Source organism: Perognathus longimembris, chromosome 4 (genome assembly GCF_023159225.1).
Source record: "Perognathus longimembris pacificus isolate PPM17 chromosome 4, ASM2315922v1, whole genome shotgun sequence".
In the NCBI taxonomy this organism is placed as follows: domain Eukaryota; kingdom Metazoa; phylum Chordata; class Mammalia; order Rodentia; family Heteromyidae; genus Perognathus; species Perognathus longimembris.
In genome coordinates, this window is record NC_063164.1 from 89,164,378 (window position 1) to 89,236,466 (window position 72,089).

The window sequence follows — 72,089 nt, forward strand, 5'->3', positions numbered from 1 at the left end:
TGCTGATCACCTCAGTCATGGAAAATTTGAAATTTCAACTTGACTACCAAGAAAAGGATACCAGACCTGGAGAATTTCTACATAGTGCATTCCTCAGGTCACAGTCGCATTCACTCATTCAACTAATTTACTACTTCCTATAAACTCTGCTAAGTGGAAGTGGGGGTAGAAAGCAGAGTAGAGCAGCTCTTCACCTACATTGTGTGCAGGCCAGTGTACTCTCAGATGGACAGGAATAGGAAGCCTTCTTCAGACTATTCACAGACATATCACAGAGGTTAACCTGCTGGGAGTCTTTATGGAGGCTTCTGAGGCTGCCTTCAAACCTGGCACAAGACTGAGCCAAGTTAATGAAGGTCACCATGGGTCATGGACAAGGTATTGATGGAAAAGAAAGTAGTGACATACTGGCTGCACATTTGTCATTGAACCTTATCTGAGTGCAATTATTTCACTGAATTACAGATGCACAATCAATTCGATGATCATCTTCAATGGAAAAAAAACTACCAGTCTCCCATGTTGATCATCTATTTTATGTTTAAATATTTGTCAAAGATCAAAGTAAATTTTGATCTTCAGGAAAGTTTATCCTCATAGATTCAATTTTAGGCTATAATGAAATGTGGTTCTCTTCTTGAGAGAGCAGCCCATTCATTTTCTGCATGACTCTATTAACTAATGTGCTTTTACAGAGACCTGTGATGGAGCCTGTTACTCTACTGGCTGTGAAGGAAATGGACCACAAAAACTTTGCTATGTCTTATACATAGTAATTCTCACTTCAGGGTGTGGAGTAATCATCTTGGATGTTTTCTAAAGTTTTGGATTCACCCTAGAAAATAGAAAGTCTAGGAGGAATCCTAGGTCTCAGATTGCAGTGAGTCTTAGAGAGTCACAATCTTAAGAGCATGTGCAGTCTCCACCAGTTTTTTGTGGATTTCACAGCTGGCCTTGGTGCAGTTGTTCTGGTAAAAGGATAGGACGAGGTAAAAGAGAGAGACCATTATAGAATTCTCCTTCATGCTTCGTGTTTCTTGTACAAGTAGAACTATATTCTTGTCCCATTTTAGACCCATAGTATTCAAATTTCCCCTAGCTGAACACTCAGAATTACATTTCCAATTCCAACCTTCTATTGAGAAATCATTACAGAGTTGTGACTGGGAATATGTATTTATGGAATTAAGAGAAAAAACAATAAAAATCTAACCAGAAGTGCCTTTAAGCACATTACTTAAGATAAATGTGACTGGGTTTCTTTAGCAAAGAAACCCATTTAAGGACTGTTCAATTGTAAAAGAATACAGTGAACCCAGGTAGCAAGTGCTGTGTTATATTATGCCGGTTGTGGAAGGAGGACTCAGTAGCTGTTGTCATGGTAGCTGCCTAAGCATGAGGGCCAAGTGCATGACTGTCTGGGCCCGGAGAGCCAATAGAGTAGTGTCAGTGCTGGGTTTTCACCATCTAGCTGCTGATCTAGAGCAGGAGTTGAGTTTAGGAAGCTAGTCATATGAAGTGCTTGACAGGTCTACGTTGTTATGGCCCATCTGTTTTACAGATTTTTGGCAATCAGTGGAGTAAATGGATGCAATGTTTAATTGATATCAAGAAGCACCGGAAAGGTCCACAATGAAATGGAGCTGATCTTGTGGTTTGTCTGTGTTTTCTACCTCATCCCTAATCTCCTTCTTTGCCAGGATGTTGCATAAGAGATTGTTCCATTTGTGCATGCTTCCATGAATCACTACAGGCCTTACGGCCTCATTGTGGAATTTCTTGGGTTGGAATGTACATCTAATGATATGTAGACAGCACAGTGACCCAGAACAGTGAGTATTAAGGCCTGGTAGTAATTAAAGCCCCATATGTGTAGAGTTATCCAAACTTCAAATAAACAATAAAACTGAAGCTTCAACCTCAGTTATCTTGCTTCTAATCTCTTCTCCTAGTAAAAAGCAAACCAATGTATACGAAAGAAGAAGAGGAGAAACCAAAGAATTAGATGCTCTGTGCAGCTTGATGACTGGAGCTGACTGGACTTAGTTCCTAACAATCTTTCTAGTGATGGTCCCCATGAATTCCTCTCATACACCAATGAATTCTCATCCTGTTTTAAATGTTTGTAAAATATTTTGTGAAAACAGTACTTGTGCAAATAGGTTTCAAATCTAAATGTCAGTTCATGAGTACAGAGCATCTTGATCAATGTCACCCCATTCACCTTTCTCCCCCATTTCATAGTGTTTCACTTAAATCATCTCTTTACAAGTTTCTCCAGGCTTTTCCTGGGAAGGGATGGTATCCGTTTATTATTTTCTTTCCTGGTCTCAGTGTTTAACAGAAACCCTTCTAAATGTAAGTACCACTCTTCAACTAAGTGGATGCATGTTTGGGAGGAATTATAATAAGTAAATTATGTCATTAAGACTGACCATTATTCTATCAGTGATTATTTGTAGATATTTAATTTCAGCACTGATATTCAGACTATTTACAATCTTTTTAACAAGAATTTTAAGCCTTAATTCACTCTCCAGAAAAAAACCCAAAACACCTCATGTCCATATTCAGTGTTTTCCCCTTCAAATCCATAACATTTTGAAAGCATGCTTTTGCAAAAATATTGTGTTCTGTGTTCTGCTGGTTTCTATGTGAGTGTAGTTATCATTAAGAATTCTCCCACCTGCTTACAGATGTCAAAGGGGGAGGAGAGCTCTTGAGAGCTCATCAATTCTGCTTCAGTGGACACAGTGTGGATGTAGGGTGGATACTTTTGTCTGTAGATTCTTTTTGGAAATCTTAAAATTACCCACAATCTGTGAAAATTTGTGCTTTATTGAATAGATTGAGAAGGTAGGATGGTAGTAATTAGTAAGAAATTCTCTCCAGCATAAACTGCACAGAATAAGACAGGATTTGTCTGACTAGTGGTAAGCTCTTCTCAGAAGAATAAGCTTGTTTCTGTGAGCACAACAGGGAAATGGGGTGGTGAAGACATTCAGAGTAAGACAAGTGGTAACTGACAGCACAGCTGGTGGAGATGGGTAATTGGAAATTCATGGCATATAAATCTCCCAATACTTATCTTGAAGCACAGGAAGAGAGGATATTTGAGCAGGGGACCTTTAACTCTTTCACAGGGATCTAATAAACTAGAAAACCTGTACATTCTTCATTTTAGCTTTAATTAATGAATTATATTCTGTCTCCCAGAGATAAATGCATTCTATTTAGGGAAATTACTCTGGCCATAGTAAATGGGACTATGCAAGTCAGTTGGAAAAGTTCTTTGCTTCTTTATTTAGAATATAGAACCCTTTCTCAAGGCTTCCATTCCTATAAAGGCCAATGCTTTCTCCTGCTTTTGATGCATGTCTGGTTTCTCTTTGTACATTGATACATACTTTGTGTTGTCTTAACTTGCTTCCACATTGGTGTTTTAAAAAACAAGGTGCTATTGGATTAGTAGAAAATGACTTGAATTAAAAATAGTGGCATGGTATAGGAACAGTCATGGTTATTGAAATCTCATGCTTTAATGAGACAGTTTGGGGCTTTGGTTTGCTGAAATAGACAAGTTACCTTTGTTTACTTCTTCATGTAACCTATGAATGGTGGCCATTTAGACACATTTCTTTTTTGTCAGTCATGGGGCTTGAATCAGGGCCTGGGTGCTGTCCCTGAACACTTTTGCTCAAGGCTAGTGCTCTACCACTTTGCGCCATAGTGCCACTTCTGTTTTTTAAGTACATAATTGGAAATAAGAGTCTCTCAAAGATGTTCCTGCTCCTGCCCAAGCTAGCTCTGAATCACAATCTTCAGACCTCAGCCTCCTGAGTAGCTAGGATTACAGGAGTGAGCAACTGGCGCCCAGCCATTTAAGCACTTTTATTTGTATTTTTCCAGGTCAGACAACCCTATTCTCTCAAAATAACTAAGTTTCTCCTTTGCTCCCTCCTCCCACCAACATCATATGTTTTGAATTTAACAATGCACAAGTGAGATTGAGCTCTCTCACCAAACATGACAGACAGACAGCCCTGGCTTCTTTTTACAAATGGGACAAATCTTCTAAAAGAATGGACCTATGTGATCAGCTTGGCACTCACAGTCATTGATTCTTTTGTTGGAGTTCAGAACACTTATCAAGTTGCTTGGATGCATGAAAATCTGTGGCCATATCTGTTATTTCTTGCTGGCAAAAGGCTTCCTGGGTTGGGTACTGGACTTGCTGCTGGTGAGTAGAGCTGCTGCGTAAGGGCTAACTCTCCTTGACGTCAGACTTTTGAGGCACATCATTCCCTGGCATTTGAATGAGTCTGAAAGGGAGTAGAAATGGAGGGATACACTTAGGTACACAGGCAGAAGTGAGCATGATTATAAAGATGGGTTTGGGTTGGAAGGCTCTGTCGAAGGGAATGCACTTTGGAGCTGCTGAGTGCTTCTTCAAGGGAATCAAGAAAGGCAAGTCCATTTTGTGTGGGTGTGGAGGCAGGAAGCTCAGCTTGTCATTTGCCTTCTTCCAGGAGCTAACCTAGGCCTCTGGTGAGATACGGTTTTGAGATGAGAAGAGTTGGACTAAGGAATGGGATATAATGCAGACAAAGATGCCGTAGTCTTTCTTTTCCTTTCAGAAGGCCTTGAAGGCTGCTTCATGAATCTAATAAGTGCGTGCTGTCTCCTGGAGTGCTCAGGAGAAGACACTGCATTCACATAGATTGATGGATTCCATGTAGAACAGGGTGATGGCAGGGAGGTGGGTCCCAGAGAATGGCTGAAGACTTCGGCTTGACAATCACAGCAGGCAAGCTTATGTAGAAGTGATTATCAAGCTTTTAAAACCACGTTTCCTGTCTTTAGAAGCACTACAATTAATATATGTCTTTTCATTGAAGGAAACAAAAAGCCACATCTTCATTTCAACAGCATCAGCAGTAGCTGTCAGCAATGTGGATAAGCTGCACAGAAGAGGCCCTCGGGTTCATTTGTAGGTTATCTTCCCTTTTGTCATCCTCACTGAGGCCTGCTGTGATTGTAGTTTATAATGGTCCCCCTGTCCAAGGAAGCCAAGCTCTCTGTAGGCCAGCTCAATGCAACCTTCACAAACTGCCCTTCCCTTTGTCTTTACTCCTCATCCTAGGTGTCCAACAGATGCTAACTGACGACCAATTCCCCTGCCAGATGCTTGCAACTCAAGATGAGGAAGTTTCCTCTGTCAGAGACCATGACTTCCACATAACAATGGAGGCCGTCATGCACGTGACTGTAGTTGTCTCAACAGGGGTCAAATGTGGGCACAGATGAAAGGCTGTGGTCCTTTGATCTTACATTTTGGTGATACTGGGGACTCTGAGCCAAAATGGGCACATTACCACTTCAGCCATGTCTCTAACCCTGCATTTTTGTTAACTATTTTGTAGGTGGAATCTGGCAAACTTTTTCATCCAGAGCTGGCTTCCAACTGTGACTCTGCAGATCTCAGCTTCCTGAGTGAAGTGAGCGCCCCCAGCAACTAGCTTGTGTATTGTAGTTCCTATAGCTAGAATTTTGTTCATAACAAGTCTTGCACCAGAGTGTAACTTTTTGGTCAAGTCATTCTTGTGGTCTTGTTGCATTGGTGCTGTGTGGAGGGTTCTGTATTGCTTACCACGTGCCTGGGTCTTTGTGCCCCAGGAGAGCATAAGAGGGCAAAGGCAGGTTGTCCCTCCTACTTTCCTGGAGAGTAGGAAACAATCCAAGTTCATACACATGCAGCCGACTGTTCAGTCAGAGCCTTTGTAACTGGGGACACAAAAGTGCCTGATGATTTCATCTTAGAGAAGCATTCTCCAGTGCCTCATGTAGAAGAGAGTTTTCTTTCTCCCAGTCTCTACCAACAAACTGCTGTCTTCACAGCACAGGTCACTGTGAAAGTTTGTATTTGAGGTCTTAAGGTCTGATTTAAATTACCTAATTAAAGCTATCTCTCCCTTGATTACTCTTTTTCCTATAGCTAGAACTTTACGCCTGGCTAGAAAAAAGTGAAAGTCTTTATGTATTTGTCAATTACATAGTTAAATGAATGATATTTGGTTGCCCCTTAACTTGTTTTACCTCTGGTCTAACACAATACTTTTTATTCTTTTAAAATTATCTTTAAGTAGTTATACAAAGGACTTGCCATTCAACAAAGCAGTTTATGAACACAAAACACCTTGGTCACTATCACCCCCCCCTTTTTTTTTTTGCCAGTCCTGGGCCTTGGACTCAGGGCCTGAGCACTGTCCCTGGCTTCTTTTTACTCAAGGCTAGCACTCTGCCACTTGAGCCACAGTGCCACTTCTGGCCACTTTCTGTATATGTGGTGCTGGGGAATTGAACCCAGGTCTTCATGTATACAAGGCAAGCACTCTTGCCCCTAGGCCATATCCCCAGCCCACTATCACCCCTTTTGTCATTCACTCCCATCCTTCCCAACCCAACTCCTCCCCTGCATTTTATTAATTTTGGTAGGATGTGCATTTAATTTTATGATTCCATTCTTCCCCTTTCCTCTCTCTACCTCCTTACCTGAATTATGTCTCCCCATTTCAAATATACCCATTTCTGGTGTGTATTTTGTTAAACTGTGAGTTAGCCTTTTTTTATATATATATTTTAATGTATGTCCAAGGGCTTATATAGAACCAAAGTGATGCCCTGTAGTTTTCTTATTCAAGGTTGGCACTCTACCATTTGAACCACAGTTCCATTTCTAGCTATTTGATAGTAAGTGGAGGTGAGAGTCTCTTGGACTTTCCAGGCCTTGCTGGCTTTGAGATGCAATCATCAATCAGATCTCCACTTTCCAACTAGTTATGATTACAGATGTGGATCACTAGCATTTGGCTAACATATTATTATTATCAATTATTGTTATCAGTATTATTTGAGCAAAGGGGTTTCAATTCATCATATCAATTTATAAGTACAATGAATCGTTAGCTGTTCACAGTTGCTCAGTGTCTTTCTCTCTTTGTGACATTGTTGGAGGCACACCAGAATCTTCAAAATAATACCAGCAGGATGACATTTTGCTTTTGCCATTTTTGGTTCCTTGCTGCTGACCTTTTATGAGTTTTCTTCAGCAAATGTTATGTGGAAGAAGAGTTCTTTTTACATTCTGAAACATAAAATGCTTTACTTGTGTGCTTTCAATGACAAGCAGCCTAGGGTCAGGGCTTGACTTCTGACCTCCATTGTTTTTCTCAGCTGTTCATCTTTGCCAGTCAGCTGGCCTATGTGATTTTCATCCCCCTTTGGGTTTTCATTTTCTTTTTGTCCTTTATCATAGCTGACAGTTTCGTACAAGTAAGTATATGTGGTTGAATGGTCATAGATAAATCTGTGATCAGAGTATCTGGAGACTCTAGCTGCTAGTGTGCAAAAAGTCCTGCTCACATGTCTGGAGGGAGTAGGAGAGCATATTTGTACCTTATTCTCCAGGATCAGATTCCTCTTATAAGGAGAGAAGGATAGATGCTGGATGCAAGAATTCTGCGCCAAGCTAGCTACCAGTCAGTCATCCATACGCTTTGTCCACTTGTTCGTGATCTGGGGAGGAGAGGTAAGAGGGCAAGAGGCAGAGGAAAAGTCTGAGGTCAGATGGATGGAAAATCCTACCCCATTCTTTTTTATTTTTTTTTTCTTTTGGTGCTAGTACTGGGTATATACTTAAGGCCTAGACTCTGTCCCTTAGCCTTTAACTCAAGAATGACAGCCCAGGATATGAGGGCGATCTGGCTGCGACATCTGTCACCCCATTGATCGCCAGGGTTGATTTGGCTGATCTGGCTGGCTAGGTGGGTGTCTCCTTCCTCCCTCACTGCTCCATGTGCATCCCTCCCAAAGCTGCGGGCTTGGTCAAAGAGGACGACCATCCCCGATAGAGGAGGACTGGTCTTCAGTCAAGGGTATAGGAGTAGCTGCACTCCCCTGCTAGAACCTCCAAACAAGCTCTCAAGAATGACAGCCAAGCAATTGACCACACCTACATTTCTGGATTTTGCAGATTAATTAGAGATGTGTCTCAGGACTTTTCTGATCAGGCTGACTCCAAACGACAATCTTCAGATCTCAGCCTCCAGAGTAGCTAGAATTACAGGTGTAAGCCACCAATGTCTCATTCTTGGCACTATTCCTAACTGGGGACACTTACATACATTTGTTAGTCTTAGCCTTGGAGCTCAGAACTGACAGTTCACTTGCTACTGTTTCTGTATTCTGAGTGAGATATTCATTTGTTTTGCAGTTATCCCAGGTGATCAGAGAGTTTTCAATTATTAAAGTATCAGATGCCATAACTTTATCACCTGTATGATTTATATTCAGTCTAGAGTTTTGTGCTGTTATTTGCTTGCTGGTTTGAGGTACAAGTATGACCCCCCCCCCCCCTCCACACACACACACAATCCCTCAACCTTTTTCTAGGACCCAAAGAAGCCCAGAGTCGTTCAGCTTCACTGTGCCGAAGCTTCCAGAAGTTCACAGACATTATCCTAGTGAAAGGCAATGAAAGGTTAGAGTCAAGCCCTCCACCTGTGCTAGGGATGCAAGGGTCCACACATTCACCCCCCTGGAGACTCACAGACACACAGAGCAAATCGGGTCCACACATTCATCCCCCTGGACACACACAGACACTCAGAGCAAGGCAGATCCACACATTCACAGAAACACAGAGTAAGGTGGATCCATCAGAAGGAGGTCAGGGGCCCCTGGTGTTGAATTGGTAATCATTAGCATAAGTGGTGGACACTGCCAAACAAAGGACACAAAGTCTTTCTCCATGAAGTTTTAAAGTACTACTGGATAATAACATTAGAACCTCCTGGTAGTTTTATGTCACAGAAACTGAAATTCTAGAGGAAAAGACTCTTTGTGTGTGGACTGGCTGCATAGTGAACTAAACTGAAACGGAGATTGTAAAGATGTGTGTTGTAACTGTCTACCTATCCTTTCTCCTGTTACATGTGCTATTCAAAAGACTATTTTATTTCCTAAGTTTTTTTTTTCCTTTCGCATTAGCACCATTTATGTTAAGTTTAATTTAGGGGAAAAATAGAAGAAAAAAATTGCTAAAAGCTGGTTGATAGAAATCAGCTTGCTGAGGAAAAATATCTAAACTCCATGATTATATATCGAAAGAGCTGTGTTTATAAACAGTTTCTGTATTTGTAAACATTTAGTTTTTATACTGGCAGAAAAAAATCAAAGCTGAGCTCTCAGTACTACTTGGAATGAGAAAGAGGCTCAATTTGGAATTTGTTATTATGATCACTGTTTTTTTATTACTCATTTAACAATTGTTTGGCACCCATTAATTGTCCCTCAGTGTTATGTTAATAAGGATTCCAGGAAGGGAAAGAAGTCATTTCCTGTAAGTTGGCTTGCTTTAATTTTATTCACCAAAATGGTATTTACTTAATAACAACTATGGAAATAAGCAGGCATTCAGGCTTTGTCATCTTCGTTTTAGAGCAGAGCTAATGAACAGTGTGGGAGCTTCAGGAAAAGTGGTTTGGGAGAGCTATTCAGAGTGTGAATCAGGGCCAGGGATCCAAACTCATTAGAGAATTTGCATTTGGATCAAAGACTGTTCTGCATACACCACGGCTGTGGCTAGTGAACACATGCTTGGTGGATACCCCTTGAGGAGGAGAACTGAAAGCCCCTGGACAACTTGATATCCTCTTAATAGGTCAGCTTCCTGAAACCTGTTTCCTATGTGAACACCATTTATGATGGGTGGTACATTGGTACTAATTCTTGGATTCTGTGGCATTGTTTTCTCTTGCATTTTTCCCTCTGTTTCACGTTAATGGGGATTATTTTCCCATTTGTCAGAAGGAGATTCCCATCACTGTACATCAGCCTGAGAGAGAGAAAGGGGGATTGTTAGGTAGTTAGAAACCAAAAGCAGTGGGCATCACCTGTTGCAGACCCCATCGTTAGGTTCCTGGTTCTCAAATGGTGCTTCTTCGCATAATGCTGTGGGCTCTAACTCTAGTATTTCTTTTCATGGTGCTCTGAGGTCCCCACTCAGTCAGTGGAAAGAGCCAAGGCTGCACATACACAGGCCATCAAACCATTAGTGTCAAGCCCAGGAGAGGAGTCATGGGGGGAGCCCTCCCTCATACTTTAGAACTGCTTCCCAAGTGGACTCCTCCTTGAGCCCTGCTCTGGATGATGGAGGGACAAATGGAAAGTTTCATTACTTTCATTTATGGTTTCCATCTACTTTCAAATAAACTTACTGTGTTTACCTTAAATGTTTCCTTGCCTTTTCCTTCTTTAATAAATAGAGAAAAATGAATCATCAAGCCTGTACCATTGTTGATGTTCTAGAAGTTTCTGTTCAGAGAGTAAATAGTTTTTAAAAATTTTAACTGTCTTTAAGTAGTTTTACAAAGGAGAACTACAGAACAAAGCAGTTTATTAATATAATACCTCATGATCAATGTCACCTCTTTCAACTTTTGCATCCAACATTCCCAATCTACCCCTTCCCTCACTTTTCTTCATTTTGTAGGATATGTGTTGAATTTCTTTTTCTATTTAACAAAGCAGTTTTCATATACAATCATGTTGATCTGTGTCACCCCTTCAACACTTTTACCCCACTTCATTCACCTATTCTCTTATTTTTCTTAATTTTTTGGCATGTTCAATGAATTGACTACATTCTCCCCACTCCCCCCCCCCACCTTCATTTGTCTATCCCTCCCTTTGGCCCCACACCTGTCCCTTTCAAATACCCATTTTCTGGGACTTATTTTGATGAGCTTTGATCTTGTCTTCTAAACAATTATACTATTTGAGCTTTCCATAGAGTCTATTATTGTCAGTTAATTCATTTATAACCAGTTATCTAACTTTCAAAAGTATGGTATGGATATTTAACACTTTGAAGTACTAACAATGGATTTGCTTATGTGTTTGTTTGGGTGGCACTGGCATTTGGACTCAAGGCTTTGAAATTGCTAGGCAGACACTCTACCAATTGAGTACCACCTCTAACCTACTAACTGATTTTTATACATAGAACTTAAAGAACTGGGCCCTATACTTTGAGCTAAGGGTCAGGGCCTGAGTATTTTGCTTTTCTAGAGTATTGAAAGTATTTGAATTTCTTGCCATCAAAATTAATGTAAGAAAAATACATTTATTATTTAGCTTGCAGTTCCAATAGCACAGTGTAAGTGCCTCACTATTTTTAATTTATCTGTGATGTTGTAAGGTAAATCCAGTTTGGCGAGATGCAAAGAAGCCACATTTTGAGAGGTTGAATTGGGAGTCTATTAGAGAGCCAGCAGCATCTGCAGTGGACTCCTGTCAAAAAGACCTGCAGCCCTTCTAATATACTTAACATGACTAAAAAACTGAGCCATGAGAGCCAGAAAGGAAATAAATAGCAGAAAACAATACAAAAACACTAGATCCCTTCACGGAGAGCTAAAGTGGGACACTCACAGTAACCGGAGGGGAGCCAGAGACACAGGAGACATGAGGCATGGTGTATCCACACCTGAGCTGGTCTGGACCTAAATAGTGTCAGGGACACACAGAAGCATCACAGGAAACTCAGAAGTAACCTACTGTCCAAGTCCTTGCCCCTGTCTCTGGAAATTCAGGCATGCCCATCACCTAGGAGGTGGTACTTCACCTTCTTCCACCATGAAGTCAAGATGGCACCAGTTAAACACATTTTCCTCTCCACTATCTGGCCAAGACAGTGCCAACTAGACTCACCCTCCCCATTTCAGTGAAACATTGATAATGTGGAATGGTTAGTCAGAAAAATGGAGTTGGGGGAAGTTTGGACTCATTTTGTCACTTGAACATAACATTTTAACAGAAAACAGCGGCTAGTACAGCAGAGGAGAAAATGTTGAGAGCCTATGAAAATATAATTGAGAGGGTTTTAGATACTAATAGTAAATAATAAATATAGGACCATGTTTTAGCTATTGTGTGTTCATGCAGAGATTTAACTTGAAAACTGAGATCTGACAACCTTCTGTTCAACATTTTTATTGTTTGAAAGGGTGTTTTAGAATTTATGTATCTGGAAAGAAAGAGTATTATTACCATGGTTTGCAAGGTATTCTCTAGCAATTTTCCTCATTTGATTCTCGTGTCTCTCAGTCCTATCCATGCGGATTTCTGGTCTTTTGGGCAAGTTGGCTTGTGATATAAGTCAACATAACTATCTTTTGGTTATGTACACAGTGCTTGAGCAGTTGTTTCTGACCCCAGATCTTCTCCAGCATCCATTCTGGATTTGGAATTAATTTCTACAGAGTATTCTCTAGCAAGTTGCTGATCACAGTGTGCTGCTTCTCAGGCATCTGCTCTTTGGGGGCAGTCTGGTTAAGGCCCAAAGTTTCAGGGCTGGCATTTCTGCTTTGCATTTGCAAGTAGAAAGAGTTAAAGAGGACAAGTTAGTAAGAAAGTTGTAACTAGGTGACAAGTGGGGACTTTCCTTTCTGGGATGAATATTCAAAATTGCTCTCATAGAATCTCTTTTTGGGTAGTCTGTTTATATTCATGTAACTCCCATGGCTGAAAATTATGTCTTTCAGACAGCTCTGTAGTTGTCACTTGGTTGTTTGTGGGCATGAAAGACATCATAATGAGAGAGAGATAGGATCTGTCCTGTTCTTAATGTGAGGGCATCATATGAATAGTGAAAGTTAAGAAGGGTGCTTATGTCTAGGACTCAGAGCAACTAGATCCTGGAAACAGTGAGATAAAACAAAGAGCTAAAGCAGAAACATGACAGCCAGAGGGAATGGATGGGCACTTAGGGCTGAAGGATGGACTGGAGTGTGGCCCATCCCAGGGGCCCTTTTGCATCATACGGGGCAGGCACAATTACGTAAATGGGTCAGACCTACTCAGGTATGATCATGAAATGCAGTATAATCTGGTGAATTCATTTCTGCACCAGAAACAGGTCATAAATGGGGCACATTGGATGTGTTTTCTTAAATCGATTATTTTAAGAAGTAATATATTTATTTCGAAGTTCTCTCATTATAAGCCCTAGTCATTAGTGAGAAGCTTGTGGCACTCACCCATCCTGCCATTCTTCCATCTTCTTTCCTGCAGTACAGCTGCAGAACAGTTTTGAAATGCCAGCAGAAGGCTGAAAGTGAGTGCTTCAGGGTTTACCTTCTCAAAAATCAGGTACTTTATGGACAAATCAATTATTTGATGTGTGTGCGTGGGGGGGGGTATTTCAACTTTATAACGTTTTCTTTTAAATTAAATTCCTATACTAATAAAGACAATTCCTCTATAAAGAAGAATGCTAATCAGAGATCTAAAATAATTAATAATGGAGTAGGCAATCAGCATTTGAGAAAAACAACAGCAATGACTAATAAACAAGAATTAACAATGGGCTTTAGAATTCATGGGTGAAAATTATGATGAGAAGCAAGGTATTTCTTAGCCCTGAAATATCTCCCCATAAGAAATTTAGCAGCTGAAAAAGGAAAAATAATTTCACAGTGAGGAATCCCAGAATATTACAAAGTTAACCAAATGATCAAAGTTAGTATCATCAGAAAAGAGGTATACCTGTATATCTACCTTTTGATATGGTACAGGAGAAACAATATCACTTCTATGGGATTCATTTCCATAGTAGACACCTTAAAGAGCCTCCAGTTGATCGCAAATTGAGATGTATTCTACAATATGACTACTTAGTCTTCAAGTAGCAAGGAGATGAAGGAGACGAGACAGCCAAATTCGTGCAAATTCCTCAACTGGATTCTGGATCAAGTGGACACTTGTGAGACAACTGGCAAAACTGAGAAATATGTTGATTAATCAGTAATAATATGCTATGAATGTTAGCTTCTATCATTGTTAAATGCTATCATTGTTAGCTTCTATCATTGTTATATAATAATGGAAGATGGTAACATCTGGGAATGCCAGATTAATGGTAGATGGAAACTGTATATGGAAACCCAACTTTTGAGGGAACTTGAAAAAAGTTTTTAATTAAAAAAAAATTCTTCCTTAGAAGAAGTTAAACCTAATGGATTCACTGAAATTTATTAGCTTCTCATGGCAACTGTTTCCTCCCATTTCCACCAATAACAAATGACATCAACACACATCATATGTATAAACTGCTTTGTCAAATGGCAACTCCTTTGTACAACTTACTTAAAGATAATAACAAAAAATAAATAAAAGAAAGCAAAACAATCAAACAAAAAAGTCCAAAGCAAAACAACAAACAAGAACAACAACAAAAGAAACAATGTCCTGCTGGTAAGGGAAGGTCCAGCTTTCTTCATTGTCTGAGCCTTCTATAGGAGCTTCTATAGAGGCTTCTATCTTTTTTTTAACAGTTTGTTTTTTATTATTGGGTTTAAGTTATTACAATATTTTTCACAGTATACATTTTAGCTTTCACAATGATGAAATTGTCATTCTACTATACATAGCTTATGAAGTCTATGAGCATTATCAATAAAATGACTTTCTCCATTTCAGCTGATATGTACATTACATTCCTTTTGTTTAGCACATCTGTTCCCTCTTTAACTCATTCCTTCCTTCCCCTTCCCACCTATGAGTTGCTTAATTCTCTTTCATCAATGTCCAATGTAGCTATGTCCAATGTAGAGGGGATCCTCTGCTATATTATTATTATTATTGCTATTATTATTACTATTCTCGCTTTCCACCCATCCTGTGTCCTCTTTTCTTTCTGCTATAGGGGCTTCAATAGGGGCTTTTTTCATTTTCATTTCTTTATTGTTAAAGTGATATACAGAGGGGTTACAGTTTTATATGTAAGGCAGTGCATATATTTCTTATCCAACTTATTACCTCCTCCCTCAATTTTCCCCCACTTCCCCCCTCCCCGTTTCCCATCCCCCATGGGTTGTAAAGTTAATTTACACCATATGGTTTTGTAAGTATTGCTGTTGTGTTGGTTTTTCTTTTTATCCCTTGTCGTTAGATTTTGGTATTCCCTTTCCCTTTCCCAGTTCCAATACATGTATATACAATATCCAGGTTACCAAAAGCAGTTACACTGATATCAGAAGTAAAACCAAGGGAAAGAAAGACAAAAGAAAAAGGACATAATTTCACATGGTATGTTGAAAATAAAACAAAAATGATAAACCACTTGTTTCCATAACTTGGAGTTCATTTTGCTTAGCTTCATCTTAGGGGCTTCTATAGAGGCTTTTGGACTCACATTGATAGTAGAGTTGTATTTATTGTGAAGCTAACATAATTTACATTTCAGAACCCTTCCTCACCAAGGAGCATTTTTCCAGGCCCTTTACTGAGATCTGAGCTCTCAGTTTCATAATCCTATATAAAACAAGTTTCGCCACATGGCAAATGACAGGCCCCACAATGCTTGGACTGAGTGTTTGCGGAGACACTTTGCCTGTGATGGCTCCATAACAAAACGAGTCAGTCTGTTTACATTCTGGTTTATTTTCCAAACAACACAGAAGAAAACAATATCATATTGAAGTGAAAATAGAATATTTAACGAGTTTCACTTTGTTTAATTTGGCTCACTACCTGGCTAGGCAGAGATACAGTCAACTGAGATGAAAGAAAATGCAATGAAAAGCATTCCAGTAAGCAGACTGAAATTGTGCACATTTAATTAGCAGATGAGCTTTGCTGGGTCCAAAATATTGTTTTCTTGAAGAATATACATTAGATGCTTGTGAATACCACTGCTTAGACTTCATCTTCAGACTCTGGATGCAAATACCAATTATTCCATGCCTACCATAGACTACGTTCAGCTTGCTTCATGACATTTTTAAAAATTTACTTTATTAATTTTTTTCATATTTTATTAAGTTAGGTAGTTGTGCAAAGGAATTTTAATTCAGTATGTCAGATGCAGAGTGTACTGCATCTTAGTCAATGGCACCCCTTTCATCATTCTCCCCACCTCTCCCAGCTCCATCCTATCCCCTTAATTTACCAGGTTTCATCTTCAGGTGTATTCATTAAATATTATGATTGCACTTACCCACCCATCATTGGTCTCCCCGTTCTTCTTCTCCTGCCTTGACTGCCCACCCCTCCCCTCACATAATATATACACAGCCCAAGGGTTTCCAGCCATACACTGGAAAGTATCAGACCTCACAAGAAGTGGCTAATGATTCATATGGAGAAATCTGTGTTAAATAAAGTGCAGAATTAAGCCAAGGAGGATGAGATTTTGACTTGGTGTTGACAGTTCCTCTGTTTCATTCCTGTCACTTGTTAATTCCATCTTTCTCCCTGGCTAGATGATTTAAACACAGGTTTCCAAGCTCTGATTGCACTCTCCAAGACCATCAGTAACCCATGAGAATTAGTGATTTATTTCATGAATCTTTTAAATAAGCCTCATTCTTATGGAAACTCGTATCTTTAGGAATTTTATCAGAGATAATTTTAGCCGTATGTGAGCCTAGTGATTGTAGCTCTGAACTTACAAACTTTTGTTTTCTGGCCACATATTTCTGAAATGAGGTGATTATAACTACAATGAAAGAAACAGGGCATTCCCTTTGAAGTTGCCCCTTCTCCTGGATCTTAAGTGTGTACGTGTGTTGAAAAGTTTTATTCCACCTCTCTCCTTCTTGTGATATATTTCCAAAGTGAGAAAAGGACAGTAAAAGTGGTTTGTAAATATAGAGTAAACTAGTTGTACTAGAAATAAAATAGTGTAAAATGAAGACCCTAATTTGAAAACAGTTTTTTTTCCACAGACATACAAAAATCCATGTACTTAAAATGGCAGTGCTGTTACAGATATTGTTTTTATCTATATGAAAACTGATCAGTGACTTGCAAATGATCAGTGAAATGCAATTAGGACCATAGAAAAAGCACTAGTTTTTAAACAGGGCTCATCATGAATGTACATGCAACATAGTTTCATTATATTCTTTCTTCTCCCTTTTCTTTCTTCATCCCCACCTCCTTTCGAAGAACTCAGTTTTAATTGAGTATTTATTATGACGGTTACTGTGAAGGAACAGTCGTATTTACCAGAAAATGTTCTCTAGAAGGTGTCAATCATTTGCCAGAAGAGTTGAATCATGTTAGGGAGCCTCTTGCTGATTAGAGCCTCAGTGAATCAAAACTAGAAAAACTCACGTGAGGGTAAGCCTGTTAGCCATAAAAAGAAAAAAAAAAATCTGAGGATTCAGGGACTCCATCCCTCTGTTGGATCTAAAGTTCTCAGCATGTGTTCCAGCAAGTCACTTCCTTAGGATCCTTCCACCTACCTGAATCTGATAGCACCTCCCTCTCTTGCCTTTGCTTGACAGGGGAAGTAGAAAAGCAACAGACCTAGTTTCCTGGCTGTTGTATTTTATGGAGATGCCAAAAGGCAGCTTATTTCATATTGATTATACCAGGGAGCTAGCCAAGTTTGGTGTTAATTGGGTCCTCTGGAATTCTACACCACTGAGACAGAAAGCTTTTAGCAAGGAGAAATAGAAACCCACAGGCTGTATTAAAATGGGATCCAGGAGCCCATGGTATCCTGAACGCTGACGTTTGGTGATTTGGGCAGCTCATTTTGTATATGATTGCTTATTTCAATGAGCTTGTTTTGTGTTCCATTTCCTCATACCCAGCTCTCCACAAAGCTGTGAATCTTGTTTTGAAAGCTGCTGCCCTAGAGTGCACTGGCTGGGCGCTGGGGTCCTCATTGTCCTCCTGCTCATTCCATATGTGGGTCACATCCTGCCCTTGCCCAGCCCACTTCCCTTCCTTTTGCTCACACTGCTGCATGTTCCCTCTTTTTACACACACACACACACACCTCAAAGCATGCTCACTTTTATATACACTTGTGCACATGCACGTACCATGCTTACTCACACACTTTCCCCCTTGAAGAGCTATGATAAGGCAGATTATTTCAAGAGCTTGTAAGCAGGAATATTCAAGATTTACAAGCAGGTTGCTGTGTTGTGAGTCGATGGCAGACTCCACTTCACCTTGGACGTGATTACTGTGTGTCATTGCCTTTGTGCCTGTTCCCAGCCCAGCCCAGCCTCCCTTCCCCTCTCTTCACCCAGGACAAAGGTTTGTAAGGAACTAAGATTGCTGCTTCAGCTGGCCCTTTCTTGTTTCCCTGGAAGCAGGAATCTCAGACAGTGAATGAAGGATGGAGCAAGCACACTAGAGTTCTGATACACAATTCTTTGGGGAGAGAGGGAAGAGTCCACTGAGAAATGTGGATTGCAGGCCTGCCCACTGAGTTTATTATGGTGGTTATCCATCACTTGTTCTGACTAAAGGGTAAGGATTTCTATAATTTTTTGCTGCAAAGAATTGATTCATTGTTCTCTTCCTAAAGGCTTCCTACTAATTGGCTCTTGAGAAATATTGGAGTGAGAATTTTTGCTTGACTTCTGTACTCATCTTGTTAGACCTGCTTTTTTTGTTTAATATCTGAATGAAAAGCCTAATATGGATATAGGTGGAATACCTGTTTCCTTGTTTCCAGGGAAAGGCAAAACATAAACAAAACCTTTCGATTCTATGATGTTTACTTCTTTTCATTAAAAATTTTAATTAAAAAATAATTTTCCAGTGAAGAAATGTAATGCATTTTGAGTCAATAGTTCCAGGCTATATTTATCTGCTCAAAGAAATTGGAATTGGAGTATCAGCTGTGTGCTATCTTGGTGAAAACTTACATTTGGTTAAGAAGCATAATTTAAAAAAGAAAAGGCCAACCACTATAATGGAATTTATACAGTTGGAAATCAATGAAGCTTTATTGAAAATAGCAAATTACCTTTTATTTTCTTAAACATTGGTGATTTATAGGAACTCTTTGCAGGTAGAATAGGATAGATTTTATTGGGCATTGAGATTGCCTTCATGATATTTTTCTTTTATGGTTGCTGCTCTAGTGGGTGTTGTGTGTTGTGATCTTGCTTTGTTTATCAATCTCTCCCATGAGTCAGAAATGAAGGAAAATACATGTCTAGAAACCTTTAAGTCAAACTCATTTTATTTATTACTTTATAGAATTGGTAGCAAAGTGCATGTAGGAAATGTGTCCTGCAAAAGCACGTTAGCGGTGCACCCACTTGAGTAAGTGGATGACATTACACCACATCTGCTGGTTGAACTGTGAGAAGAGACAAAAAGCAATGTAGAAATCAAAAGAACGGTATTGTCAATAAAAGGGAAAAGCTTTATTTTCTTACCCGAAAACTCATAGTTTCTTTACAAAACTGCTCTATTCTGCGTAGTTAGAAAAGTATGGGAAATTCAAGTGTGTTTCTTTGTATGCCATACCCTCACACCACACCCATTTCTTGTCCAATGTTGAGTAATCAAGTACCCTTCCTTTGAAAGCAGGTTGCTTTTCTCTTCCTTTCCACAACAACAAGGATGGCCCTCAGTGGTGCTACCATTCACAAAAATCTCAGAGGTTTCTCTTCTACTTTTTTTCCCCTCAATCAGTGACTAGGAAAAAGTAAATAAGAAAAAAAATTGTTCTGTTTCATATTTAATACTTGTTCTCTTGTTCATTTTCAAACTCTTGCATTTATGAAATTGCATCTGGACATATCTCTTATGTAAAACTGCACTGTACAATACCTTTTCATATGTGAAGTCGGTGGATCTCCTTTTTGTTGTATTTGTAACTATATCCAGGGTTATATACCTACATAAACAGATATTAACTGAAGTACGATGTATGATCCAGGTAGAGGAGGAGTTCACTAGTGTAATTCCTTTCAACAACTAACTTGCAGTTAGCTGAAGCATATGTTGAAGGGGCTCGGAAATGGTTCAAGAGGAGGGAGGTAGACAAGTGGAGAGAGGAAAGACAGGCGAATGCAGTCAAAATATTGAATGTACATATGAAAAAATGTGACTAGGTAAATAGAGGAGCCGGGTGGGGTTGGGAACAAATGAGTCAGAACGGCAAAAGGGGTGGCATGGACCAAGATGTACTGTATTCACAAACTGATATACTCACTTGAAATCTTTTTGTAGAACAACTTAAAGATAATAATAGAAGTAAATAAACGAGTGTTGCCCTCTGGTGCCATACACAGGGAATCAATGACTCTGGAAGCCTGCATTAGTGCCTGTTTTTTGGTATGTGTATGTAGTAGTCATAGTCACTGAATATTAAATCCTGGAAGATATTCCAAGTAGAATGTAACATTGCATAGTGGATTAGAATTACTCCCAGCAAAGTCTTTTCCTTCCTCTCCTTAATTGCATTTGGAAAAGAAACTTATATCCATGCTTCCTCCATCTGTGTCTAGACAAATCAGGCTTCCTTTGCCAATGAGCTCCTACCCTTTGAAAGTAGATGAATCACTCTTCTTTTGTGTGTGTGTGATATGTGCCACTATTGGAGCTTGAACAATCAATCAATTGGGCCTGGGCGCTGTCCCTTAGCTTTTTCACTCTGAGCTGTCACTTTACCACTTGAGCAATAGCTCCACTGATTTTATTGGTGGCTAATTGAAGATTAGAATTTCCTGGACTTTCCTGCCCAGGCAGGCTTAGAACTTCAATCTTGAGATTTCAGCCTCCTAAGTAACTAAGATTACAGGTGTGAGCCTCATCCCCTTGGCCGCATGCTCTTCAAAGGCCACAATAATATGGATAACATCAACTGTAATAACAACTAAATGTTAACTGTCAACACCCAGGACTCTTGCAGGAACCTCAAAGGAGCGAACTAGGGAAACTAGCAGTGTTCTCATTCTGTTTCTTGAGTGAGATTTGTCTTCTCACTGGAAGTAGAAGCAGTGTTCTTCTTCGGGTTGCCCAATCACTCTTAAGGTGTCCAAACTGACTTTTCTTAACAGTTGAGATACCTTATCAATGAACTTGGGACTTGTCTGTAACTAAGCACTTGTTTTACCCATCAAAACTTCTTCCTTCTCTTTCTTAGTTTACACTGGAAAAAAGCTTAACATTAACTGTCATAGCAGCACACAAATTAGAATGGATTGTGTGTGTGTGTGTGTGTGTGTGTGTGTGTGTGTGTGTGTGTATTTATCAGTACTGGAGTTTGAACTCAGAGTCTAGATGCTGTACCATAACTTTTTCACTCAAAGCTGGTGATCAGCACTTAAGGAACATCTCCACTTACAACCTGTTGGCAGTTACTTAGAGATAAGACTTACACAGTTTTATGACCAGCCTGCATTGAATCTAGATGCTCAGATGTTGCCCTCTTGAGTAGCTAGGTTACACATGTGACTAATCAGCACAGAAAAGATCCAGCTCAGAAGAGATGATGGTTAAATCCTTCTCAGCTCTCTAATCTCTAAACTTCAGTCTTTACTTCTTATATGCATGTAATCAATTCCCAGTAAAGTTAGTACTGCTACAACACTTGTTTTAAAAATGCCAATTTTTTCATTTGTTCTGAAGCAGGTGAAAGACAAGCATGAACCAAGTAATTACCATACATAAAATGCCTGCCCTCTGAGAGGAACATTAGGTGCATGCTGAAAACTTCACCCAGCTGAACCTACACACATGGTAATACAAAAAGTTTGCCTATATGTTAGCAGTAGCCCCACACACTTGTAAAGTTTAACAACTTTCCCTCAGATTTCAGGTACTCTTTTCCCACCAATTTACAGTAACTTATGAGCTACATCTTTTTCTATTGCCAACTCCACATGATTTTTTTATGAGGTGAAGTGCCCTATTTATTATATATACATATGTGTATATATATATATATAAAATCACTTAACATGTAAAACTCTGCCTCTGTTTTTATTAGGTAGCTACTGTTTAAAAATGTGTTACTGGCAATGTTTTTTCTTATTATTGTACCTCGAGCCCTATTCACATACTAAGCAGTTTGGTTTTTATTGTGTGCTTTTGCAAGGTACCAACAACTTTAGAAGCACATATGCTTTATTCCAGAAAAACTTTTGGTTTTAGCCTAATGAAATCTTTAGAGGCTGAGCATTTGGGGCATGCTCAGCCATGTTTTCTTTGAGTGTGGTCATGCAGCATACTTTTCCCTTTTTATATTTTCGTTCTCTCTATGTCATTGCATTGGATTAACTATTTCTGAAACCTCCCAGCTTTAGGAAATGCTCAAGAGTAAAAACTACTGAAAGATGATTAGATATTTGGTCTAACACCAAAAATAAACTTTGTAAGTTCAGCTATTTGCATTACTTATTGAATCATATAGTGTGTGTGTGTGTGTGTGTGTGTGTGTGTGTGTGTGTGTGTGTGTACATGCATCTATGCACATACTTGAACTGGGGCTTGAATTTAGGATCTCTTGCTTGGTTTTTCAATTCAAGGCTATCTATTTTTTGAGCCATACTTCTTCTTCCAGTTTTCTTTTTTCTTTCTTTTTTTTTTTTTTTTTTTTTTTTTTTTTTTTGCCAGTCCCGGGGCTTGGACATAGGGCCTGAGCACTGTCCTTGGCTTCTTTTTTTTTCTTTTTTTTTTTTTTTTCTCAAGGCTAGCACTCTACCACTTGAGCCACAGGGCCACTTCTGGTCATTTCTATTTATGTGGTACTGGAGAATCAAACCCAAGGCTTCATGTATATGAGGCAAGCACTCTTGCCACTAGGCCATATTCCCAGCCCCTTCTTCCAGTTTTTTGCTGGTTAATTGGTGTTTGCAGTCTCATGGACTTTTCTACCCAGGCTTGCTTTGAACTATGATTGTCAGATCTTAGCCTCCTGTGTAACTAACATTACAGGCTGCATATAATTTTTAATGGAGGTTCAGATAAGAATATGGAGATATTAGCCTTCTTGTTCCAATATGAAACTTTATTAAATGAATCTAAATTTGATCATTTTTCCACTTGCAGAAAATACTAAGCTCTTCATTGTAAGAAACAAGGAGCTTTGCTAATCTGGTTTTCTAGAAGGGAGAGAGAATTTGAATCTTTGGAAGTGGTTGGGAAGCAAGCATATGTATGATGCAAGCTTGGTGATAAAATCTTAATATTGTGTCTGGAAATTTGAGTCTGTAGTTTTGCTCCTGATGCTTCATTGGATTCTGGTTTTGAAGCCAGGCTATTACAATCGGATACTACTCTCAGTCACCTTTTGCCCCTACCAGCTAGGTTGGCACTTATTTCACACTAAATTGCTCCTGAGCCCTTTGCAGACCTGCTCCAGAGAACCAACTCCTGGGACTCAGAATTGACCCAAGATTCCCACTGGCCGGCTGTGCTATCTGTAAATGTCACACAGCCAGGCTGTTCTGTTCCTTAGTTGTAAAAGAAAGCTCTTTTTCACTTGAACTTTTTTCCTCTTATAGTGCAACCACTGGAAATCTCTGAGCTACAGGCAGATTAGTTCAAATGACTATGCTTCTGACTCAGCCACTTGACTGTTAGACATGATACCTTCCACATTAAACAGATTAACCCTGTTTAAACTCTTAGATGTACACAGACTAACTCATTACTTTAATAGACTTTGGAAGTAGCACAGGAAACCTAACAGATTAAAATCAAGATATAAAGAAGATATAGGAGCATAAAAGGGATCATCTCTTTAGTAGTTTTGAGATTATTTTGGGAGGGTTTTCAATCCAGGTGTACTATCAGGAACTAAAAGCATGAAATCGAATGCCTTCATAATTCAATATGGTTCTTTACTTACTGAGATGAATAATTATTCATGTTTACTACATGCTTATTAGTTAAGAGGTGATTGCAGATTTAATTGTGAAACCATGAAAATTAAATTAAAAAGAAACTTTAGTTGAGTAAGCATGGGATGCAAACATTTCAAATGTGAGGTCAGAATGTCATGTTATTGTTGATACAATATTGGATAGATTAACCTCAGGGTACATGTACTTGACTCTAAAGACAGAAAACCTGATATAATGTTATTGTAAAAATTCCCTATAAAATAAATTTAAAGTATATTAAGCAGCATATTTTACTTATAGATGGAGGAAAGTTGAAATTTGCCTTCATACATAATGAATATCATTAAAATTATATTATTATATATTATCATTAAAATCATATTAAATTAACTTTGTGATAAAATCTTTAATAATATATTGATGTTAAGTGAAATTCTTTATTTTAAATTCCATATCATATATTATGCAAAAAGTGATGAAATCATTGAGATATTTCCTAGGGGTTTGTAGTAATTATACATTTATGGTAAAAAAAAGATTTCCTAAGTAAAAATGAGTAGAAAATGCTGGAATTGAGGAGATGGGAAAAATCATGAAAGCAGCAATATTGACCTCAAACTGATATTTTGAATGGTAACCCCTTAGCACAGCTACTTAAACATAACAACAATATAATAAAGAAAAAGGAAATGCTGCACTGAATGTCAGCCAATGCATCTATAGAGTCTGCTACTCTCAGATAAGCCTCCCACCAAGCATAATTAGTATAAAAATGGCAGGAAGGTGAGTTTACTTAGGAAAAATAAGGAAGACTGTCTGCTCAGAACTCAGTGAGTGTGAAGGATTTCATTTAGTTAAGTAAACTAAGGTTTCAACCCTCAGAGATAGTCTGTACCTTAAGATAGGGTGGCAGGAATATGTAAGTGTTGGTCCTTGAGGAAATATATACCCAAAGTATGTTTATTAGTTGATCTGATTTTATAAAAAGTAAACTGTGAGGGTTCTGGTGGCTCATGCCACCAGAATCTTAGCTACTCAGGAGGCTGAGATCTGAGGGTCATAATTTGATGCCACCCTGGGTAGAAAAGTCCCTGTGAGACTCTTATCTACCACTCAAAAACTAGAGTGGCACTGTGGCTCAAGTGGTAGAGTGCTAGCTTTGAGCTCAGGAGCAGCACTAAGGCCCTGAGTTCAAACCCCAGAACCAACAATGACGACAACAACAACAAAAATAATGAGAATGTCTGCTTTTCTACTGACAATACTCTTTTTTTGTATTATGACCTTGGCATGCCTCCAGCCATGCATGCTCCACACATTAAACTGGAGATAGTATAAATGTTGAATGGTCTACAATTAACTACTTCAATTTGTCTTGGCCAATTTTACAACCAAATCGTCAGTCTATTTTTAATGTCTCTGAATATGAAGCTGAAAAAATGCATATGAAAATAATCTGCAGCTGGAATTGCATATTTCCTACATTTTCTTTATTTTGGGGAAAGTCTCTGATGAAGCACCATTTTGGAACCATTCTGTATCAGTCAGTTCTGCTTTGATTATAGCTCTAGACTGTGAGATCTCTAGCTGTTTTGTGCTAAGTAAACTCCTTAAAGGTCCCATTGAATTCTGACTTTCCACATTCTGGTTTTTCTTCCTTGAAGACCCCTTTTCCATAGAAGAAGGAGAATCAGGATTTAATTTGAACAGAGTAGGTATTAACCAGTAACATTGTCAATATGTATCATTGAACATATTGCCACTCAGGAGAGGAAAGGAAAGGAACTTGGGGCTTCTGGAATGATGATTTTGAGTCCTGGCATGGCATTAGACTCATTTAAATATGGCCACAACTCTAGAACCTACTGACTACCGAGGGCTAGTGACCATGAAAATGGAAAAAAAAAAAACTACAAAAATGAATGAAGACAACCCAGGGAAGTATTTTCTTTTCTTTCCAAATATGTGGAAATGGAAATATAGGGAAAATGTTCTCTTCCAATTGCATTATTTTGTTCTAAGGAATATTTAATATTTTCCCCCAATGGAAGTTCTTTTGGTGTTGCCTGTTACAGATGAGTGGCCACAGTTTGCCAATTTTGCTTAAAAACCAAAGGATTTTATTTTTAAACTGCATTAACATCAGGAAGGAAAGTTGACTGGTGAGCTGGAAAAGGTAGCCTTGCACAAAGGCATAGGCTGGTAAAGAAAAGAGATAGTTCTTCAGAAATCTAGAGATCTGGGTCCATATAAGCAATAAATACATGAAGCCAGGCTCTGAAGTATATCTTCACGTAAAGTACTTTCTGATGGCTTGGAGTGAACTCCACTGCAAATATTTGTGGTTCCTTCATGGCTTTCATTGCAGGCTGAAGACTACATAGTGATTCTTACATGCTTTGATAGTTCATCTCTTTCCCATCTATTCCTTCCTCTAAAAGTGGAGTTTAAGGCTTTGGGCCCACATGTCATATCCAACACCTTATCCCTACATACCAAATAAGGAGACACAGAGAAGGCAAAGAAAGGATATTTGTTACATGGCACATACAATGAGAAGATAGTACTTCAGCTTATGTTGTCTTCAACCATCTTCAAGGAGGACACATGAACTATACATTTAAATAGACAAAGAATTAAAGAGTGACAAAAAGCATTCATAGTTAACAGTCTCAGTCATGTGGTTGGCCATTATCTGGCTTCCTGGAGCAATTTTATAAGTTGTTTATCACTGTTGCTGCTAGAAGGAAATGGGAGCAAGACACCATTTTGCCTGGTCCCTGTTGCCTGATGAATGACCTATCCATTTGTGCTTCCTTGGAATTGAAATATGCATACAAGTATTGCACATCATTGCTTTTCTTAATTTTAGTACAGTCAATATTACTGAAAAATCCAGAGGCATCTCCTGAACATTTCAGTAGAATTTCAATGTTTGAGGAAAACACGGGGTGGAGGGCAGGGCAGGGAGTCAGCCTTGACTGGCAACACTGGATAGAAGATGTCATTGTTAAAATGGAGTTGCTAGACCCCAAGCCCAAACTACAGGAGTTCCATGTGGCAGGTCTGTTCTGGTACATTTTCAGCCCTGAATAAAGATGAGAACTATGTCCATGTAAACAGACAAGAAGGGGGTCTGAGAAGAAAGGTATACATAATTATTAAAGAGTCCTGACCAAAGTGTAGATTGATTGATCATTATTTTAGTCATGTTTCTTTTTTTTTTTTTTTTTTTTTTTGGCCAGTCCTGGGGCTTGGACTCAGGGCCTGAGCACTGTCCCTGGCTTCTTTTTTGCTCAAGGCTAGCAATCTGCCACTTGAGCCACAGCGCCACTTCTGGCCATTTTCTGTATATATGGTGCTGGGGAATTGAACCCAGGGCCTCATGTATACGAGGCAAGCACTCTTGCCACTAGGCCATCTCCCCAGCCCTATTTTAGTCATGTTTCTAAGATGAGTTCCACAGAAGTTATCTTGTCATCACTGGTCAGCATAAAGAGTAGTTTTTGTCCCCATAAAGATATTATTAACAGTAATAAATCCTTCACAGATTCCCAGGAGTATACACAGTGATGACAGAGAGAATAGATTGGAGCAAAGTCATGCAAAATGGAGGCTGAGGTGTCAAGCTTTTCTGTTGCTTTTAATCAATTTGTAGTACAGAAAAATCAGGTTCTAAGACTCTTTTACAGTTATGGAACAAATAGATACTCTTGAGATGGGTGTTGGGTTCACCAGATTGGCATACAATGTGAAGTTTACTAACTCATCCATCCATTCACAACTCTTTTATGTAGTATATGCTGTAGCTGATATGCTAGCGCTTTGAACATTTGCTGAAATGTATACCTACAAACAATGTTGAAAATCCTATATGATTGTTGAAAACCTCTGTGAAAGGCTTGCAGTAAGATAGAAAGCAAGAATCCTTTCCTTCCAATAATCATAAATATTTCACAACTATGAGATAAGATATCACAAAAACCTTCCTCTGAGTATATGTTTTGGTTTTCTTTAATTATCCAGATTGATTGGGTATAATAAGCTGATACTTTAGAATGAGTAAAGCTGGCAAGCAGTAAACAAGAAACACTAAGTGAAGAAATAATCACAAAGTGGTATCATCCAACAATTTTGGATATCTGAGACATTCAACACCACTAAGTCATTTTCATTTCATTTCATGTTGCTTTACAAATCCTTAAAAACTACTTAAAGGCTTTCATGTGTTCAGTACATGTAATAGTGCTGCACGCTTCCCATCAGCCCATGTAGCAAACATTGATTCAGTGAGGCTGATAGAAAAATGAGAATGACATACTCCCCAGAGCTTACAGTAGCTTACAAGACTGATACTTTCAAGTACTGTGGTGCTCTGCTTCAGAAATTCCTTTCACTGTAGTGTTCTGTCAATATATGAGGAAGGGATGGGATGGAGAAAGTGAGCTATAGATATGAACTAAGTCTCTACCAAAGCATTATTTTCCATAGATATCACTGTGTGTATAAAATTATCATTTACTATTTCTAATCAAATATATGTAAAAATGGTATCTAAGTGTATGATGGTCATAAAATCCTTGATTTGCTTAGATTTATGCTTCCTACAGTGTACCCAATGGAACAATATTAATAGTTGGAGATGAGGGACAAGGAATAGATGGAATTTCCATGATGGCTGAAATGTGTTTGAAATGATGGGCTAGAGGAATTGGGTAGGCTTTTTGATACGAATAATTTTCCTTTAACTTTTACTGTTCTAAAGTGCATTGTGACTCTCCAACCAGGGTTATAGCAGCAGTCCCCAAATTAACATCGCAATCACAAACTCCCCTTGGCTCAGTGGTTCATGGAGTCACAACTCTGACAAGTGGGGACTGGGGGTTTTCATACAAAATGCATTTGAGAGAGTACTTTTAGGCAGAGTTAGGTTATTTTAGGACTGGTCCCAGGTACTGCTGGCATATAGGAGGAAGTCCTTCCCCCCACAGCAATGTTATCCAAGAAATGCACATGACATTTATGGAAGCAACAATTTGGAAAATGCTGCTCACACATTCTGTTGCTAAAAATCTTTAAGTATGATGATTAACAAGTATATTGGTTTGGAACTTTATATTGAGCTGTTACATATTTTCCGTGTGAGGAAAGGATTCAGATAAAACTAAAGATCAAGCCCATTTTCTGGAACCTATATTGATGGGTTATTTCTTACTTTTTCAATTGTGCACATTTTATTTAAATGAAACTGAGACCTTCTTTCTTTTCCTTCCTTCTTTTCTTTCTCTCTTTCCTCCTTCCCTTCCCCTCCCTCCCTTCTTTCTTTTTCCTTCTTTCTTTCTTTCTTTCTTTCTTTCTTTCTTTCTTTCTTTCTTTCTCTATTTCTTTCTGTCTTTCTTTTCATTTGTTCTCTCTTCCTTTGTTTCCTTTTCTCTCTCTCTCTCTTCCTTCCTTCCTTCCTTCCTTCCTTCCTTCCTTCCTTTCTTTCTTTCTTTCTTTCTTTCTTTCTTTCTTTTGTTCTTTCTTTCTTTCTTTCTTTCTTTCTTTCTTTCTTTCTTTCTTTCTTTCTTTCTTTCTTTCTTTCTCTCTTCTTTCTTTTGTTGCCATCCCCACACAGAGGTTGAATGTAATATGATAAAAACATCTTCCCCATTTTTCTTTTCTACAGAATGATGTTATTGGATTTATAAAACACAAATCCCCAGAGATATTAAACTATATAACTAGATTGAATTTGGTACATAAAATAGAGAATTATTTAAGGAGAGGAAAAATACTTGAAAAAATCTTTGTTATTTTTAGATCTGGACTCTTAAATTATTAATTAACAATTATTAAATTATCATATTAGCATGCATAATGAAAAGAGATAGACAAGAAAGAGAAAACACAAAGAAAAAGTATTAAAAGTATTATAAAGAAGACTGGGGGCTGGGAATGTGGTTTAGCGGTAGCATGCTTGCCTAGCATGTATGAAGCTCTGGGTTCGATTCCTCAGCACCATGTAAACAGAAAAAGTCAGAAGTGGTGCTGTGGCTCAAAGCGTAGAGTGCTAGCTCTGAGCAAAAGGAAGCCAGGGATAGTGGTCAGGCCCTGAGTCCAAGCCTCAGGACTGGCAAAAAATAAACATAAAAAGAAGACAGCCTATCTGAGGGGTAAAGAAGTAGTACTGAATCTGGGTACTGGTGGCTCACCTGTAATCCTAGATGCCCAGAAGTCTGAGAGCCGATGAACATGATTAAAAATCATCCTGGTTAGAAAAGTCTGAAGACTCCACCTCGAATCAAAATGGCATGAAAAATGCCAGACTGGAGGTGTGGCTCAAGTAGTAGTTCAAAGCAGTGATCAAAACTTTCATTAAGAGCTGGAGTTTCTGAGTTCAGGCCCTTATACCAGCAGAGAGAGAGAGAGAGAGAGAGAGAGAGAGAGAGAGAGAGAGAGAGAGACAGAGAGACAGAGAGACAGAGAGACAGAGACAGAGAGAGACACAGAGACACAGAGAAAGTTGATTTCAGGCATTCAGGCATTCATACTTGTCTCTACTGTTTTATGGATGGCTGAGATCTCAGGATTTCACTTGAATAGTTTTAAGCAGAAGGCATCTCCAATAGTAACCCCAGAGAGAAGATATTGAAATGCGAACTTCTTTGGAATATTTTGTTTGGTTTATGCTGCTTTTTGTACACTCATATTTGAGTGTTTGCACTTGCTGTTTATTCCTTGGCAGTGCAAGTCACATTTGATTTTTTAGTTGGCTAAGGTCAAGGTCATAAACTTGGAGACTGGAAGTATATGAAATGTCTTTGAAAATTTGCATAGAGTCATTAGATTCACTAAAGAAAAGAGCAATCACTGCAGAAGTTCCTGCAAGCAGAAAGCCTTTGTGATATGTACAAAGTCCTTCAGGGAAAATTGACATTAGGAACCTGAGGAGGATTCTAGCAGAGGTATTTCTAGGAACCAGGACCTTTACTGTGATAACATTTAAAAACCATTTCAAATGAGTAAGATAAATTGTGTCAAATCCCGAGGGACCTATCTGTGGGCTGTGAACATTCTCTGGGGATTGTTGTTTGACATTTGGTGCAGGTGAAAGTCATGCAGCTTGTGAAGCCATTAAGGTGTGATGATGACAGGATGACTTGATCTTTTCAGACTGCCTGCCAGACTTGACAGCCCTAAACTGCATAGTTTCCCTGGTTCCTTCTGGCAAAAACTGAAAACATCCTGTTTCTTGTGGCTAGAGGTGTATGAAAGATAATTTTGCTGAGGAAATGTAGAAGACCCACAGGTTGACATAAGCTATTACATTAGAAAGCTTGCTGAGCACCCTGGCCAGCGCCTGTAATCCTTGCTCAGGAATGCTGGGTTCCCAGGATTGCACTTGGAAGCCGTCCTGGGAAGAAAAGCTCATGGTACTCTTAGCTCCAGTTAACCAACAAGAAGCAAACAGCTAAAGGACAGTGACCAGGCCAAGTTCAAGCCCAGCACTGCGCACAATAACAGTGACTCCTCAGATGTACATAAAGAGTATAAGGAATTGTACCTTTTTTTGCTTTATTGTTATTATTATTAGTAGTAGCATCTTCTTCTTCTCCTCCCTATGTACTCCTCTTTGCTTTCTTCTCTTTTTCCTCCCCTTCCTCTTTGTCTCATCTAACCAGCATTCTTGTCTTGTTAGGCTTTAATTGAAGGCAGATGCCTTCTCTTTCTAATAGGGGATTTCTTACCTCCAGCTTACATTTGACATGTCCCTAAATGGTGCTTGTGCTGTTAGAATGCAAGGCTGTGGCATGGGTTCAGAAGTTTGAGTGACAAATACTGAGGGTCACTCTTCATTCAGGAGGGAAAGTGTCTTTCGTTTATGCATATCTAAACCCTTAGAACTTCGTCTATCGCCAAGCTATAACCATGTTGGCAAATTCCACTTAAAAGAGACAGTGCTTTTGGGGTGGGCAGCATAACATTGCTGATGACTTCACAGGTATGTCACTTAGAGCAACAGTGTAGCATTGAGGCCTTCGTTTGTATTATTTATAAATGTGTTTTGCAGCAAGGAATCAATCAAAATTCCAGTAATGGTGGCTTGAATAGAAGGTTAAGTTTATAACTCAAAAAGTAGTCCAATTCTGGATGCTGGCACCAGCTCATGTGCATAATCCTAGCTACACAAGAAGATGAAATCAGAAATCATGATTCTGGCAGGCAAAACCTTGAGAGTCTTCTCCCCAATTAAAAAGCAAAATGCCTAAGTGTTACAGTGCCAGCCTTTAGCCTATTTGGGACTGGGAGGCAGAAAGAAGAGGGAAGGGACATGCTACCTGCCACCTAATATTTTGAAAAAATAATTCACACTCTCTTCCTCCTGTTTCTGGTATTCTCACTGATCCAAATGCTATTATCTCTCTGATTTATAACCATGATCACTTGTTTGGAGTTTTACATGTTTGCTCTCTGGAAATAAAATGTGGTATTACTTCAGCAACAATAGGGGTGTTAAGTTCTCTCCCCATGCACCCAAGAAGTCCTTGCCCACCCCCTGTAATCAGGGAAGCTGGCATTCTCGAGGGCATTGGGAGGTCCCCTAGGTGCCCAGGTCAGCTCCACATCAGCTGTGGCCACTGTCTCCACATGCCCTATCTAATCTCCCTCTTCCCTACATAAGCATTCTTGCTCTGCATGCCCCCATCTTGTGCAGACCTTGGCTTCTCTCTTTCTCCTAATAAACCAACCCCCTTCCACCTGAACTGCCAGGGAGTTTCCTTCCAACAGCCCTTGCATCTTTTGCTGACACCCAGGAGGGGAGAGTCAGGAGTCACTAGATCCACTCTGCTTCTTTTTCTGAAGGTCAGTCCGCCTCCTGGCCCCCATCCTTGAACCCAAACTGCTGAAGGAAGGAGCCCCATTGGGAACCCTTGCCTTTACCATTGCTGGCTACACATTTGCTTCGCAGTCTCCTCGCTACATCTGATGAGAGACTTTTACCTAGTGCCCTCTATCTCAGCTTCCCATACCCACAATGGTGAGAGATTTCTTGCCTCTAGGCCCTCTATCTCTTTAGACTCCCCATCCCCAATCTACTGTGGTTGGATGGATCCCTCCCCGGCCCCCCTCCAGCCCTTGACTCTGCTGTTTTAAGTTCTAAGACTCCACTCCTACTTCCTCAAGTACTCCACTCCTTTAGGTTCTTAAGAACCCTGCCCCTCTACATCTTCATGGACTCTTTCCTTTCCATGTCCTCACCAGACTCCCTCTTCCTGTTTTGTATTCCAGTGGGCTCCCATGAGTCCCTCCCCAGCCAGGATACCCCCTCAGGATGTCATATGCTCTCTAGATATTGTTTTACTCAAGGACTCCATAATGCCCCAATGCCTCATCTTTTATTGCAGTTGCATCTGGCCACAGTATAGGCTAGACAATTGGTCTCAATGGCCCCAAACAGCACTTTCAATTACAATATTCTTAGGAATTTGGACAATTTCTGCAGTTACAATGGTAAATGTCCAGAGGTTCTGAATGCTCAGGCTTTCTTTGCTCTTCATGCTTGTCCTTATCTCTGCCAATCCTGCCCAATGGCTCCTGTCCTCCTGGCACAGGGGCAGCCTGTCCCTGTTAAATCACGTAAGAGCCTGGAGCCTCTTCCTGAGACTGAAGTGCCTATTTGACATCCCCTATTTGACATTGAGGACTCTGCTCTTCCTCCCCAAGCTGAACCTTCTGTGCATTCCCCCTCCCTCTTCATCTCCTTTTTACTCACCTCCTGAAGCTCACACCCAATTCCATACTGGTGGCTCACAGCCTCCATCAGCCCCCTTATATTCTCTGTGAGAGGTGGCAGGGGCAGAGGGAGTTATTCACATTCATGCCCCCTTTTCAATGACTGATCTCTCCCAGATTGAGAAGAGACTGGGATCATATTCCCAAGAAGCTAACAATTATGCCAAAGAGTTTAAATACCTCATTTAGGCCTATGACCTCACTTGGCAGTACTTATTTGCGATCCTGTCCTCCACCCTTACCCCCGAGGAAAAGGGAAGGGCTTGGGATATAGCCCAGGCACATGCTGATGAGATTCACTACCTATACAGTATCTTCCTGAACAGGGCGGTGGCTGTACCCAGGGAAGAGCCCAACTGGGATTACCAAAATAGTGCTTCTTGGGGGAAAACATAAATAGGATGGAAACCTGCCTGGTGGCTGCTCTCCAGAAGGCAGTCCTCCTCCTGGTCAACTGCAATAGCCTGGGGGAGCTTACCAGACCCACTGAAAACCTGGCTGAATTTCTCCATTGCCTCCTGGTGGCACTCCAGAGTTACTCTAAGCTGGACCCAGTGTAGTGGTTCTTAACACCCATTTTATCGCCCTGATATTAAATAAAAGTTAGCAAAGTTTGAGGATGGCTCACAAAGTCCCCAGTGAGATCTGGTGATCATGAACTTAAGGTTTTCAACAACCAGGAGTAATAGGAAAAAGATGATAAGGCTGCCCATGATAGGAAAAATTGCCAGCTCTTGGCTGCTATGCTTAGGGCTCCTCAAAGAAGAGGTATGCAACATCTGCCATCTGGACCATGCTTCAGGTGTGGCAAGGAAGGCCACTTGCCAAGAGCTTGCGCTACTCCGTGACCACCATCTGGACCCTGCCAAAGTATGGACAACCAGGACATTAGGGAGCCAACTCTCTCTCCTGGTCGCTGCCTGATGTGCCAGCCCCTCCCACACACCACCCACACAAGGAGGAGCCCAAGACACTCAGCTGGGCCACGAAAGATTGATGGTGCCTAAGACCACTGGCTCCCACAAACATCACAATGGAGGAGCCCAGGGTGTCTCTTCTGGTTACAGACAAACTTTCTTTTGGATACCAGAGCCAGTTATTCCATGTTACCTGAATACTCCAGCTTGCCTTTTCCCTCTCAGATCTCATGATGAGTGTAGGCAGCCTTCCTACTTGTCCTGCAACTACTGGATTGGTCTCATATAAAATAGATAACTTTCCCTTCTCAATTCCTTTCTAATTTTACCCTGCTGTCCCACACCCCTTCTAGGGAAGGGCCTACTCTCTAAACCCTGAGCCTCCCTCTCATTTCATGCCCGCACTTATTTTACCTTTGTCCTTACATCAATTTCTGCTCATGGCTTCCCAACAGGACCTTTCCCCCTCTCTTCAGATCTTGTTGATCCTCTCATGTGGGATATTTCCACTCCTACTATTTCTTGACACCATAATCCTGTCCTCATTAAATTTAAGGATCTTAGCCATTTCCTCAACACATCCCAGTACCCCATTGCCCTTCAACATAGGCAAGTCTTAAAATCCATCATCCTCCACCTTCTTAAACAACAGCTTCTTAGACCTACTAACTCCTCCTTTAACTCCCATACCTAACTGGTGATTAAACCCTATGGAAACTATCACCTAGTACAGGACCTGTGCATTATTAATGCTGTAGTCCTCCCTGTTCATCCAGTGGATGCCCAATCTATATTCTTTCCTTTCACAAAGACCTTCTTCCTGGGAATTTTCCCTAATGATCCAAAGACTCCACTAACAGATTATATTCCTGTCCTAACTTTTCTTAGACAAATGTAATGTCAACATGCTGATGAATGCCCTCCCCAGACTCATCAAGGTTCCTTCCCTTCTCTCCCATTTTTTAATTTTCTGGGGATCAAGTCTTTCTCAAGACCCTAAATATACCTGGTTTACATTCTAAGTGGATAGGCCCTCACCAGGTCCTGCTGACCACTCCCACCACAGTTAAGTTCAATGGACAGCCACAGTAGTTTCATCTGTCAAGAGTAATAAGACTCCTGCTTCTGCCCCTTCTATACTAATGCTGACTCCAAGAAACAGTAGCTCTTTTCTTGGACCTATCAAGGCCCTCCATCGTATGGCTTTTTTCAGAGTTCATTGAAAGACACATATGTATGTTCACCACAAAGGAACTGTTAGTGCTACCTTCTCTCAGACTGGACAACATCTGTACCTTCTACCCTTAATGTCAATGTCCCTTGGTAATAGAAAGTAGCCAGAGAGAGTTGATACTGCTTTATAACTATCAAAGGGCTGGAATGTTAGGTCCACCCAGAAGAAATAGCCCCTTCTCCTTGTGCTCTCCTCATGTACCCTAGAAGTCCCTTCCCAGCACCTGTAATCCAGGCAACTAGAGGTCCCCTATCCTCTCAGGTCAGCTCCACATCTGCTGTGTCTCCCATATATAATCTCTCTCCTCCCATAATAAGCTCTCTTGCTGTGCATCTCTCTCTTTGCCTCTCTCTCTCTCTTTCTCTCTCTCTCTCTCTCTCTGTTCCTCTCTCTCCTAGTAAACCCTCTTCTACCTGAACCACATGGGAGTTTCCTTTCAGCAATCCTTATAGTAATAAACATTGGATAAGATAAAATACTATTGTACCAGATAGCAGGCTTCAGCTTATTTTATATGTAAACTGATTTCTAAATTAGAAGAATTGTAAACTAGGGAAATGTTCATAATTGTTCCAACCTCCTCCATGTGAACTGTGCATTCTTAAAGTCTGTATTTTAATAGTTGTCATGGACAAAGAAGGAAATCCCTGAAGCAACCTTTGTTTGAGGATAGCATCCACTCCTCTTACCCATCAGGGGAGGTGTAGGTCATGTGGCTACACTGGCCGTCATGGGTTTGACATGGTTGGGTGCTGATCAAAAGTATTCAAATGAGTAAACATGAAGCCTTTGCCTCTGTCTTATGTTAAAAATATTGTTGTTAAAGTCTTTGAGGTCTAGAAATCTAGCCCCTTCCCTCCTATATCAAAAACTAGAGGCATATTTCCTGTTTGCTTATTATTCCCCAAATTCAGAAATAGGGATATATATATATATATATATATATATATATATATATATATATATATATATATATATGTCGGGACCTCAAGGATCCCTTCTCCTCACTTCTCCCGAGGAGATGCCCAAATGTTGGAGTCTCTAGGACCCCCTTCCCCCTATCTCCCGGGGGAATGCCTGAACCCAAATTATGAAAGACACTCAGCCCTACCCCTCCCACCAGGAGAAGGAATAAGGCGTATCTTTGTGGACTTCGCTGAATTGAGGAGAAATGATGAAATCCCCTTCCCCGCCATCCCCCCTCACGTGTCTGATGCAGGAAGAGAATCCCGGGGAGACAGCTTAAAGGTTGAACGGGTCTCCACCGCCCAGAGGGCAGGAAGAAGGATTTATTACGATGACAAAGGCGGAAGGGGAAGGACTCGGGGTGACTGACTGATTGGCTGACTGGGATGCCCATCAGGTGATGTCATGAACCTTCCCCTGTGGGCGGGGATTACAGTCCCCCCAAGAGCTGGGTCTCTGTAGAAGTCCCTGCCATGATGGCATGCACAGGTTTCCCCCCCCCCCCAGGGGTGGGGGCTTCTCTTCCTGTTACAGATGGAAGGGGAGGGGACAAGCTAAAGCCAACTGTGGCCTCTTAAAGGCAAAGCTGTCCCCAACATATATGGATGAATGTTAATTATATTAGTGACTAAGGTCTAAAATATTTAATATTTCTAGAGATTGAGGACTCCTGGAGTCAGAACAAGACAACTATGTTTTTATTCTTGTGTTGCAGTTGGGAAGCAAAGTTCTTTCATTTTATTCGTTGTTGTTGTTGTTTTTTAACATGGAATAGGAATGAGCAGAACTTTAAGATTTTTCCTAATGTAGCAGCCATATTTCTAGTAGTACTTACTAAAAATACAGAGTTGTTTTTGCTTATCATATATCTTGTTACTGACCTTTTCTTCTTTCTTCATGAGAAAAATAAAGACTAACATCAGCTTCCTAATAAAAGAAATCTAGACTGAATGGAAGATGTCCATTTAGTACTGTATTTTTTCTACTTGTAAAGCCGTGAGTCAGAATGATAAAATCATAGGATCTAACTTCCTTTATAGTTCAAGCAGAGTGAAGCAGGGAATGATCATAGTATGTTTGAAAGAGTAGGACAATGAGGATTTCTTGAAAGGCTCACACAGATTTTTATTTGAGGATAGACTATTTAAAAATAAGTTTGGAAACAAAGAGTTATAGCATATGGAAAACTGGAAACATTTATAAATTACTTACTAGTGTGTTTATCCCGTGTGTGTGTGTGTGCATGCGCACACTCACATGTGCATGTGCGTACTCTGGATTCAGCTTTAACTCTGAGCCTTGTACTCTTGCTAGGTTGGGGCCCTACCAGTTGAGCTACAACTCCAATAATCTGCCTATTCTTTTCTAGCAAAAAGAAAATTTTCTTGTCACTGTTCATTATTATTAAAGAGTTGCTAAACATGTTTCTCCTACTGCTTGAAGCCCTTGAATGATTTCTAGGCAATAAGGGTGCCCTATGTGTATAGGAAAGGCCATTGGTAGCATTGACTTTCATAGTAGCTGAGAGTAATGGATCATGTCCTTGCGATCTACTACTAATTAACTTGTGCTCAGACTTAGAGAAAGTCACTTTCCCATTAGCACTTTCACCACTAAGAAAGAGGGGCCACTTGTTTTCTCTAATGTCTAAACTCAGTGTGTTGTCATTTTGGAATGCATAATTTTTCAAGGTAACCAGAGAATTTGTGATCTGATCCTAAACAGTTATTAAATATGGTGAGAAAAGCAGTAGGAATTTGTATCAGTCCCCATGTATAGGTTTCTCCTTCTCCTCACATAGGACAGGGTGGGACCTAGGGAGACTGTGATGTTAGTCAGTCAGATCAGAACTGGGTTTTGCATGGGCTCTGGTTCCTTTCTTGTTCTTGCTTCACTTGGGATTTAAGTGTGCTTTGTCTTCCTACCTTTTTACCTGTTGCATTTGACAGTCTCAGTGTTCTATGGCTTTCATTCTGACCCAGCTTAGCCTTTCTGTTTCAAAATGCCACCGTTTCCCATTAATATTGTCACTTTCTGAACTCAAATGCAAATTTAGCATCTAATGCTAGATTATTTAACTTAATTTGTGGACAGTAGGGTGACAAATGAAGCTGTCTCTTCAGTAGACAAACTTTTTCCATCTTGTCCCCTTGAAAAAGATATCCACTTGGTGGAATATGTGAAAGAAATAAGAATAACAGATTTTATAATGTTATTATCTTATTCAAAAAGCCTTCACATTTGTCATTGAATTTATCCCAATTCCCATTCAAGGCAAATGAACCATGAGTGGTATTCTCTCCATACATAATTTCAAATATATATAATTTATTGTTTATATATTATATAATTGTATTTATCATATCATATTATATCATATAGCATGTTATTATCAACTTGACAGAGATTTAACAGCAGTTATTCAATATCATCTGGCTAAAATGTAACAGAATAAGAAATGGGTCCCAAGTCTTTCATCAACTTCTCTGATTTCTAGAAGAGCCTCTACCTCATATTGTCTGCTGGCAGACAAGTAGCAGTGCTGTGCATATAGAAGCCACTAAATAGAGATTTTGTTGATGATCACAGCCAGCAGAACTATGCTCCAAATTAACTTATATGAGGAGAGTCAGAACACTAAAATCTCTACTGGGGTCTTCCAGTGCTTCTGAACCACTTCGTATAAAAACACTGGAATCAGACTGGATGCTACATCTCCGTACTTGTGTTCTTGGGGAAGAGGAAGGTCTATGTAGAGGCAAGCATCCATATACATTTGTCTATTGACTACATTGTCGCCTACCATTCACAAAGATCTTTCACTTCACATTTCAAAAAACCTTGAACCTTGGTCCACTTGATGGGAATGCTTAGCAGGCAATTCTTAACCAGGCATTTGTCTTTCTCCTTTCTATTTTCTTGCATCTGCAAGAGTTGTTTGCACCTTGATGGTTAAAATCCCCATGCCAGCAGAGCAGCAAGGATTCAAGAAGTTGCTAGGGGAAAGCCACCTCCATTGACCTCAGCTTGTGGAAATTGGAGGCTGGCTTAAATTCTTCAGGCTTCACTTGTGTTGCTGGGCATCTATCTTTCTTTGTTTTTTCTGTGAGACAGTGACAGGAGGGTAATGGTTGCATAAGTACCCAGCTCTGCTCTGATGGCCTGGGAGCCTTACGCAGAAATCTCTACATAAGTTGCAAAAAAGACCAGAGCTCAATGTGAAACTAAACAAAATAAAGAAAAATAGGGGTAACAACAAATAAACCACTGCAATTCTAGCTTGGTAGTGTTTCTAAGCCTCTGAGGACCTTCCCTATCAGTGAATCCAAAACCTTCAGTGTTTCTGCAGTAATGCTTGTTGGGGAGGAGTGAACCTTGCATATTGGTGATAAAATAGGAAGTTCTTACCTGTGTTTAGTAAACTACAGTCTTAGTTGAATGTATTTTTCTCCATTACTGGAAATGAGGAAAGTTCTTAAAGTCCTAACAGTAAAATGACTTTGTACTTGTGATGTTTTAAAGTGAAGTTTACAAATTGTTTGCATGAGAGAAATAAAGCAAACAACAACAAACTGACAAGCCCAAAGCAGCTGTAGTATGGGGGAAAAGAATGGAAGGAAAAAGTAGGAGAGCTGAATTTTCTTAGCTATCATGTAAGAGCTTCAGATGACCTACACACAGGGGAGAGATCAATGGAATATCTTAATCAAAATGAAATGCTGACTTTTGAGATGCCATAAGACTCCATGAACATCAATATTAAAATACCGTGTTTCTAGATTTTATGATTGCAGAGTTAAGAGTTCATTCACACAAGCTTCTTCCTCCCTCTCTGCGCTGTGCTTACAATTTTTGTCTGCTTACTTGGGAATCCAGTGGAGCTGTCTTGGTTTTTTTGACCTGAGCCTTTTGATTCGGAGAAGACGTTTCCTCTCCCAAGTCTTCGGCCTCCTCAATGGGGAACAGTTTATACATTATGTGTCAGGGTGCTTTCAGAGGCATGATCTCAGTCTGGCAAGGACAACAGTCAGTGAGAGGGAAGGATAGAGAGTGGAAAGGTCTTGTGTGGCTTCACAAGGCCAACAGTAGAACAATTCATATCTTCATCTCTGAATTCAGTTACTTCAGTTCCAGTTCTGCAGAGGAGCCTGCCATGGTTGGTTATAAACTCTAAGGGTATGGCAATGAGTCATGGATGAAAATATGCAAGTTAATAGAGTTCTTTATTGCCTCATTGTTATTTATTTCAGTAAGTATTCATCTGAATGTTGCTATTAGGCCTCTAAATGTGTAATTGTTTTATTACTGAGAATACTAACACTTTGGGAAGCAAGGTTTTAAACATCTGATAACCTTAGCAAATATTGAATAATGTGAAGTATTTTAATGAATTTCCATTGACTTCAGTTTGCAAATTATGATAATGGAGTAAAGGAAGCTATTTCTTGTTAGAGAAACTAACAAAAACACTGTGCGTGTGTGTGTGTGTGTGTGTGTGTGTGTGAAGTGTAGCCTTTCAGATATTGTTATTGTGTAAATATTAAACTCAAGCCTGCACTGAAATACCTTATCATGTCAAAAAAGATATGTGCATACTTAAGAGTGCTTTTTGAGACAAGTGGTTAGCCTATATGCAAAGTGCAGTAGATCAAGAATAACTTAACATCATTTTGAATTCCTGTTGTGCAGTTAAGCATTATCTGCAGTTGAATGAACAATAAAGTACAGTGTGTACAAGGTATATTTTCTTCTTCTTGGTTTTATACTAAATGGGAGTTCCAATGAAACCTCCCTGAGGTATTAAAGTCTTTTCCTGATATGAATAAGTATTTTCTCTTCAGGAAGGTCCTCTATATTATAGTTTGTTTAACAAAATGCAGGCTGTGGCCACAGATGGGAGACTTCCCAGAGCAGGTGCAGCGTGTTATTTCAGCAATAACCCCTACTTACCAAAGAACTGTCAAGAGGCTTCAGAAACCACTGATCTTTCAGCCAATATGGCTGTAAAACTGAATTCTTCTTTCTTTTCCTTTATCAAGGACTGGAACATCTGTAGGATGAAGACACCAACTTTCTTCTCTTTAACTTTGTGAATTTCATAGCACAATGGATTGATTCTACAATGAAGGCAAAACTGAATTTAAACTTGGCTTAAATAGTAGGGAATTTTCCTTCCTATATTCTTGAGACTCAATAATTTTCATATTTTTTGGCTAAAGATAGTTTGAGTAGGTAAAAAGGGAGATTTAAAATGGAAAATATCACTTAGTATTAGTAATATTAATAGTAATTAATAATATTTGATGACATCAGATATTAATGATAATCATTACGAAATATTAATAATGACAATATATTCCAGTAACAATGATACTCAATAATGATACATAAACTACTAAAAATGGGTGCACAGGCCTGAGGGTTATTATGATTTCTTAAGATACCATTTTGCTATCTAGTGTTCTTTACTAGAAATTCATTCCTCTAACTGATTGCCTTCCCTCCACAATATCCCACTTACTAGCTACAAAACTATGGTTTTCCTGCAGCAGCTTTTCTATCAATGAAAGGAAAAAAATAGGCATGGAGAATGTATTAGAACTGCCTTAATGACAGTCACAGTCTTGGGTTTGGCATGTAAAGCATGGCTTCTGTCCATCCCATCCTAACTGCCTCGTGCCTTCTGTGTTTCAGCTGAGACCTCTGATTCTGTGTCAAGCAGGCCTTGCTCTTCCCATCTCTGTGTTTTCACTTTGCTCCTTTTGGAACCATCTCATTGACTGAGATTCCAGTCAATGACTATCGGTGCTGCTGTTGTTTGTGATCAGCCTCAGAGAAGAGTATAACAACATGACAAGGGACCATGCACGTAAGGTGTTCACATTAAATTTGAATTGTAGGTCTATCAAGTATGGATGAGCTCATACACATACCAGGCCCTTAAACACTCCAAGCCTTGCCCCCATCATCTGCAAACTGGAACTAATAGTACCTCTGTGAGAATGAAAGAATATCATGTGTATAAAGTAAAGTGTATGTGATCACAATGCTGCATGTGCGGTGGGCACTCAGTAGACCATTGCCCAGGGACTCCCGTGTGAACTTGCTCCGTTTTCCTGCTCCACACAGCATTGAGCCTCCCCTCTATGATCTCATAATCTTTGTATCTTGACTTTGTGTCTTGACACTCTCTTCCCTTAAACTTACAGAGGTTCTTCTCTGCTAGATGTTCTACAAATGTTACTAGTGTACTTAATCAAATTGGAGGTTAACTTGCTTGAGCATAAAAGAAACGAGAGCTTTTAACAATTGATGGCTCCTAAAACATACCGAGAATCATATTTTTTCTAGTATCATTAGCAATTGAGATGAAAATTGTCAGGATGGGAGGCAAGATAATTTTATTAAAAGTTTCTCCCCTATTGATGGAGGAGGGCTGAAGAGGTCAAATGGTGGTGTGAAAGTCTTTTGGCTGGTTTAGATTTGTGACCATGGCATTTGGGCACTGTGGGTCATGTCTATAGCTATCTCTGTGCATTGTCCATAGCTGTAGCAGTATACTGCAGAGTGAGTAACTTATTGGTAAAAGAAGGCAATTTGGCTCGTAACTCTAGAGGCTGGAAAGCCCAAGAACATGGTGCTAGACTCTGCCCTGCTGAATCTAACATGGTGGAAGAAAGAGGGGTGAGGAGACTGAGCCAGTAAAAGAGACAATGCACAGGGAATCCTCCCACTGGAACAAACCACCCTCTGGAAAATGAACTCACTCCTCTGACAACTGACTTCCCAGAAAATGGCATTCATTCACTAGTAACTATGAATCCTTCATTACTTGAACTCCTCCCATCAGGCCCTACTTCTCCATGCTGCCACATTGGGAATTGGTATTCCAACATGTGGACATTTGGGGGGACTCATTCCAACCACAGCAGCACCCTTCAGACAGCTATAAAAATCAATTGGAATAGTGATTCCTATGTGTTTTAGATTCTCAGTATGGAGGCCATAGAACAATGTTAATTCTCTGTCAATCACAACAATTGACTTACCTAGAATCAATAGAATTCGACAGATAAGAGTCAAGAATTCTAGCAAAGCCACCATTGGCAGGATTGTGTGCCAAGAGGGAGGAGGGGGGAGCACAGAGAGGATCCGTAGGGGCCATCATCACACTGGCCTTCTCTATCTCTTCTCATGTTACATGGGTTTTTCTTCTGAATTTGTTGTCTGCTGTAGAGTTAAATGCTAAAATTCCTGGAACTTAGTCCAGCTCTAGATTCTTATCTTGAAGTATGAAAGACAAGTGTATGGGAGTTTTTTTCAATCTCTGAAACATGGCTAAAATGATCATTCTTCCTAACTTCTGCCTTAAGTGCCCTTTTAGAACAGTAGCATGGCACTTTCTAAGGGTAAAGTGTTTGAGGATGTCTCACACATTCAAGCTTGAAAGTATTCATATGCTTTTCCCAAAGTATCATTGTACACATAGACCTCCCACAATTCCCAACCTCCCCTCAAAAAATAAAAGATAAAAATTACTCTTTTGTTCTCAGTTTAGATTACAAGTGGTGACAAAAGTGACAGGAAAAATTGAAATGCTAAGCAGTAGTATAGCTGGCCAGTATTCTAGATCTTCATGTTGCATTTTTATTTGGAGTGAGATCCATTGATAAAGGAATGAGTTGTCTATGTGCACATGACGTCATTCATAGTTTATAATTCTATCCTTAGTAGAAGGTAAAAATACCACCTTAAGGGGCTGGGGATATAGCCTAGTGGCAAGAGTGCCTGCCTCATATACACGAGGCCCTAGGTTCGATTCCCCAGCACCACATATACAGAAAACGGCCAGAAGCGGCGCTGTGGCTCAAGTGGCAGAGTGCTAGCCTTGAGCGGGAAGAAGCCAGGGACAGTGCTCAGGCTCTGAGTCCAAGGCCCATGACTGGCCAAAAAAAAAAAAAAAAAAAAATACCACCTTAAGACAGAAAGATAGCTGACTCAATTATGGAGAGACCTCGAAATAGCCTCTGGCCAGAATTAGTGTTCTGAGTTCCTCTCTTCTGTCAGCAAAGAGCAGACTCCTTAAGAATTGGCCACAATTAAATTAGGCTTACACAGGGGATTGTCAACCTGCAGGGCCTGCCCCATGTGCTCACCTCTGATTAGATCTGTGGCGATTCTTACCCAGAAGGGACTTGGGTTACCCTCATCCTGATGAACTCTGCATGATTAAAAAGAAGAACTTGCCACATTGAATGTCAGAGAACTCCATGGGAGCACCAGTGGATAGCAGTCCTCTATCACTTGTGCACCTGAGGATCTTGTTGAGTCTCAGCCCATGTCCTTCCATCCTAAGTACTATTGATCTTCACAAGGAACCTAAATATCCTCGTGTGGTACAAATGGAAAAAAGAAACTCCCCCAACATCCTGAATGTCTTTCTTTCCTGATCTTAGACGTTGAGTATGTGCAAAACTTAAGTTTCTCCAATGTAAAACTCTTCAATTGTTTCAAATGGAAAGTTTCAATCTTTGACATTTTAGTCAGGCTAACTGGGTGATTGTGGCACACACATCTGCATGTATACGTGTGTGTGTCTGTGTGTGTGTGTATACTGTATAGTAGAACTCAGAGCTGTGAGCTCTTGACTAGTTTTTTAGCTCAAGGAAGGTGCTCTACCACTTGAACCAGACATCCTCTTCAGCTTTTTTGCTAATTATTTGCAGGTAAGTCTTGGGGATTTACTTACCCAAGCTGGCTTTCAACCTTGATCCTCAACTCTCAGAGTAGCTGAAGACTGCAGGTATAAGCCATTGTAATTTAGCTTGATTATGGTTTCCCTGACAGGCAAAGGGCTTTTGCAGTGGATTAGATATTTGGTGGATAGAAGACGATGCATTAGAGTTATTCTACACTTCCTTGGTTTTCAGTAAGGTTATTGTTTGAAATACGTATTCCACTATAAATGCTTTCTCTGGCCCCTTTCAAATAATTTAATACTACAGAACATGAAGTGATCATTGTACAGATTTTTTTGGCTCCTTTGTGTGTGTGTGTGTGCTAGTACTGGAACTTGAACTCAAGGTCTGGGTGTTGTCCCTTAGCTTTCTTCTCCCCCCTACCCCAAGGCTAGTGCTATAGTTCATGAGCCACACCCACTATTGGAGCTTTTTTTTGTGGTTAATTGGAGAGAAGGATGTCCAGTACTTTATTGCTCAGGCTGGCTTTAAACCTTGATCCTCAAATCTTAGTCCTGAGTAAATAGGATAACAAGCAGGAGCCACCAGCACCTGGTGACTTTTTGTTTCTAAATCCATTATTAATATCATGTACTTTTGTCTTTTAGCATTTGTGAATAATGTGTGAGCTTTGTAACACAAGCTTCTGAGCTTTCATTTATAATGGCTGAATGACATTTGCACATAGTGGTCAAATCACTAGGGCTTCTGTCTCTAGATATATATACAAAAAAAAAAAAAGGAAATGGGAAAGGCATGTTAAACACAGTATAAATCTATTCTAAAGGAAAATTCAGTGCAAAACCCCTGGGAGAATAGTTGGTAAAGGTTAAACAAACCTTCTCTCACTCTTGTGGGACCTTAAAATAAATTTCATCTGAATTCCTGTCAGCATTCTTGCACAGCTGTCCCAAAGCATCTGCTATGGAGCCACTTCTTCCTTTCCACAGTTTACATGTGCTTGTGTAAACTATTTATTTGTAATACATAATAAGTGGTGAAGCATATTCTTGGTTTTGAGCCACATTTACTCAGGGGTGGACTGGAAGGAAGTGACGCAACTCTTTGTAGTGGGTCCACTCAGTGTACTGGGAACAACCAGTCTAGCAGCTTTGGAAAATAGTGTTGGGAATCTCTTTAGGCTATTGGAGCTTGGGTGCAGTGGTGGGAATTGAGCCACAGCCTTGTAACCCGTGCTGAAAAGTGCAATGATCTTCCAAAGCCATGGAAGAAAGAGCGCGACTGCCCAGAGCTCAGGAGGCTGCATTTCCTAGTAGTCATACAGAAAACATCACGTAAACCCTGGAAACGTGGCCCTGTGCTGACCTGGGAAGATCAATCTTCTAGGGTCTTGATTTTGTTGGCAAAATAACTGCTTCTGTAAAGAGTGAGATACAAGTCAGGATGAGTATAGACTGGGGGCAAACTGACGAGAGCAGGGACTCTGGCTGTCAGGGTGACTGATGGTCTCACCGCAGGTGTGTGCTTTGTGTAGAAATCAGGTCAAATGGTTCTACCACGCAGAGGTGGGGGACTCAGAACTGTACCAGGCTTACCTGGCTGGCAAGGATAACGCCTTCACAGCACTGGCAGAGAGAGCTCTGGAAGGCCATAACCTTAGGGGATCTCTCCTGGAGCACTAGCCTGGGACACTTAGAGCAGTGAGCAGTGAACAGTGGCTCTGTGATACAACCATTTCTCTAGAAATCATGTTTGAAAAAATCTTTGTTTCTATCGTCAATATAATCACATCTGTTCCTCTAATTGAGAGTCTCTCAACTTTACCATTTTAAAAAATGATTATTCTAGCTGTTTCTTTATTTGGGAAGATGTTTAGCCTCATATCTGACTTATATCCCCTAGATGTCAGTAGTATTTTTTTTTTTTTTTTTTTTTGCTCATGGTTATCATTCTACCACTTTGAGCCACAGCTCCACATACAGTGTTCTGGTGGTTAATTGGAAATAATATTCCCATGAATGGGTTGGCTTCAAACTGCAGCCCTCAGATCTCTGCCTTCTGAGTAGCTAGGATTACAGGTGTGAGACACTGGCACCCATTGTAGTCTCCTTGGCAAGATGGCAACAATTAACATCTCTAGGTATTACCAAATCTCCTTTGGGAGACAGAATTTCCCCAACTTGAGAAATACTGCTCAGATCCTGTTTTCTTTATGTTGTGTAAGGGATCTCTGGTTCCTCCCATCATAAATATTTATTAAGCGCCTATTATGTGCAGACACATGAGGTATAATCTGACAGTAAAGTTCATGGGAGACTTCTGTTCTTCAAATAATTTATAGTAAGTTGGGTAATGATATGAATATGATAGAATGTTAATAATTGTTATGAACAAACATTTTGGATACTCTGAAGAGGACCTCAGCTCATCTTGGGGATGAAAAACATCTACACTAAGATGAATATGTGCACATGTGGGCATGATGGGGAAGAGAGGGACAGGAAATGAGTTGAACTTGGGAAAATATGCAAAGCAACTGAATTAGAGTGTGCTCTTCCAGGAATGGGAAGTGGAAATAAGGGCAGAGTGGCCAGAGAACAGGAACTGCTTTTGAGATGATGCCACAGCTTTAGAGCCAAGTTTAGTTGAGCTGCTCAGCCAGTATCGGTATGGGTCTTTATACTCATGGAAACCTGCGAGTGCAAGAGCTGTGTTTTCTCAGCAAGCCTGGGCTCTGCTCATGTTTTAGGTTTGTGGCCCATTGACTGTAGCAGGACTGCTATGGAGGGTGGAAAATGATTGCACAGTTTGACTACAGGGTTGAGGCTGTAGAGTGGCTCTTATCCCTTGCCTGACTCACTAAGGGTACTTTCCTTGTCTGCTTGGTCTGCTCCATCTCCTGAGTCTTCAGCTTGACCTCACTTAGTTCTTTCTGACCCTTTGTGTTGGATTCTTCTTTTACTTATGGCTTTCAGTATTAAAAATGATCCTAAGGTCCAAGGCAAGCAAATCAGTATATTTTCTTTGGCAATAGAACTTTATTTCAAGGATACAACCTGTCACCAAAGCCCTTTCACTGGCCCCACCCTCCTCACATTCTGCTTCTGCCAGGTTAGGGATGGGCTGCCGCATTCATAGGCATCAAGGGAAGCAGCAGCCTTCTTTCTCCTTGAGGATCTCAGTTGGTCAGTTGTGCAGAAGGGTTACAGTTACATAAGTAAAGTAATGAGTGTATTTCTTTTTGAACAGTGTAGCCCCCTCCCTCATTCTCTCCCAGGTTGTAATGTTCATTTCCAATAGAGTGTCTAGTGAGTATCACTGCTGAATTGGTTTACTCTTTGTCTCTTTACTTCTGTGCTTCCCCTTTCCCTCCCCAAACCAGATAAAGCTTATATTCAAGACAAAAGGCAGAGAAATAAAAAACACAGAACAAAAGGGAATAAGTGACAGGTAAAAAGAGAAAGAATTTTTAAAAACATTTGCAAATAGCACAATGAAAAACCCTCATTTCCATTTCATAGAGTTCATTTTGCATCAGTTATCTTTTATGACCTTTCTCCTTCTTATTCTCCATGGTAGGATCCTCCATTGACCTTGGGCATGCTCTCCTTGGCAGGGCCTCTCGGGGGCAGCTTATGCCAAGGTCAGCTTGAGGCACCCTGTTAGTGCATGCAGTCTACCCACCGTGCACTCCTAATGGGATAACTGAGGTTCTTGCACAATTCCATCAACCTATGTCTACAAAAAAGTCTACATAGGTTCCAACTCGCAGAGGACAACTGGTAAGAAAGGATTCCCACAGATCCAGGCACCCTGGGGTGTTCAATTAGGAGCTGACCATGCTGAATGCATTCAGAACACTTGTAGGAAGGCCCATGTGGAATTAACCAGTGACTTGTGTCATGAGCACCATGCACTAATCATGCACTAATCCCAGCCACACGGGCAGAAACACAACAGTCAGGAATAAGCCACGTAATGGGGAGTATGGGAAGGCAGGAAGAAGCACATTTGCATTTTGTCTTGTTTGCTAAGACAAGCTTGTCAGTGATGGAAATGTGAGGAGACAAGACTGACAAGATTTCTGGGTTGTCAGCAAACTTAGAGATTGCGTATCTTGACCTGCTTGTAAGCTGTTGCAAATTCTGGAAACACTCATTCCTGCCTATTTCGAAATCATCTTTTTTTCTTCTTTATAACTACTTCTCAAGTTGTAATGTTTACCTCTTTCTACAATATTTCTTGCTATACATTAAACTGTTTTGCCATTTCCTCCTCTTTATTTCAAGTTCATGCAGATTGCTGCCTTAGAGTTTGAGCCATTTCCTGATAGATAAGTCTTAATTTCTTGCATAAATCTCCTCGTGTGTGCCCTATTCTCTAGCCTTTATGTGGCAATATTGTGCTGTCACAGAGTTGTGTATTTCCTCTCTTCACTTAACACTTACACATTGTTTACCTGCCATGTGGGAGTCCCTATTGCTGCTTCATATAATTGGCAGGGACATTTGGCTAGAAACAGTCCCCTCTTATTTTTGGTGGTTATAGCATTTGAACTCAGGGACTTGCACTTGACAGCCTGGTTCTCTACTACTTGAACCATGCCTTCAGTCCTGCCTTTTACTGGTTGAACTCTTCTGTCCAGGCTTTCCCCTGAGTGAGATTCTCCAAATCTCAAGTGATTGGATTACAGTAGTGAGCCTGACATTTTAAAATAGCCTTCCAGAGCCTATGGTCTTTATGTAGGGCCAACTCAGTTCTAATGAATAATAAGCTGGGGAAAATCCAAAACTGAAGAAGCCTTCTCCAAACGTTGGGATATTTTGTCATTTAGCCCATCTTTGGGGTTGGGTTCTTCTGGAAGTAGACAGTTGGCATTCCTTTGCCTCAGCACTGTTCCCCCAGCCCTCCCCATTCCTCTCTTCTGTGGGACCCTTTTTCCCTGGTGAGGCAGAAGTGAGGCACACTAAGTGATACTGTCTTTTGCTTTCCTGATTCCTGGCTTCACTAATCACACACTCTTTTCCTTGAAGGAAATACTTAAAGAGGAACGCAATGGGATAGCTAAAGACTCTCATTGTGGAAGTGTGGCAGAAACAGACAGCATCAGAATATAGCAGGGTAGAGTAGCCAACAGTTGTGCTCCATACTACTAGAGCTACTACTATTTTAAGACTGTTACATTAGAGCAATATGGATTTTTTTTCTCTTTTAGGTAGCTATCACAGAGTTAATAAGGATTTGTTTTGATTTTGAACTTGAGCATAAGAGAATACTAATATATTGACACTTTGGTTTATGTCAGTGAAGCCCACCAGAGAAAAATTGAAATTGCTCATTTTCCTGAAACATTTTCTCAGATAGCCATGCACGGGAGCAAATGATATTCTCTCTCTCTTTTTTCTTTTACACTATGATGGATTTCTTTCTCCAGAGGGAAAGTGATATTTTTAAAGGCCTGCACACCATGCTAATCTTTCCTTCCGATAGGCTCTGGTGGAATTCCCCCTGAATTTGAACCATTTACTGATGAAATGATACTTGACATTAAACAGTGTTGTATGGAAATATTTGCAGCACCTGGGGAGAAAATCAAGGCAGATGGTGAGGCCGCTGCTTCTTGAGTGCCCGTGCTGCCGCGGGAGCATCTGCCCTTCCCTCCTCCCCACAACCAGGTGCAGGTATGCTTGCTCCTCCCCAGACACCATTTTCACAGAACAAACGATCTGCATCACCAGAAAGGGTTGGAATTTACAGAATCCTCACAATGAACTACACTGGGTTTGGGAGCTGGTCAGCCTTGCTTCCCCTGGCCGAATCTCCTGCAGGCTTTGGCATTTCGTTTTATTTTTTTTATTTTTTGCATTGTGAAGAACAACAGCAGGTCAGAAACCTTTATAAAATCAGACAGTCTGCTGGATTATGAAGTTCTGCTTAGACATGTGGCTCAGGGAAAATTTTTTAAATTTTTCCTAAGAGGGATAAAATATGATTGGCTTTAGGTGTTATATCTTAGCAAACTGCTTTGGCCTTTAAACTAAGTCAAAAAATAGATAATAACTCATGCATGTAAGTATAGCTACTAAGAAGGCTGAGATCTGAGGATCGTGGTTTGAAGGCAGTCTGGGCAAGAAAAGCCAATGGGACTCTTATTTCCAATTAATTACCCCCCCAAAAAAACAGAAGTGAGGCTGTGGGCTCAAATGATACAGCACTAGCCTTAAGCACAAAAGCTCAGGAGTTCAAGCTCAGGACTAGCACACACACGCTTGAGCGTGTTCACACACACACAGAGGAAAATATATAGATGATTTTTTATAAGATTCTCCTTTTTTCAGCCTTTGGAGCTCACAAAAATGTGTACATTCTCTATATTCTGTCTGTTAACAAGAAAATAAAATATCACAGAAAAGCGTGTTGATGACAGTGCAGTTGAAACAATGTGAGTGATTACTGCACACAATGGGCAGTCTCTAGAGGGAGAACAGTCCGTTGAGCTAAACTGTGAATCTTACCCTATGACAAGGAGTGGAAAGATGAAGAGCTTCACCTGGGATAGCCAAGTACTGGTGACTTGTTCTAGTAATCCTAGCTACTGAGGAAGGTAAGATCTGAGGATCAAGGTTCAAAGCCAGCTCAGGAAGATAAATCTAAGATACTCTTATCTTCAACTAGCCAGCAAAATGCTGGAAATGGAGATGTGGCTCAAGTGTCAGAGCACCAGACTTGGGCAAAACAACTAAGCAAGAACATGAAGCCTTGAGTTCAAGGCCCAGTACCAGTGCACAAGCGCGCGCACACACACACACACACACACACACACACACACACACACACACACACAGAATCCTGGGGTCAGACCTTACTTCAAAGGTCTGTAGCTTCAGTGTTTAGCCTGGACTCACTTGTTTCCCTAGCTGTGTGCCACTGAGCGGTTTCTCCCATCTGGACTGCAAGTTTGTGTGTGAAGGAGAATGGGAACTCATGGACAAGTAGATGTTAGAAATGGTGCATATTATCTCACCTGGAATCATATCTTACACAGATTTTGTTGTGTGCAGCAAGTATAGTCACATGCTGTGGCATGCTGTTTGGTTTGCGCGTTGGCAGTCTATGCACATTTACAACAGTGGTTTCCTGAGGTTACAATGAGGCCGAAACATTCCTGTCACTCAGTGATGCTGTGGCCACCATGGTCTCAGCCCAAGGTGCTTCTCCTGTTTGTTGTGGTGCTCCTGGAAACATGTCAGTACAATCAAAGAGCATCAAGTGCAGTACATAACACTGGGCGATGATAATACATGATTGTGTGGCTGGATGAAGTGTTCACTGTGCATGTTTTTATTGTCATGTCTATGGTATGCACAGCTAGCAAGCTGCTTTCTCCTAGCCCATCTCTCTGTCATGACTGGACAGGACACACACACACCTTACATGATGATGTGACTCTGGTTATTCAATTCTTGTCTTTCTTCTAATAGTGAAAACATGGCAAATGTACACCAAACTTGCACATAAAAATGTAGACACGTAGGGAGATTATTAAAGGTGACTAAGAATGGGTGAGATAAGAAGAATTTTTAAAGTAGTAATTCTTTATTTCTTTTTTTGAGGATACTGAGGCTTGAACTCAGGGCTTTTCACACTTCCTTAGCTTTTTCTACTCAAGGCTAGGGCTCTACAATTTGATCCACACTTTCATATGAGCTTTTTGCTAATAACCTGGAGATGAGGGTCTTGGATTTGTCTGCATGAGCTGGATTCAAATTCCACCATCAGGTCTCAGTCTTCTGCGTAGCACGGATACTGCTGTGAGCCACCATGCCTGGGTCTTGGGTAGAGAAGGAAGGTTTAATATGGAGCATATTCCAAATAATTAACAAATATCTTTACCTTTGTTCCATCTGTATTTTTAAAGAATATTTTGTTTGGTAGACTGACTACTTCCCCAAGGCCTCCATATTTCATGATTCCACCCCAAGGCCTCCATATTTCATGATTCCACCCCTAGTTTGCATGAGGTCAATTTTGTCTTCTTCATGCACATTCAGGGGAAATCTGGTGTATGCTGACTAGCCAACTTTCATTCTTTTGTCCAAAGAGTCTTTGTTTTTGGAGACACTCTGTTAGATACTGTAAGAAAAAAGAAATCAGGTCTAGAGCTCTCCCTCAGAACCTTGCAGTCCAGTTTGCAGCGTAAAGACACAATTACAGAACTTAAACACAGGAAAGAAAGTACTGCCAGAGAGTCTCATAGAAATAATGTTTAGAACAGTGGTTCTCTGAATGTACCATCTGAGGCTGGCATCGAACGACACCCTTGGTACCAGAACCAGAAACTCTGGAGGGAAGCCAGCACTTTGAGCTTTATCAGCCCTGGGTGCTCCGGATGCCTCTGGAACCAGCGTCATGGCAAGAAGTGGGGCTTCCCTGGATAGGGAGCCGTTGAGATCCCTTCATAGAATATGGACTAAACCTTAGATGCTGAGTAAAACTTGTAGATGTGGATGGAACAAAATGGCTTTCCCAAAGGACGCAAGAGCAAGGTGACACTCAAGTTCACAGTGGAGCTCTGTGGTCCATTCCCAGTGTTTTTATCAGCTAACTATGTGACCCTGTCCATAGCACATCACCCCTTCTCAATCTGTTTCCTTGCTTGTAAGACTGGAGGACCGACTAGGTCATTTTATTATCCTTTTGGCTGCAAAGTCTTTTCATAGCTTTGGCTCAGTGTATCATGCAATGTAAGTAATAGCATGAACATGAATTACTTGTGGTACAAACACTTAGTATATTGTTGAGAGAGAGGGAGAGGGAGAGCCTGTTTTCTTCTTTGTGAGTTGCTTTTAGTACAAGTAGGAGAGCACAGCTCTCCTCCCAAGTGTGTCATACCGACAGTCTATAACTGATTTCAGGAGCAAGGACCCAGAACATGAAGCAGCGCCATGAGGAGGGTAATTGGCGCAGAATTGGAGTGGCTTCTCTGGGAGGAGGGGCTTGGAAGTGTCTGGCTGCTCTGGGACTCAGCATCATAAGGAGGAATCTTGCTCAAACTCCCCAGAAATTAGCTATCAGGTCTGAGGAGGAGCTACCCATGGGAGGAGGAATGAATTACAGAACCATGACAACAATGCACCACCACATCTTCATGCTCAGGCCATCGTGCTGACACTGATGCCAAGCCATGGCATGGCTCTGAGATCTCTGGAATGTAGCTTTCACATCTGGGATGGTACCCACAGGATTAACCTTTATGCAGTTTCACTAGCTCCATATGTGTTCTTACTTCTGCCTTAGTTATAATGCCAGTTAATATTTATGGACAATTATTGAGTGTCAGTTTCTGATATGCCTTTCCTCTTTCCTTTCCCTTCCCTTTTCATCTCTTCTCTGCCCTTTTCATCTCTTCTCTTCTCCTCTTCTCATCACTTCTCTTCTCCCCCTTCCTTCCTCCTCTTCCTCTCTCCTTTCCTCCTTCTTTTTCCCCTCTTGCTTCTAAGAGTGTGTGATTACAGGTGTGTACCAACATGCCCAGCCTGAGTGTTCCCATGACAGTGAGGACTATTAAAATTTCCATTTACTCATTTACAGAAAAGGAAGTAGAGACTTAAGAAACTTAGAATATTAGTTCCAGGTCACATATCCAGGAAGCCTGGGTTCAACTTGGGCTTACTTCACCTTTGGGGCAACTATAACCATCCTTTGATTTTGGTAATAGGAAGACATCCTCTCCTTTTCCTGTGCTGAGACTTTTCTTGTTAGGAAGGAAAATGTGGAATAGGTTCTGAAGTTTCACTCCTGTTATTCAAAACCACTTTATTAACTTAAAAATGATTTGTAAGGCACTGTCATTTGCATTTAAAAGATGAAAAGACTTGTGGCACCTAGAGGTTTAAACACATTTTTCAAGGTTGCACAGCTGGATAATATCAGAGCCAGCAAGCCCAGGCAGTCAATATAACTTGCACTGTCCTTGTGTTGCCCAGAGCTTTGTCACAGACGCACCCATCTGCACTTTGTCATCCCATTTACAGACTTTTACCAAGGAAGAGGAGGGTCTTCATCATTCTCTTTGCTTCACAGGCTTTCACTGTATCATTATGGAGGACTTTCTATGTCTTGCTAATGAAGTTTTCAAAATGAGTAACAGAGAAAGAGATGAACTGTAAACAGGTTGAGTTTTCCCTCAGCGTTCATGATACAGCAAGGAGCACTGCCAGGCTACAAAATCCAAGTGCAGGCACCTGGGAAGCCACAGCCTTCTGTGACAGCAGCTCCCGGACCCTGAAGTGTTGCATTTGTTCATCTGGGTATTTGTTCATAGAGAGACAAATCTTTGCACCCTTCTAAGTCTCACATCAAGATGCAACCTAAGAGAGCAAGAGGTCAGTATGGGGAGACATTACTTGAGATCACTTCAGAGATTGCATACAAAGTTATGTAAGTTGTATAAATCATCTCTAAGGTGGAGAACAAAGTGCTTTCTTTAAAATAATCCACAAAAGGGTTGTTAATGTGGCTTAGCAGTAAAGTGCTTGCCTAGTATGCATGAAGCCCTGTGTTCGACTCCTCAGCACCACATAAACAGAAAAAGCTGGAAACAGCACTGTGGCTCAAGTGGTAGAGTACTAGCCTTGAGCAAAAAGGAAGCCAAGGACAGTGCTTAGGCCCTGAGTTTAAGCCCCAGGACTGGCAAAAAAATAAATAAGATAATCCATAAACAATAGAATAAATCCATCCATCTGAAAAGCATCTAAAATATTACACTAACTAAAACATTGCCCTAAGTAAAACATTGGCCTAATTAAAATATAGCCATAACTAAAACATCACCCTAACTAAAACATTGCCCTAACTACCATATCAATGTCACAAATAGTGTGGCCTCAGTGTAGAAAAGCCATATTTGCTTCTTTTCAAAGTATTCTTGGCATGGAAAGAAGAAAGAAGAAGAGGAGGAGGAGGTGAAAGAAGAAGATGAAGAAGAAGCCAAAATTATATTCTATTATTTAATCTCAAAATTATATTGAATTTCTAACTTCTAGCACTTGTGTATTTTCAAATCAATGGGAAAAAAAGGCAAAACTTCATCTGTGCCAGAGGCTTTTTTCTCTCTTCTACACAAAGAAAGACACAAAGCCATATGAGACACTCTGACTTCAGTGACAGAAGCTGACAAACGTACTATGGTTTCAGTTTCCTGGAGTTAAATCTAAATTTTAATGCATGGCAATGCTACTCATTTACGCATGCTTTGAAGCATTTTCAATTTGCGTTTAGAACTACTCATTCTGATTTATAAGACAAAAAATATGTAGTGGCATATTTTGTTGGAAGGAAAAATGCAGTATGCAAAAGTATTCAATTTAAATAATCAGACTGAAAGAAGTGTGTTCCTAGCATGAGAGCATTGTTTGAAGAATTGTCAGTAGACTGCAAAGTTAGCTACTTGTCTTGTCAGGAGCAGCACCGGGAGAGTAATGAAGTGTCCGAACTTATGATCCTCCAAAATGACAGGGACTTGGAGTTCTACAATTGCTACATAAACTCGTGAACCCTAATTACAGTCGTACTTTATAACTTGATAGGATGTCTGAGCCAGAGTGACATGGGACCTGGTAGTAAGAGAATCTCTTTATTTTTAATGTTCTTAGTGCCTCGCCTGGAAACTTGACAGGTTGCAATGAGTGAGTTTAGGGCTTATTTTAAGCTACATAATTTTTTGATATTGTTTCCTGAAGTAGGATATGCTTATTTAGGGGAATTTGAAATGTGAGCATATTAAAGGCTCTAGACTTCTGATTACATCTATGCTATTTAGTGTGGTCAGTCTCTGAGGTGAAGATCTTAGGTTCTTGGTGTCTTGGACAAGGGATTGAATGTATGTGTGTGCATCTGTGCATGTGTGTGTGCACACACATACATGCAACATACTAAAGAAGGAGTTAAGCAGAGAAAGTGAGAAAATGAAAACACTTCATTAAGATTAAGTGGGGAGAGTTGAGCTGGATAACTCAGGAGTCAAGAGTTTGCTGCCAATTTCAGCATTTTAGGGTTCAGGGAATGAAGTATAGTAATAGAAACAAACTGGTTATAAAAAATGAGAGATTGTGTTTGCATGAAGTCGTAGAGTGTACTGAGGCACAGGAGGCCTCATCAGTTTTCTGCTACTCTGTTCTGATCATGAGTTTCTCTTCTGTTTATCAAGATTGTGTATTGTTCTAAGATGTCTAATTTGTGTGTGTCTGTTTGTGCGCACGCGCGGGTATGCAGAGGCATGTACACGCACAGTTCTGACACTTCACCTCAGGCCTGGGCACTGTTTCTGAGCTTCTGTGCTCAAAGCTAGCTCTCTACCACTTGAATCACAACTCTACTTCCAGTTTTTTTGTGTGTGCGTAATTGGAGATCAGAGTGTCACAGACTTTTCCTGCTCTAGCTATTTTTGAACAATCCTCAGATCTTACCCTCCGGAGTAGGTAGGATGACAGGCAGGCATCGCCACTGCCCAGCTTTTATCACTTTTTTTTTTTTTACTGAAAGTAGTACTTTTGGTAAATAAGTTGTTCTGAAAATAAATTTTACTATTTTTTTCTAGATTTTATGTTATAGTTTAAAAATTGTCTGCTTCAACCAAGTGTGAGTGCTGGTGATTGGCACCTATAACAATACCATTTATTCCCAAGGCTGAGATTGGAGTCTCTTGCTTCAAAGCCAGTCCAGGCAGAAAAGTTCATGAAACTCCTATCTCCAATTAGCCAGCAAAAAGCCAGAAGTGGAGGCTTTGTTCAAGTGGTAGAATGCCAGCATTAGAGAAAAAGCCAAGCAAAAGTGTGAGCCTGTGAGTTTAAGCCCCAGTACTGGCACGTTGTACACACACACACACACACACACACACACACACACACACACACACACTGTACCAGTTTTCTAACCCTCCTCTCCTCTCTTCTAATTTCATTGATCTTTGTATTTTCTCTGTGTCCCCCTGCAGAATGGAAATATGATGCGATGGATATAATTATGGGACCCTGTGTGGGTACACGCCCTCCTTCTTGCCTCATCCTCCTGCTTCTCAAGCTGCTGGCCACGGTCTCCCAGGGGCTTCCCGGGCCGAGTCAGCTGGGACTCCACTTCACACATTCCATGTACAATGCTACAGTCTATGAGAACTCAGCAGCCAGGACCTACGTCAACAGCCAGAGCAGAATGGGCATCACCTTGATTGACCTCTCCTGGGATATCAAGTACAGAATCGTGTCCGGAGACGAGGAAGGCTTTTTCAAAGCAGAGGAAGTTGTCATTGCAGATTTCTGTTTTCTCCGGATCAGAACTAAGGGAGGAAATTCTGCCATATTGAATAGGGAAATTCAGGATAGTTATTTATTGATAGTAAAAGGGTCTGTGAGAGGAGAGGATTTGGAAGCATGGACCAAAGTAAACATTCAGGTTTTAGACATGAATGACTTGAGGCCTCTGTTTTCTCCCACAACATACTCAGTGACGGTAGCAGAAAGCACACCCCTGAGGACTAGCGTGGCCCAGGTCACAGCCACAGACGCAGACATTGGGTCCAATGGAGAATTCTACTATTACTTTAAAAGCAAAGTTGACCTCTTTTCAGTTCATCCCACAAGTGGCGTTGTTTCATTGAGTGGACGGTTGAACTATGATGAGAAAAACAGGTATGATCTAGAAATTTTGGCGGTTGACCGAGGGATGAAGCTATATGGAAACAATGGAGTGAGCAGCACTGCAAAGCTCTATGTCCACGTGGAGCGTGTAAATGAACATGCCCCCGCCATCCACACAGTCACACACGTTCCCTTCTCTCTGGACCAGGAGCCCACCTATGCAGTGGTGACAGTTGATGACCTTGATGAAGGTGCCAATGGAGAGATTGACTCAGTATCCATTGTCGCAGGGGATCCATTGGACCAGTTCTTCCTGGTGAAAGAGGGAAGGTGGATGAATGAGTATAAAATTAAAGAGAGGAAGCAGGTGGACTGGGCAAGCGTCTCCTATGGCTATAATCTTACTCTTCAGGCAAAAGACAAAGGGTCACCTCAGAAGTTTTCAGCACTAAAAACTGTGCACATCACCAACCCCAAGAGAGATGATGTTCGAGTTAGGTTTGAGAAAGACACGTATGATGTGAGCATAAGTGAATTCTCCCCGCCCGGGGTTGTGGTTGCTATAGTAAAATTAAGTCCTGAGCCCCGAGATGTGGAATACAAACTATCTCCCGGTGAGGATGCTGAATACTTTAAAATAAATCCTCGGTCAGGCCTGATTGTCACGGCCCAGCCACTGAATACTGTCAAGAAGGAAGTATACAAACTGGAAGTGACAAACAAGGAGAGAGATTTAAAAGCACAAGTTACCATTGGCATAGAAGATGCAAATGATCATACCCCAGAATTTCAGCAGTCACTGTATGACATTTTTGTGAATGAGAGTGTCCCAGTAGGGACCAGTGTCTTAACTGTCTCTGCTTCCGACAAGGATAAAGGAGAGAATGGGTACATCACTTACAGTATTGCCAGCTTGAATTTGTTACCATTTGCCATTAACCAGTTTACAGGTGTAATTAGCACAACTGAAGAATTGGATTTTGAATCTTCTCCAGAGACGTACAGATTCATCGTGAGAGCCTCTGACTGGGGCTCACCATATCGCCATGAAAGTGAGGTCAATGTGACCATTCGGATAAGAAATGTCAATGACAACAGCCCTCTCTTTGAAAAAGTGGCTTGCCAGGGAGTTATTTCATATGACTTTCCAGTCGGGGGCCACATCACAGCTGTCTCAGCAATCGATATTGATGAACTTGAACTTGTAAAGTACAAAATCATTTCTGGAAATGAACTAGGCTTCTTTTATTTAAACCCAGACTCTGGTGTTTTACAGCTTAAGAAGTCACTGATGAATTACGGCATGAAAAATGGCAATTTTGCCCTCAGAATTACAGCTACTGATGGGGAGAATTTTGCAGAACCCATGGCTATTAATATATCAGTGCTCCATGGGAGAGTGTCTTCAAAGAGCTTCAGTTGCAGAGAAACCCGGGTGGCTCAGAGACTGGCAGAAAAATTACTCATTAAAGCAAAAGCAAATGGAAAGCTGAATCTGGAAGATGGATTTCTTGACTTCTACTCGCTGAACAGGCAAGGACCATATTTTGCCAAGTCCTTTCCTTCCGATGTGGCTGTGAGGGAGGACCTGCCAGTTGGTGCTGACATCCTGAAGATTGAAGCCTATGATGCTGACTCTGGCTTCAACGGAAAGGTGCTGTTCACAATATCTGATGGAAACACAGATAGCTGCTTCACTATCGATATGGAGACTGGGCAACTACAAGTCCTCATGGCCATGGATCGAGAGCTCACAGATCTCTATCTCCTTAACATCACCATCTATGACTTAGGTAACCCACAGAAATCTTCATGGAGGCTGCTCACCATCAATGTGGAGGATGCCAATGACAACAGCCCAGTGTTTCTGCAAGACAGTTACTCAGTTAACATTCTTGAAAGTTCAAGCATTGGTACTGAGATCATTCAAGTGGAAGCCAGAGACAAAGACTTGGGTCCTAATGGTGAAGTGACTTACTCGATCGTGACAGATACACAGCAGTTTGCCATCAATAGCTCAACTGGAATTGTTTATGTAGCTGACCAATTGGACCGAGAATTCAAAGCAAACTACTCTTTGAAAATAGAAGCCAGAGACAAGGCAGAAAATGGTCAGCAACTGTTTTCTGTCATCACCCTGCAGGTGTATTTGGATGATGTCAATGACTGCTCCCCAGCTTTCATTCCCAGTAGCTACAGTGTGAAGGTTCTTGAAGATCTCCCCATTGGCACTGTCATTGCTTGGCTGGAGACCCATGATCCAGACCTGGGATTGGGAGGCCAAGTGCGTTATTCTTTGGTCAATGACTATAATGGCAAATTCGAAATAGATAAAGCAAGTGGGGCCATCCGCTTGAGCAAAGAGCTCGACTATGAAAAGCAACAGTTCTACAACCTCACGGTTCGGGCCAAAGACAAAGGACGCCCAGTGTCTCTTTCATCTGTTTCCTTTGTTGAGGTGGAAGTAGTGGATGTCAATGAAAACCTCCACACTCCCTATTTCCCCGATTTTGCTGTTGTTGGATCTGTAAAAGAAAACTCTCGCATTGGAACAAGTGTCCTGCAGGTGACCGCTCTGGACGAAGACTCTGGGAGGGACGGAGAGATCCAGTATTCCATCAGGGATGGCAGCGGTCTTGGAAGGTTCAGCATAGATGACGAGAGTGGTAAGTCTCATATGTTTTGGTAGAAATGATGTTCCATCAACACTGGAAAAGGAAAGGCCTGTTTCCTCACTTAAATAGCTTGACAAGTGAGTTGGCATTTGGTGTAGGTGATACAAAGCTGAAGTTTGGTTTAGAGTGTGTTGTTGCTTTGTGAAGGTCTGTGATGTCAGTGGGAGTCTTAGTTCTGTGTTTCATTTTCTCTTGCTCAGCAACACTGCTTCCAGGTTGTCTTTCGATAAGCATGAGTAATTGTAACCTCTGTAGATTGTTCTACTGACCCTTGCTAAATGAATGGTCCTGATAAAGTCAATTAAGTTGGAATTGGCTTTAGATTAGAACTGTGAAATTGATTTTCAAATGCATCTTCTATAGGAATCTTCCCCATTACAGTAGAGCTTTGCTGGGTGGCTGGTGCTTTGGTTGCTTGGTCTTTCATGTTTAGTCGGCATATCTCACCATTGAAGGATGGATATTCACATTGTTTATGCTTTATTAATATGTAGAGCTATGCTTCTACCAATGTTAAATGATAGAAATCAGGAAGCATATGGCCAGTTTTATTTATGAGTTGACTTTAAGACATTGTTTGAAATCATGGATTCTTTTATAGAACATTAAAAATAGGGAGCAAAATTGTCCCAGTATGTTATTGTCCCTACCTGTCCCTATCTTTCATTGTAAATATTAATATCAACAAAACACTGATCATCTTTGTTATTGTTTCTTTAAATGTGCATGTGCCTAGATACTCGTGTGTGTAAGTCTTCCTTGATTAGCACTATTCTTTTTTCATGTCTTCATAGTTTCTAGTCATCTCTAAAGAGGCAGCTGTGTTCTCTATTCTTGTAGAAGTGGTAATGTTAATACTTTGCAGTTTTAGTGCAAATTTTTATTTGTTATCTAAATGTCCTCAACATTTAGTTTGGGATGCTACAAAAATAAGCGGGAGTGGCTTTTAAACAGCAGATACTCATTTCTTGCAGTGTGGAGGCTAGAAATCTGAGATCAGGCTGACCACTAAAGTTAACATGAAGGTCCTCTTCTGGGTTTGCAAACTGCAAACTTCCTGCTGTGTCCTCCATGTTTGAATAATGGAGAGCTTTGTTCTCTTTCTTTTCTGTAATGACACTATTGCTATCATGAGGGCCCTTCCCCCAGATCTCATTTATATCTCATAATTTCCCAAATGCCCCAGCAGGTGAACTTTTAAGAGAACCACACATTTCGTCTCAACAGTCTCAGTTTTGTTAATGATTAGAAGAGCTTATAGAAAGTTGTATCATTGTAGAGTTATATACAATATCTCTATAATGCTAGAAAATGAATTTTTAGAAAGTTATTAAACATTGGACAGAAAATTATATATTATATGTATATACACTATATGCTATCTCAAATTTAGACTGTACTTTTTATTTACATAGACATTAAGTTTGGTCACTGTCAACAGCAACATGCTGTTTAGTGTCATAGAAAAGTTCAAAGTTCAAAATTGAAACCTTAGAGCTGAAAAAATAGGATGGAAGAAAGACAGCCTCTTCAACAAATGGTACTGGCAAAGTTGGTTAAACACCTGTAAAAAACTAAAGCTAGATCCTTATATATCACCCTGTACCAGAATCAATTCCAAATGGATCAAAGACCTCAAGGTAAAAGCAGATACCCTGAAAACATTGCAGGAAGGAATAGGAGAAACACTTGGGCTCCTTGGGACAGGTCAAAACTTTCTTAATAAAGACCCAGACCAATCAAAGAAAATTTGAATAAATGGGATCGCATCAAACTGCAGAGCTTCTGCATGGCAAAGGACATACCTTGCAAGATAAGCCCATAGACTGGGAGAAGGTCTTCACCAGCCATACAACAGACAAGGGCCTCATATGTAAAAATACATGTAGAACCCTAAAAATTAAGTTCCCACAAAACAAATCCTGAAAGAAACAACTGCCTCCTTAATAAAGACATAAAAAGAGACTTCTGTGAAGAGGAAATGAGAATGGCTAAGAGACACATGAAGAAGTGCTCAACATCATTGGCCATAAAAGAAATACAAATCAAAACAACATTGATTCTACCTCACCCTAGTAAGAATGTCCATTATCAAGAAAACTAATAACAATAGATCATGGTGGGGATGTGGCCAAAAAGGAACCCTACTACATTGTTGGTGGGAGTATAAACTTATTCAACCACTCTAGAAGGCAGTATGAAGGTTCCTCAGAAGGTTAAACATAGGGCTCCCCTATGACCCAGCAACCCCGCTTTTGGGCATTTACTCAAAGGATTACAAAGAAGATCACAGTAAAGCTACCATGACAACTATATTCATCACAGAACAATTGACTATCTTAAAATATGGAACCAACACAGATGCCCCTCAGTAGATGAATGGATCAAGAAAATGTGGTACATATACCCAGAATAGAATTCTGTGCTCCTATCAGAAAGAATGGCATTGCCCCATTCATAAGGAAATGGAAAGACTTGGGAAAAATTCATACTAAGTGAAGTGAGCCAGACCCAAAGAAACATAGACTCTATGGTTTCCCTCATTGGTAATAATTAGTACACATCTAGGATAGTTCTTATAGATGATCAAAATAGCTCAATAGGTATGTACATATGAACACATAAGATGATGATAAGCAAAATGAATTCCAAGTTATGGAAATAAGTGGTTTATCATTGTTGTTATTTTCAACATACCATGTAAAAATATGCCTTTTATTTTGTCTTTCTTACCCATGGTTTTACTTTTACCCCTGATGTCACTGTAACTGACTTTGGTACCCTGGGTATTGTATATATGTTTATGGGAACTAGGTAAGGGAAGGGGAACATCAAAATGGAGAGACAAAGGTTAAAAGGTGAAGCAATGCCACAGCAATACTTACAAGACTATATGCTGTAAACCAGCTGTACAACTCAGGAGGGAGAGGGAACTGGGGGGGAGGGGAGATTGGAGAAAAATGAGGAAGGAGGTATCAAGTTTGATAAGAAATGCATTCACTCTCTTACATATGAAACTGTAACCCCTCTGCACATCATTTTGACAATAAAGAAGTTAATTAATTAAAACATTGAAGCCTGATTTAGCCTTACACTATAATATTTCCAACAATTTGGTTGAAATGTATTCCACCTCAAGTAAAAATTAAGAGAAGATGGGATTAAACTCATTTAAGTGCCTACTCTGTGCTAAAACTTTACTTCTAATAGTAATTATTTTGTTCACAGCATATGGAGGGTTTGACAGGCCAGTGTTATGTTATGTTCCCATCCACCTCATGAACTCAATACTGAGGTTCAGAGAAGGTAGAGAACTTGGGGATTACTTTCAAATTTAGCTTTCAGTAACAGCCTCCAATCTGAACATAGTATGTGTTTTCTTGAGTGTTTCTAAGTCTACTTAAATTTAATGTTGATCTAAGATCTCTGAGTGTTAAACAGATTTCACAATCTTTACAACCCTGGGCTCATGGATAGTATCACTGAACACTGATTAGATTTCCCTTTTTCTTTGGACTCCCATTGTTCACGAGGTTCTCTGCTGTCAAAGCTTAGTTGCTGATGCATTTAGAAGTGCTAGGTCATGGAAAATGGGAAAATGTCCGGCTGAATAACTAATTCCTGTTTTCCTGAGGATTTTATAAGATTACATCATTATTTTATTGGGAAGTTGCATCTTAGTCTTACTTGATGTAGCAATTTATTGTGTGGCTTAGGTTTTCCCATATTTGCTGTTATATTGTTTTTCACCTGGAGTCTTGTTTTAAGAAAATATGTGTATAGTTTCAACTAATGATGAAATTGCCTGTATATTTTTTGGCTTGTCTTCAAGAGTTGGATATCCTTTGTGACTGTCAAAAAAAAAAATAAAGAAAAAAATAAAGAAAAAGAAAAGATCAGGCCCTGTCTGTAGTCTGTAATCCTAGCTACTCAGGGGCTGAAATGTGAGGACTGTCTCAATTCCAAGTGAGTCCAGGAAAGAAAGTCTATGGGACTCATCCACTTAATGACCAGAAAGCTAGAAGTGGAGTGTGGCTTAAGTAGTAGAGCGCTAGCCTGGAGCAAGAAAGCTCTCGGACAGTGCTTGGGCCCTGAATTTAAGCACACCTATACCTCCCTGCACCCCAAAATTCAAAAATTCAAAAATGTTAATTCCTATGTATTTTTTTCTGTTTTTATTCCAGATAGAATGAAATACATTTTTGTCACCAGTGAGGATAATGTAATAATGTTGTTCTCATTTTGGCATTGTTGCATGGCTTTAAAGGTCCTTTCCCATAATTTTTAACTCCTTTGCAGCCTGCAGGGCCACTTCCCTGTGTTAACCACAAATGAGTTACATGAACTGGATCTAGATCCCACTTTCCCAAGTCCTAACCCAGTGCTCTTCCCTTTGCATTCATTACATAGGTTTTAGGCATACTTTCTCATACTTTTTTTTTAATTTATAAAACTGCAGTGACAATTTCTTTTCTTTTTTATCATTTATTTCATTTGATCTCTGCTCTTAGAAAATAAAACTAGGGTTACTTTTCTTTTTTAATCAAAATGACCTGTGATCTTTACTGCAATCACCAGAAGTCAAATTTTAACAAAATTGACTACCTGTGTAAACTGTTACGGTAAGAAAACTTCATTGAAATTGATGATACCAGTATTTTCCCAGGTAACAACAGAAATTGACTAAGTATCTGGAGTTTTACACCACACTGTATGAAATAAAAAGGTTTGGACTTGTTCATTAGAGTTGTTAATGAAGATTAGAATTTCCATGTAATAGCTTTCGTAAGCCGCCTTCTTCCTTCCTTCTCGCTGTTTATGGATTTTAGGATCTCACCCAAGAGGTTGTCAGCAATGATGGCCTGGAGTTATGCCAGGGGATAGGAAGGTGGCTGAGAAGTTTGGCAATTGAATGTTCAACATAAGCACCTATCACCAGGGGCAGTTAGGTTTATATCACTCTTGAAAAATCCATCAGCTCTGTGCCTCTAGACCTAAGCAACAAGATTTAAAGTGCTGACTTAATGGATGACTACTTAGCCTTGTCTTTCAGAGATCTCAGTGTAGACTCCTGTGTTATCTTGACCTGTGGCCATGGAACAGCCTAAACTTGTTTGGATTTTAAGTCAAGTAAGCCAGACCCAAAGAAACATAAGCACTAAGGTTTCCCTCATTTGTAATAATTAGCATACGTCTGGGATAGTCCTAGCAGAGGATCACAGTAGCTCAATAGCTATGTATATACGGCAATATAAAATGATGCTAATCGCAATGGACTCCAAGATATGGAAACAAGAGGGATTTTGTTTGTTTTTATTTTTTAAATGTATTGTGTGAAGTTATTTCCTTTTGCCTTCATTTGCTTGCCCTTTGAGTGTTCATCCCCTGTTGTCACTGTTCATTTTTTTTTGGCACCCTATGTTTATATATGTGTGTGTGCGTGTGTGTGTGTGTGCATGTGTGTGTGTAGTATACATACATATATGTGTGTGTTTATCTGATTTAGGGGAAGAACAAAATGGTAAGACAAAGGACAAAGAGTGAACCAATGCAACAGTGATACTCACAAGACACTATGTTGGAAATGAACTTTACATCTTGTGGGAGAGGGGAGTTGAGGAAAGGCAAAGTGGAAGAAAATGAGGAAGGGGGTAACAATGTTCCAGAAGAAAAGTACTCATTGCCTTACTTACGTAACTGTAACCCCTCTGAACATCACCCTTAGAATCACACACACACACACACACACACACACACACACACACACACACACACACACAGAGGCAATAATGTGGTATGGTATGAATCCATGAATACTGTTTCCTAAGTAGGCACTCTCACCATTAACTATGCCTCCAGACCGGATCATTGCTGGTTTTTTTTTTTTTAATAGTGAAGTAGGGATGCTGAATCTAACTGGTGTCATCTTGGCCACATGGTGGATTGTAGGGTATTGGGTTCAGCTGGCACCATTTTGTCTTCATAGTAGAGGAAAGGGAAGTCCTACCTCTCAATTGATGGGTATGCCTGAATTCCTAGAGGTAGGGGCAGGGACTTGGACAATAGGTTTCTGGACCTGTCAGTCTTGGGTTGTGAACTCTCAAGCTCCCTGGGATTCTGCCCCCTGACCTGATCCTATTTAGGCCCGGACAAGCTCAGGCTCCAGTAAGCCATGTCTCCTGTCTCCTGGCACTCCTCTCTGTCAGCATGGCATCCCACTTCAGCTCTCTATTGGAGCTAATCTGGCTTGTTGACATTGTTTTTCTGCTTTCTTCCTTCTCCAGTTCTCATGGCTCAGTTTACTGACAATGTTAAGTATATTCTCAGGGCTGCAGGTCTTTGCAACAAAAGTCTGCCTGCAGTTGCTGACCTTCTGATAAAAACTCTTGATTTGACCTCTCAAAATGTGGCTTCTCCAGACCCAAAGAAACATGGACTCTATGGTTTCCCTCATAGGGAATAATTAGTACAGGTTTAGGCTAGTCACAGCAGAGGATCACAAGAGCCCAATAGCTATGCCCTTATGAACACATAAGATGATGCTAAGTGAAATAAACTCCATATTATGGAAACTACTGTTTTATCACTGTTGTAATTACTTTCAACATGCCATGTGAAACCGTAGTGTTTTTGGTTGATGATCCTGTTGTATCCCCTTCCTGTGGTTGTCCCCGTGCTATCACTGTATCTCATCTGAGTACCCTGGATACTGTATATACTGGTATTAGAACTAGGGAAGGGAAAGGGAATATCACAATCGAAAGACAAAGGATAAAAAGACAAATGACTCCAAAAGCAATATTTACAAAACCATTTGGTGTAAACCAACTGAACAACTCACGGAGAGGGAAAGGGGAAGCGGGGAGGGGGGAAATAAGGGAGGAGGTAACAATTTATACAAGAAATGTACCCACTGCCTTATGTATGAAACTGTAACCCCTCTGTACATCACTTTGACAATAAATAAGTAATGATCCAGAAAAAAAAATTTCTGCCTTTTAAAATTTGTAAGTCAGCTGCCAAATATTACTTAATGTCTTAAATTTGTTATTGGCTCTCAAATTTTAAATATAACTGAATCACTGGAGAATTTGCTAACAATTCATACTCCTAGGCCAAGTTCCCAAAGATTTTTTTTTTTTTTTTTTTTGTCAGCCCTGGGGCTTGAATTCAGGGCCTGGGCTCTGTCCCTGAGCTTTTTTGCTCCACAGCACCACATGAGGACCTGACAATAGGAGCTACCAGATTATATTTTTTCTATAAAGTCTTTTCCCTTATTCTTTTGAAAGGCAAAATGTGTGACTCATGTTTTAGATGCTTTCTTTTCTAATCAAGTTTTACAATCCAAATAAATCTCTTATTATTCACCAGCAGTGATCTTTTCCTGAATGCCTTCCCAATGGATCCAAAATGTATTTCTGTACTTCAGTAATTGTGGGACTTCTGTTTTGTGCAAGACCATATGCTGGGATTATTCAATGCATTTAGTAGTTTTATGTTCTTGACTTTTTTGGAGCTGAGTGAACAAAACAATGTCTTTGAAATTCTTTACCATGCCTAGGCATTAATGAGAGTTTACTAAGTTTAACAGTAAATGGATTAACTGTGCTGCCCCACCCCCCGCCACACACATTGGATTTGATCACAATTTAAGTCACCATTTTGTAAGAGGCAATTTAATCACTTTTTCCTTTACAAAGCATGCATTCTTATTCTTAGGCACAACAGGAATTCATATTCTTAGCTACTCAGTGGTATTAGGGTTTTTTTTTAAAGAACACATTATGTATTTTAAGCTTATTTTCTATTAAATTTTTTGTAAGCTACAAACCTGAACAGTAGTTTACCATTTTATTTATATGAAGTTAACTTAAGAAATATTTGACTGAGATGAATAATTTTTCAGTTTAGGAAATTAATTATAGTTGATTAAGAAGATATCTTACCATGTGTGATTACAAATTATTCTTTCTTTTGATTAAGGATCTATATGTCCCAGAAACTGTGCTTTTAAAATACTGTTTCCAATTGTCAGAGTAATACAGCAGAGTTTTTCCTAAACATAGTCATATTGTTGACAGTGCTAAAATTTGAATTTTAGTGAAGCACAATTTAATTATTTTGTTGTTTCTCAATTCCCACTGTACCATCCCACTATAACTGTGTTGAGCATTTGAAATAGTCATATTTTTCTGTATTACAACTTTATAACAAATAATCTTAAACTATACTGGTACATGTGTGTCTCTATATATATACATATATATACTTTTTTTCCTTGCCCTAGAGTCTGGAGGCAGCTGAAGCAGCTGCATAAAGCAGCATGGCTTCAGACTGTGTATTGGGCTATGTCATGGTCCACATGTCTTCTGATTCTAATACATGAGTTCTTCAGTTTGGAGTGTGGAAGTATAAGACAGATGCTGAAGACTTCTATTGCCTCTTAAAGCTTCCACTCAAAATTGGCCTATGTCCCAGTAGCCAGAGCAGGCCACAAAGCTAAGCCCAGCATTTGTACTAGAAAGCATTCCTTGCTTTTGTCTGAACGTTGGTGCCCTGTCAGAATTCATAGATAGGAATCTAATACCCATTGTGTTATTAAGAGGTGGAGTCCTTGGGACATTAGACAGAAAATCTCTTCCATACAGAATGAGCTTAGTATCCTTACAAATAATTCAGGTGAACTCATTTGCTCTTTTGCCATGAGAGGACCCAAGGGGAAGGTACCATTTATGAGGAATTGTTCAGTCATTGCCTTTTCTGGCACCTGGAACTTGTGCTTTCCAGCTTCTGGAACTGTGAAGACTAACCTTCTGTTGTGTGTGGAATTGTGTATAAAGGCATGTGTTGTAACAGCCTTGATGGATTATACACTTTTCTTCTAGAAGAGAGGGATGGGCAGGAATGAACAGCCACTGGACATAAGGATAGCTGCCATTCCTGAGACATCTCTTACTCCTGGCTACATTCAGCAGCACTATTGGAGCACTAGTTGGCTCATTGGAAGCTGCTGAGCCAGGTGCATGTGAGCTGCAAAGAGCTGCAAAGAGGTGCAGCTCTAAGTCACAGCCTACGTTGGTGGGAAATATCCCTGTCTGTGTGGGAGATCTGAGTGCAGGTGCCCATGACAACAAAAGTTCACATGTACTCAGCACTGCTTGTTTGCTTACTAAGTTCAGTGTGAACTTCTTTCCAAAAATTGATCCATTCAATTATTCCATGAGGTATGGACATTATTCCTTATTTTTTACACAGTTGATGTTACGTGAGGAGAAACTCCATGCCCAATGTATATGCTTTTACATTTATCTTGCTTTGTATTGGGGAGCTAGCAAGCACGTTTACAACTTATTTGAGCATAGGATGTCCTATTTATATCAGATTTTTTTTTTTTTTTATAGAATCAGCTTAAGAGACTTAAGTGACTTTATATGTATCTAGATTAAAATAAATGACCAAAAAAGTGTCTCAGACACATCAAGTACTACCAATCTTGGGAGGCAGATTATTCCAACAAAAGATGCATATGGCCTTATAATAATGTTTAATGATGTATGAGATCCCTCCCACTCTCTACCCTTCCTTCTGCTCATGTTCTGGGTTCCTGACCTCCCTTTATGTTATTCGTTGGCTCATTGCTTTCTGATATTGGTAGGAACATAAGTAGGAAGAACAAGAGTTGGATAAGGGTATTGAGCCCTTTGACTTTTTCTACACTGGCTATTGTGGGCTGACTGCCTCTCTCGACCAATGGGTGGAAATAGTTCCTTATTGTTACTTATACTACAGTTGTACTACTTTTTTGTCTGTTTTTATTTTTCCTAAGCTCCTTGCATAGCTTTGTAGTATAGTTCTCAGTTATCAAGTATGAGTGTGAAATTGGTTTCCTGCCAGATCTTAATTATCAAATAAATTTCAAGCTATTTATATTAACCCCAATTTCTTTATCACTGCTGCAATGTGTGGGAACAAATCATGGGAACCCTGGAGAAAAAAGTAGAGAATTAGCCATTGTCCAGTGCTTTTATTTTCTGGAATAAGAACGTGAAGGCTGAGATCCTGATCTCCCCATCTAACTCATGCTTTCTACTTCTTTTCTATCATCAAAGGTTGGCTTTGGATCTGCTAATGAGCTTCCCCACCAGGCAGAAAGAGCAGAGACCTGTGGCTCTGCCTGTAATCCTAGTTACTCAGGAGGCCCAGGTCAATGAATATAATTCAAAGCTAGCTAGGGCACAAAAGTCAGGAGACTTTTATCTCCAATCAACCAGCAAAAAGTTGGATGTGTGGTCCAAGGGGTTGAGTCCTAGCTTTGAGGGAAAAAGTCAAGTGAGAGAGAGAGGCCCAGAGCTCAAGCGCTCATACCAGAATTAAAAAGTCAGTGGCACTGCATTGCATACTTCCAGTATCTTTCAGCCTCTCAAACATAACAATGCTGTGCTTTGATGGATTCAGCTACTGGCCAAGAAAAGAACTAAGCCATATGAGTGAGTCACTTTTATTTACCTGTTT

At 40.2% G+C, this 72,089-nt stretch overlaps 1 protein-coding gene and 1 long non-coding RNA gene across 3 annotated transcripts in view; both read left to right on the forward strand.

The window, feature by feature from the left end:
- The first annotated feature begins 8,024 nt into the window (after positions 1 to 8,024).
- LOC125350051 lies at positions 8,025 to 22,732 on the forward strand. Its single transcript, XR_007210670.1, has 3 exons — positions 8,025 to 8,045; positions 20,821 to 20,825; positions 22,687 to 22,732. It is a non-coding gene; the product is annotated as an uncharacterized LOC125350051 (long non-coding RNA).
- A 35,547-nt stretch (positions 22,733 to 58,279) lies between these two features.
- Positions 58,280 to 72,089, forward strand: part of Fat3 (FAT atypical cadherin 3) — a 506,722-nt gene continuing 492,912 nt past the window's right edge. For both annotated transcript variants that reach the window (XM_048345620.1, XM_048345621.1), the window contains exon 1: positions 58,280 to 61,568. In XM_048345620.1, coding sequence (XP_048201577.1) covers positions 58,280 to 61,568 — 3,289 coding nt within the window. The remainder of the gene's footprint in view (positions 61,569 to 72,089) is intronic.